The sequence below is a fragment of the Zingiber officinale genome, chromosome 3B (genome assembly GCF_018446385.1).
Source record: "Zingiber officinale cultivar Zhangliang chromosome 3B, Zo_v1.1, whole genome shotgun sequence".
In the NCBI taxonomy this organism is placed as follows: domain Eukaryota; kingdom Viridiplantae; phylum Streptophyta; class Magnoliopsida; order Zingiberales; family Zingiberaceae; genus Zingiber; species Zingiber officinale.
The window spans coordinates 77,138,063-77,210,151 of record NC_055991.1 but is presented as its reverse complement, the minus strand read 5'-3'; the positions used below and the strand labels follow the sequence as shown (position 1 = coordinate 77,210,151).

Here is a 72,089-nt window from a genome sequence, read left to right as displayed (position 1 = left end):
TACAAAGATATATCCATAAACAAGTATTTATTCAAGTTGTATTAAGGCTTAGGACAAGATATGGATTTGGTTTGAGTTTCATATAATTGTAATTAGAGTTTGAATTTAGGTATGAGCTAGACTCGGATTATTAATCAATTAATTGTTTGTCCTTGATTTAGAGCACAAAGTCCATCCTATGTTAGATTCAAGTTTTTGATTTGGGCAAATTTATCAAGAGTTTTCGAAATTAGCTTCTAGGTCGTGGTGAGACACACAGTCTTCTTGAGTATTTTCATAAGAAGACCACTTTCTTAAGACAAAGCATTTTTAAAAGCTAAGAGCTAGAGCAACTTTAATGCAATATCTGTTGGTGCGGTTAGCACTAACGATTTAACCCAGGTTTTGATGAATGACAAATCAGGTTAAGTTAGTATGTTGTTGTCTGACACTTTGATAAAGTGCGCAGGAGAAGTCCAGACAGGTCGACGGGCCGACCAGATGTTTGGCACGAAGTCCAGCTAGGTCGACGGGCTGACCGGATAGCTGGCGAGAAGCCCAGGCGGGTCGACGGGCTGACCGGACGTCTGGCAGGTAAGTAAGGTAAGTCACTGGAGGGGAGTGACTGCGAGGACGCGTTCCCGGGAAGGGAACATTAGGCGTCGATCCGGCTTAGATCCATTTCGGATATCTAAGTCGAGATCGTGACTAGATTCCGGTCTCGGAAAGACGGAATCTAAGTCATACTTTGCTTATCTATAAAACTGTGCTAACAATCTTTGCTGCAGGGTACATTTTGCCTCGGACTAACCTTTTCTGGCAGGAGAAGGACTTTCTGGAGAAGAGGGGTCCGGGCGCCCGGAGGGGATCCGGTCGCCCGGAGGTCCGGGCGCCCGGAAGGGATCCGGGCGCCGGGAGGCAAGTTTTATCCCCAGGACGACGTTGACACTTGGAGCATGCTGGTTGGGAGTGTTACGTCACATTCCAGGCGCCCAGAAGGGATCCAGGCGCCCGGAGCAGCATATAAAAGAAGCCCCAGGCAGGAGCTTCAATAGATCTGTGTTATGAGAACTCTGAGTTCAATCACTCTGCTACTCTGCGCTCCAACGACGTTCACAAATCTCCGACGACTCACTCTGTTTTCTGTTAATTCATTATTTGTTGGTATAGTTTTGTTTTTCTTTCATTAGCAATATTTGTACGTAAATTGTAATTATCCGAATTGCTAGTGAATTGCCCAACGAAAGTACTCAAGGAGTACGGGCCTTCGAGTAGGAGTCGTCACAGGCTCCGAACGAAGTAAAAATCAACTGTGTTCATCTCTTTACTTCCTTACTTTTCCGCTGCGTTTTAACTCGAGATTTTCGAATCGATATTCACCCCCCCTCTATCGAATCTAACGGTCTTACAATATCTTGGTCCAACTAGTTTATAGTGAGGTGAGATAACTTTTGCTAGTTCCACTTCCACATGACTAAAAGCACCAGGTATGGAACCTCAGTCGAGACATGTAACTATCCAAGCTTTTCTAGTTTCTATTATCTCAACCTGCTTTGATACTAAATTGTAGGATTGAAATCGACACTAGAGAGGGGTGAATAACATTACAAATTAAAAAAAAAACAAATAACAATTAAAAGCAATGAATTAATCAGAGTAAGCACAACGGAAATAAATTAAACTTAGATTAATTCAAGCAAGTAAGATAAAGATAATAATAACATGCAACATTTTTAACTAATAGTTTAAGCATGTAAGTTGATCAATCAAATCAGAAGTATAGACACGCAGTAGTTATAAAATATGATTCTTATTTCCAATTTCTTCTAAGTGGAGAAATCTTATAGGAAAAGAATCTAAAAAGTTTAAACATAATAAAATAAATAAGACAATAATGAAAAAAATGTAAATGTTTCTCTAAGTGTTAATGAACAGAAATGAAGCGCGAGTCACAGGGTGTTGCAACACAGAAGACGAAAGAGCACTCAGAGAATGAGAACAACAGTGAATTATTTGTAGATGAGATGCTTTCAAGCTCTACCTCAAAACTCCTGATATAGGACTCCCCCGATTGCTTGGAGCCTTCCCGATTGTCTGTGTAGGTACTGACATGGCTACTACTTCTATCTATAAGATAACATTCACGAAGTTCTCCAGTCGCCCATACACCTACCGGTTGCTTGGGCAAGGGCAAAACTTCATCTTGACCACCTTTCTTGGATTGCTGATAACGTTGTCTCATGATCGCTTGTATGCTTCGATCACCTGGACTCTCTAAAATCCCTTTATCAAGAGTTGACACTAGTCAGTCGCCTCCGAACTCCATCCGATTGCCTGGAACCGTCGAGCATGCTTCTCTGTAGTTGTTATACGTAATGAGTATGATATAAAATGTAAAGTTACTCTCACTTATTTGACTAGATTTGACTCATCTAGTTTGGTTTTGTCAAGTAATCAACCTCCAGTTGATTCCAAATACTTGGACTTGCGTCAAGTAATCAGTCTCCAGTTGATTCAACACACTTGGACTTGAATCACCTAGCACCCAACTAGAAATTTATTTGTCAAGCCTTAATCACTTGGACTAGATTTACTTAGCCTCTAGCTAAGAATTTGTTTGTCAAGCCTTAATCATGTAATGACCCAATTTTCCTCATTAGGAGTTCTAAAAGTTCTTAAAAATATTTAGAAATACTTTATAAAAATTATAGAGATTTTTAGAAAATTTTAGAGTATTTTTATGTAATTTTTGGAGGTCGTTTGGTATTTTTACTAAACGAAGGAAGTTTTGACAAAAAGATGTCCAAGCCAAGGTTCAAACTAGCGACCCTTGACCCGGTCAAAGCCCAGCTAACCAAGTGGGCAAGCGGTTATTACTAACCATATAAGGGACAAATTATATTTATGCGGTAGTTAGGAACATTTAAAATAAAAGAGGAAGAAAAAAGCTCGGCTAAGGATTTGAACCCGCGACCAGGGGTTCGGCGGAAACGCAGCCAACCAACGGTTCCGCGAGTATTTCGTGAAAGGTAAGGTGCGAAATATTCTTAAGCAATAGTTGATAACAGAAATACCTTAGGTTATAAAAAGAGGGCTTAAGTGATTTTCGAAAAAACCTAACTTTTCCTTTCTCCTCTCCTCGCGTCTCTCTTCTGCGCGCGACGACCGTGCTCAGGCGGAAGGCAAGGAAGGTTAGGGCTTCACTCTGGCGGCCGATTGAGGGAGTTTTCTGAGAGTTCTCCACCTCCTCACGATCCTTTCGTCGAGGAGAGCTTGTGGGCACGAAGAGGAGCCGGATTGTTGAGTTCTCCGCAAGCCCTAGAAGCATTAGAAGCCTTCTTCCCGGCGGTGAGTGCAAGAACGCAAAGGTAAGTTGCTACTCACCTGCAGTAGGATAGCTTCGAGATTTTCTTTCCTTGCTGCCGTGAATTGAGGATTTGGATTTCTACACGAGTTCTGAGTTTTGTACTACTTCTTCTTGGTAGTTTGGGATTCCAGATTAAGAACATGAAGGCTTCTGCTGGATTTCGATTTTATTTCAGACTTATCGCCCTTATAGTTTTTGGATTGGTTGTTGGGAATTAAGTCTTAATTAGGATGTTATTGCTTCTCCCTGTCGAATTTGCAACTGTTGTACCAATTTTGATAGATTAAGCTTGATTGATGATGCCTTTGTTCCTCTTTATGGCTTCTAGAATTTTTGTACAGATTATTGGTAGGTTAAGATTCAATGGTTGGAGGTTTTGTTCTTTTGAGAGCTTCCAAAATCTTGGACAGATTCTGTCGGTGGATTTAGCTTGATGATTGGTATTTTGATGGAGATTTTAGAACTAAATCAGCGGATTAAGAAGAGTGAAGAGAACCTAATCCCTTTTTGCAGGATATCGATTATGCTTTGAAAAGGTTTGAAGCAGATGGACAACTTGAAGCTATGTTTTCTAGATTAAGAGTCCATGCATTAGAGCTGCTGGGTAGAAGATTATATGATTTATTTCAATGGGGTTTCACTACATATAATCAGATGTCTGTAAGATATAACATTCTGTTATAATAGTTTATTCAGGAGATCAAGTGGGATTAGTTTTAGGTGTAAAATATTTAGGCTTTGAGATCTTGTTTCCTTGTTGTTCAAGTATAGAGTAAGGAGGTTAAGAAATGATTGAGTACAGTTTATATGTATAGAAATCTTCAGGTTTGGGAGATATCCTTGTAGTGCAGAATTTTAGTGCAGGTGTAATACCATTGTATTGTGCTAAGGAGTGTATATGGATAACATCTGTGCTTGGCTGATTCTGAAATTTTGAATGGATTACGAGTTATAATATCTTTATTGAGTGAATTCCAGATAAGCTGGGTATTAGTCATATTATGGAAAGGAAGTTTGAGAGACGATGAAAATCTGTACTAGCCAGAATATGTTTCTTTTGTTAAGTTTCTTTGCAAAATTTCTGTTTAGCAAGTGCAGATTTTGTTAAGCTAGTATGCAGATTTCTGTTAAGCTATTATGCAGATTTTTATTAAGCTAGTATGCAGATTTCTGTTAAGCATTAGTACTGATTTTTGATAAGTATTGTATGTGCATATTTCTTTTATATTCTATGCATGATTATGCGTTACATAGTTAGTTTCATTCATAGATGCATAAGAAAGATAAAGAAAAGTATAAGAAAGATAAAGAAAAGAAAGAAAAGGCCAAGGCCTTAAGTAGATCCCAAAGTCAAGACTTTAGGGATTTTTGGCACACAAGGTGCCTATTAAAATGCCAAGGCATTTAAAGAAGAAGTAATTAAGATTATAAGTATTTTACTTTTAAGAAGAGGCTAGTACCCGACTTCCGAGGTTGTCGTTAAACAAATCCAGGTGTCCAATTCCGAGGTCTTGGCCCTGGTAGACCGAGGTCTGCTCTTTTAGGATTGGTGGCTCGCTACCCCAACCTATTAGGGAACGCGCATAAGATGGTACTATGTCTGGGCCCAAGAAGAAAGTTGATTATTATTTTGAAGTATTATAAGTATAAGTTTTTGAACAAGTAAAACAAGTTTTACCTAAGTAAGGTGTTAAAGAATAAGTTTTAAACAAGTGAAATAAAGAATAAGTTTAGAACAATTGAAATAAGTTTCACTTTGTTTTAAAATCAGCAAGTTGAGTTTTCTTTTATGCTAGCATGTTATTTAGATTAGTTTATTGTTCTTTGTTATTAGAAGAGCATGAGTAGCTTTACATGTTTAGCATTTCAGTATGTTTGTTTCTTTTACTAGTAGATGAGCATGAGTAGTTTTCTTTTTGAGCATTCAGCTTTTAGATTTCAGTATATTCACATGCATATCGAGTTTTGTGAGTTAGATAGCGCTTACTAAGCATTTTGCTTATAGATTGCATTTCCTCTTACTGCAGATAAAGGAAGACGACGAGGAGGTGCGGATGATGTGTGATGCCAGGACTATGGAAGTCTTGGGACTAGAAAGGAGTTCCTTTAGTCTTCTTTCCTTATTCTTTTTTTAGCTTCCGCATTTTAGTTATTGTAAACATTTGAGACTGTACTTTACACTCCGTGTCATTCAAGTTTAATTTTGTTCTAGGTTGCATGTAGGATGAGTTCAGATTAGTAAGTAGATATTTGTGTGTTTGATACTTATTTAACTGCGTGGTTGTTTGATAAATGTTCCAGCCGCCTGTGGCTGATGTATACTATGTTTGTATCTCAGTTTATGGTCACCGGTATAAGGGAGACTCTGCCGAAATTTTTCGGTAGAGACTCTTCGTGGTTTCGATCATACCGGTTAAGTAGAGTCAGTAGTTAAGTAACGTTCACCTTAGAGAGTAATATAGTATAGTAAGAAGGGTGGTCGTTACAAATCACTTGGACTTGATTCACCTACCCTCCAACTAGAAATTTGACTGCTAAATTTTAATTATTTGGACTTGATTCACCTAGCATCCATGTAGGAATTTGACTATCAAGTCTTGATTACTTGGACTTGATTCACCTAGCCTCTAGCTATGAATTTATTGTTGGGTCCCAACTAAGACTTAGATCATGTCTGATTCACAACTAGGACTTTAGATGCCTAGAACCACAAGGACTTAGGCATTGCTTGGTTCACAACTAAGACTTTAACTCCTGTCAAATATTATGCACCTATAAACTTAACACAACTGGTTTACAACTAACCTAACTTTAACTTTAATCATATATTAAAACCTTGAGTTACATGTGTTGAAGTGTATACTAAAAGACTAGCTTTTGTATAAACATTTATAAGAATCACATTGGTCAAGTGTGTACATTTAAATATACCAAATGTAGATGTTCAATTAATTTATATTGTAGATAACATAGTGTGTGGTGTCACACACAGAAGATCATGTTATCGATTCTTTATAAATTATAAACAGTAGCTCACGACTAAGATGGAAAGGAACAAACCATTGGAATAGTCGTAGTGTAATTAGGTATTAGTTTATCTTGACTAATAGATTACACTAGTACACTCTAAGTGTATTGAGCAGGACCATTTAAGGAAAGTTCTTTTTATACTGATTTAATAAAAGAACAAGTCCTTAGTTATTATGGAAGTGTGTGCTCTTAATCCTAATATAATAACAAGCACATATATTTAATATTTATTTCTTTGACTTATCAAAGGGTGAGATTTAACTCGATAAATCAAAATGCCCGATAAGTTGGGAAATGATTTACTTATAGTGTGTCTTGTTGATTATAGAAGGAAACTGTGTCCTAGAAATCTATCAAGGAAACTGTGTCCTAGAAATCTAAGTTGATAATGTCCCCAAGAGGAGCTCATAAAGATTGTCATGTTAAACCCTGTAGGTGGACTTAGTCCGATATGACGATAAGGTTGAGTGGTACTACTCTTGGACTGAGATATTAATTAAAATGAGTTGTCAGTAACTCAATTAATTAGTGGACATCCGACATCTTAAACACAGGGAGACTAACACACTCATAATAAGAAGGAGCTCAAAATGTAATTTGGGATTGGTGCGGTAGTTCAATAATAATTCTTTAGTGGTATGAATTATTATTGATGAAGTTAAGTTGTGTGTTCGGGATGAACATGGGAAGCTTAATTTCATCGGGAGACCAAAATCAATTCCTCCTCTCGGTCCCTATCGTAGCCTCTTGTATATAGAGAATTATACTCACCTTTCTACCCACCTTAAGGTGGCCGGCCAAGCTAGCTTGGAGCCCAAGCTAGGGCCGGCAAAAGCTAATGGTGAAGCTATATTTAGGTGGTCGGCCAAAGCTCGGGTCCCAAGCTTAGGTGGCCGACCACTAGAAAATAAAAAGGGATTTTTTATTAAAATTATTTCTTATGTGGATATCATGGTTTTAAAAGAGAGTTTGAAATTTAAATCTTTCCTTTTATAACTTTCTATAAAAGATTAAGAAAAGATTTGAAATCTTTCCTTATTTGTAGATTGAAAGGTGGATTTTAATTTTAAGAAAACTTTCCTTTTTTTAACCATGTTCATGATTTAAAAGAGAGTTTAAAAATTAAATATCTCTTTTATAAGTTTCTACAAAAGATTAAGAAAAGATTTGATATCTTTCCTTATTTGTAGATTGAAAGGAGATTTTAATTTTTAAAGATAACTTTCCTTTTTGGAAATTATCCACATGTTTAAAAGAATGATTTTAATTTATAAAATTTCTTTTTTTATAATCCACCAAGAAGGGAAAAATTTTTGAAGAAATTTTTTATAAATTTCCGGAGACAAATTAGGAAGTTTTAATTCATATTATAATTAAAACTCTCCTTGTTTATAGCTTATAGATGTGGCCGACCATGTAATATGAGAAGAGGAAATTATTTTTAATTAAATAAATTTTCCTTTTCATGGCAAAAGAATTAAGGAAGTTTTTTATTTAAATTTCCTTATTTGCCAAGACCAAGGATTATAAAAGAGGGGGTAGAGGTGCCTTCAAGGGTAACGACTCTATTCTTTTTCTTTCTCCCTCTCTTCCTTGGTGGTGTGGCCGACCCCTTCTTTTTCTCTCCTCTCCTTATTGTGGCCAAAACTTCTTTATTGGTGGAGTTCTCTTGGTGGCCGGATCAAGCAAGGAGAAGAAGGAGAGAAAGGAAGCCTAGTCTCTAGCATCCCTTGGAGCATTGGTGGTGGCCGAACCTATCCGTCAAGAAGGACTCTTGGTGGCCGAAACCTAGAAGGAAGAAGAAGGTGCTTGGTGGTTCTCATCTCGGAAGATCGTTACCCACACAACGTCCGAGGTTAGAAGAGGAATACGGTAGAAGATCAAGAGGTTATTTGCTTACAAAGAAAGGTATAACTAGCAATTATTTTCAGCATCATACTAGTTTTCTTTGTATAGTTATTTTTGGAAATACCAAACACAAGAGGCATATGATTCTAGAGTTTCGAATTTGTTTCGAATTTGTGTTTTTGTTTTTGTTTTTCGAATTTATGATTCGATTGTTCTTTTTGGTTAAACCTAATGTCATTTTAGGAAATTAAATATTGAATTTCTTTTAAAGGCTTTGTTGAGGCAGTGGTGGATGATCCCATACCCAAGAAGGCCTTGTGCCTCGCCATGTTTGACCTATGAGCCGATTTTAGAAATAAATATTTAATTAACTTTGTAACATAGGTTGGACTTGGATCAATAGTGTTAAGTTCCGCTTGCGATCTAAGTCTAAACCATTAAGAACAGATAAGTTAAATTTGGAATCAATAATGTTAAGTTTCGTTTGCGATTCCTAATTTAACTTCTAAAGAACACAATAGGTTATTTAGGAAAGGTTCGACACTTGTACAAAATTTTTGTATAATGGAACCTGTTAGGATCGATGGTCGCGGCTAGAGAGGGGGGGTGTGAATAGCCGACCCCAAATCTTCGTTTCTTTCTACAAGTTGACGTTAGCGCAGCGGAAAATAAAACAAAGAAACAAAGACAAGAAGATCAAACCTCAACACGCAGTGATGTAACGAGGTTCGGAGATAAACTCCTACTCCTCGGCGTGTCCGTAAGGTGGACGAAGTCTATCAATCCGTCGGTGGATGAGTCCCCGGAGAACCGGCTAATATATATACTCCTTCTGGGTGGAGAAACCTCGCCACAATCTTTCTTGCACCAGCAAGAATAGGAGTACAAGAATACACAAGAAGAAGCAACAATATGAATGTAAAAAACAAACAATCTTGCCTTCTCGTCGGCTGTTGATGAAGCAGCAACTTCACGGGCCAAATACAGCAGCAACTGTTGGAGACCCCAGCCGAGGAAGCTCACGCGAAGCTTCAGCTAAGAAGAGCTCAGCAAAGCTCAGCAACAGCAAGCTCTTACAGAAGCAAGAGGTAGCAGCTGAGGAGAGGAAGAAGAAGAAGCATTGCTGTAGAAGCCCTCGATCTCCTTTTATAACCTGCACTGCAAAGAAGACAGCGAAGAAGACGGAGATAGCCGTTGTCACTCATAACGGCTATACCTGGACCGATCAGGCTCCACCCTGATCGGTCCGAGGCCTCCCTGATCGGTCTTGGGGACCGATCAGGACCTATGCTGATCGGTCCCCAGACCGATCAGCACTCTTCACAGAGAACTCGCCCAACTCTCTGATCGTCTCCTGATCGGTCTGTGGACCGATCGGTCCACAGACCGATCCCCTCCTTTTCTCTTTGCCTTCTGTTCGCTTTCTGATCGGTCTGCAGACCGATCAGATAACATACAGTAGCATACTGTTTGGTTACTGATCGGTTACCAGACCGATCAGATAACCCAGTGTATCACTGGATCGATCCACTGATTGATCCAGCTCTTGGTTTTTGTCCAAACCAAGTCCCACGCTTTCCAAACCAATATCCGGTCAACCTTGACCTATTGGTATCTCATGCTTAGCATCTGGTCACTCCCTTGACCTGCTAAGACTCCCTACCAAGTGTCCGGTCAATCTCTTTGACCCACTTAGACTTTTCTCTTCGTGCCAAGTATCCGGTCACTCCCTTGACCTACTTGACCTTCACAACACCAGATGTCCGATCAGCCTTGATCCATCTGGATTTTTCCTTGCCCGGCTTCACTCACCAGGACTTCCCAACTGCCTGGCTTCACTCACCAGGACTTTCCCTTGCCTGGCTTCACTCACCAGGACTTTCACCAACTGCCTGGCTTCACTCACCAGGACTTTCACTTTCACCTAGCTTCACTCACTAGGGTTTTCACCTGGCTTCACTCACCAGGATTTCCAATCTGCCTGGCTTCACTCACCAGGACTTTTCCGTCTGCCTGGCTTCACTCACCAGGACTTTCCATCTGCCTGGCTTCACTCACCAGGACTTTCACCTGGCTTCACTCACCAGGATTTTCACCTGGCTTCACTCACCAAGATTTTCCATCTGCCTTCCTGATCTAGAGAACGAGCTACCGAGCCCTCTCTGACCTAGTCCGGAGAACGAGCTATCGAGCCCTCTCCGTCTTTCACTTCCGGTCTAGAGAACGAGCTACCGAGCCCTCTCTGACCTAGTCCGGAGAACGAGCTACCGAGCCCTCTCCGACTTCCACTTGCCAAGTTCCCATACTTGGACTTCTCCGTGCCAAGTTTCCATACTTGGACTTTCTCCCGTGCCAAGCTCCCTGCTTGGACTTTTCCCGTGCCAAGCTCCCTGCTTGGACTTTTCCGTGCCAAGTCAACTCACCTCGGGTCAACCAGGTCAACCTTGACCAAGGGTTGCACCCACAACCTCCCAAGTTTCTGTTCTTGTCAAACATCAAGATACAACTTGAGTCAGGTCAACTCGAGTCAGGTCAACCAGGTCAACCTTGACCTAAGGTTGCACCAACAATCTCCCATCAAAATACAACTCTTCTATTCTCGTCAAACATCAAAATACAACTCGAGTCAGGTCAACTCGAGTCGGGTCAACCAGGTCAACCTTGACCTAAGGTTGCACCAACAATCTCCCCCTTTTTGATGTTTGACAAAACCATAACCTAACTTAGGTTTTCTAATGTTCTTCCTTGAATATTCTCCCCAAACCTACACTCTCCCCCTTTTTGACACACATCAAAAAGAGTGAATCAAGGTCAAGAGTTTCTTTCTAATGAAGGTCCCATACCTTTCATTGAAACCCTTAATTTCCCCCTTGATACTAAGGTCAACAATTAACTTAGTGATAATCCCATATCACTCAAGTCTTTAGGAGTAAAAACTCCCCCTAAAAGTCAACTCCTCCTTAACTAATAGGTAAAACTCCCCCTAAAGGTCAACTTCCCCTTGACCATTGCACCAACAATGTCTTGGAGAGTTTCAAGCCTTTAGAAATCCAAAACACCAACTCCCAGCTGAAATTTCAGACAAAACAGTCGAAAATCAGCAAGTTGGCACGCGCTGATCGGTCACCTGACCGATCAGACCTTCCCTGGATCGGTCACCAGACCGATCCACACTTCCCTAGATCGGTCCAGTGACCAATCCAGAGTTCCCTGGACCGATCAGAATCCCCTCTGATCGGTCCCCAACTCTGATATCAGAAGTTTCTGATTTTTCTACTTCCGAAATTCAGAAACCTCTCAAAAATCACATAAAATTTCAAAAATTGTAAAATTTTGAGGATACATTCCTCATAACATATATTATCATGGAAAAATAATTTTCGATGAAAATAACTTCCATTTTCAAAACTTGATACAAAGTTCGAAAAATTTTGAAATAGTTCAAGTTTAACTCAACTTTGTATCAACTTGCTCAATGATGAATGCTATCACTAGAAAAGCTTCATCAAGGTTTTTCAAATCAATTTTAAAATGATTTTAAACCATTTAATTTAGGACCACAATCTCAGGACTATATGTACATGACTTGTACACAAGTTTTCCCTATGATCCTCCATTTCGAATTAGGCTCATCTAGGTACAAGAACTATGCACCTTGATCCTAACTCATCATCCTAATATCTCACACACATCTAAGGTGTATCAAACACATCCAAGTCAATTTTGATGTGAGATATGGGTTTAGGTCATCTTAAACAACAATTTAATTCCATATCAAATTGAGTTTTTTATCCTTAAATCAATTTAATTGATCATAAATGCAAGAGATGATGACATGACATAAAATAATATCATAAGTGAACATATGTGCCAATGTCATGATGTCATGGCATAAAGTATGAAACTTAAATAAGGCATGATATATAACTAACCTAAGCATTATCATGACATTTCAAATGATAGCAAATTAGATATGATGTCATGACATGGCATATGGCAAACAATACATGGCAAATAATATATAAAGGTATAGAACATACCTAATTCTAGCTTTAGTTGCCATTTTTGATAATTTTTCCATAAATTCTATATTCCTAAGTGTAATAGACCTAACATCATATACCAAAGATTTTTAGATCACTATGTGCCAATTAGATTGACTCTAGAAAACTCCTCAAATATGATTGGCACATCCTAATCACCTTAGGAATAACTTTCCATTTCATTTTTCAAGGCTTGATTACACCTTGAAAATTCCTAAAGTGCCACCTTTTGCCATGATTAGGTTAACTACCTATTCAATTAAGGTTGGCACACTCTAATCCATCTAGTGTGATGGAATCATGCTCTTAGGAACCCAATACCTATTGGAGCTCAATGGGTTCACTAAATATTCACTAGGGATGACTTCCCTAGCAACCCTCCTAATGACCCTCCTAGGTTTTAAAGCCTTGGTCATTTGGGACTCATCAAGATCAACTCTAGGGGTGACTCCCCTTGTGACCTTGGTGATGGTCTTTCTAGCCCTAGGTCTTGTTCCATAATCGAATGGAACATTATGATAAGTGGGCTTGACCACTTGAGACTTAGGTTTGTGACTCAAACCTCTCATGTCCTTGGGCTTTTGCTTTTGACCCTTAGGCCCTTGAGTTGACTTCTCTAAATTCTTAAGGACCTTTTCTAAATTGTCAAGTCTTGACCTCAAGACTTGATTTTCCTTTTCTAATACCTCAAGTTTTAATTTGTCATTTATCTTTGAGGTATTCCTAGGCATATGTCTAGTTGTTTTGGGATTTCTACCTAGGTTCTCCTTAACCTTAGATGAGTTAATTCTAGGGTTGGCATTTCTAGTATCATCCTTACCTAGACTAACATGTTTGGCACCTAAGCACGTATATCGGTTACTATAGTTATCATGCTTATTATTATTGACAATAGTAATAAGGCTACTAGCATGCATCCTACTAGAATTGCAAGAATGTGCCTTAGAGATTACCTTAGGGTTTGCCTTAGCTCCCCCTATAGACATGCTCGGTCTCTTGTCCTTGTGAGATTGCCTCCCCCTCGGACATTGGCTCCTATAGTGTCCCCTTCGCTTGCATTGGAAGCACACCACGTGCTCCTTGCTCTTGCGTTTCGGGACTCCGGCTTCCTTGACCTTTGGTGCCGGTGAAGTCTTCCTAATCCTCTTTGGACATTTACTCTTGTAATGCCCAAATTCCCTACACTCAAAGCACATTATATGTAATTTACTTGAAAATAAATTGCTTGAGTTACCTAGGGTTGAAGATGGTTGTATGCTTTCTTCTTCATCCCTTCCGGAAGTAGAGGCTTCTTCTTCTTGCTCCAATCTTGAAGAAGAACTCTCCTCCTCCTCTTCCTTAGATGTTGAGTAGCCCTCAACTTCTAATTCCTTACCTCCATGAAGTGAGCTACTTGACTCACTTGACTCCTCTTCATGACTTGAATTGGAGCTTCCCTCATGGAACTTGGCCAAGTTGTTCCACAATTCCTTGGCATTGTTGTAACCACCTATCTTACACAAGATATTGTTAGGTAATGAGAATTCAAAAATTTTCATTACCTCATCGTTGATTACGGATTGGTGGATTTGTTCCTTCGTCCACCTCTTCTTCTCAAGAATTTCTCCTTCTTCATCCCTTGGAGGAACAAAACCTACTTGTACACAATTCCAATTAACTAAGTTAGTCATAAGAAAGTACTTCATTCTTACCTTCCAAAACGCGAAGTCGTCGCGATCGTAGAAGGGTGGAATCGTGACGTCTTCTCCAAGTCCATCCATTCTCTAGCTTGTGCTCCCTTGGGTGTTAATCCGACGAAGAGCAACCTTGCTCGGATACCACTTGTTAGGATCGATGGTCGCGGCTAGAGAGGGGGGGTGTGAATAGCCGACCCCAAATCTTCGTTTCTTTCTACAAGTTGACGTTAGCGCAGCGGAAAATAAAACAAAGAAACAAAGACAAGAAGATCAAACCTCAACACGCAGCGATGTAACGAGGTTCGGAGATAAACTCCTACTCCTCGGCGTGTCCGTAAGGTGGACGAAGCCTATCAATCCGTCGGTGGATGAGTCCCCGGAGAACCGGCTAATATATATACTCCTTCTGGGTGGAGAAATCTCGCCACAATCTTTCTTGCACCAGCAAGAATAGGAGTACAAAAATACACAAGAAGAAGCAACAATATGAATGTAAAAAATAAACAATCTTGCCTTCTTGTCGGCTGTTGATGAAGCAGCAACTTCACGGGCCAAATACAGCAGCAACTGTTGGAGACCCCAGCCGAGGAAGCTCACGCGAAGCTTCAGCTAAGAAGAGCTCAGCAAAGCTCAGCAACAGCAAGCTCTTACAGAAGCAAGAGGTAGCAGCTGAGGAGAGGAAGAAGAAGAAGCATTGCTGTAGAAGCCCTCGATCTCCTTTTATAACCTGCACTGCAAAGAAGACAGCGAAGAAGACGGAGATAGCCGTTGTCACTCATAACGGCTATACCTGGACCGATCAGGCTCCACCCTGATCGGTCCGAGGCCTCGCTGATCGGTCTTGGGGACCGATCAGGACCTATGCTGATCAGTCCCCAGACCGATCAGCACTCTTCACAGAGAACTCGCCCAACTCTCTGATCGGTCTGTGGACCGATCAGGGTCCATGTGGATCGGTCCACAGACCGATCCCCTCCTTTTCTCTTTGCCTTCTGTTCGCTTTCTGATCGATAACATACAGTAGCATACTGTTTGGTTACTGATCGGTTACCAGACCGATCAGATAACCCAGTGTATCACTGGATCGATCCACTGATCGATCCAGCTCTTGGTTTTTGCCCAAACCAAGTCCCACGCCTTCCAAACCAATATCCGGTCAACCTTGACCTATTGGTATCTCATGCTTAGCATCTGGTCACTCCCTTGACCTGCTAAGACTCCCTACCAAGTGTCCGGTCAATCCCTTTGACCCACTTAGACTTTTCTCTTCATGCCAAGTATCCGGTCACTCCCTTGACCTACTTGACCTTCACAACACCAGATGTACGATCAGCCTTGATCCATCTGGATTTTTCCTTGCCCGGCTTCACTCACCAGGATTTCCAACTGCCTGGCTTCACTCACCAGGACTTTCCCTTGCCTGGCTTCACTCACCAGGACTTTCACCAACTGCCTGGCTTCACTCACCAGGACTTTCACTTTCACCTAGCTTCACTCACTAGGGTTTTCACCTGGCTTCACTCACCAGGATTTCCAATCTGCCTGGCTTCACTCACCAGGACTTTTCCGTCTGCCTGGCTTCACTCACCAGGACTTTTCCGTCTGCCTGGCTTCACTCACCAGGACTTTCCATCTGCCTGGCTTCACTCACCAGGACTTTCACCTGGCTTCACTCACCAGGATTTTCCATCTGCCTTCCTGATCTAGAGAACGAGCTACCGAGCCCTCTCTGACCTAGTCCGGAGAACGAGCTACCGAGCCCTCTCCGTCTTTCACTTCCGGTCCAGAGAACGAGCTACCGAGCCCTCTCCGACTTCCATTTGCCAAGTTCCCATACTTGGACTTCTCCGTGCCAAGTTTCCATACTTGGACTTTCTCCCGTGCCAAGCTCCCTGCTTGGACTTTTCCCGTGCCAAGCTCCCTGCTTGGACTTTTCCGTGTCAAGTCAACTCACCTCGGGTCAACCAGGTCAACCTTGACCAAGGGTTGCACCCACAACCTCCCAAGTTTCTGTTCTTGTCAAACATCAAGATACAACTTGAGTCAGGTCAACTCGAGTCAGGTCAACCAGGTCAACCTTGACCTAAGGTTGCACCAACAATCTCCCATCAAAATACAACTCTTCTGTTCTCGTCAAACATCAAAATACAACTCGAGTCAGGTCAATTCGAGTCAGGTCAACTCGAGTCGGGTCAACCAGGTCAACCTTGACCTAAGGTTGCACCAACAGAACCGGTACGTTTTTTCTAGGACTAACCAACAATTGGTATCCGAGCTAGGGTTTGCCTGTAAAATATCAAAAATAGACGAATATGAATAAAGGAATTTTCTGGAATTTTTGGAAATTTTCCGAGAATTTTTCGGAGTTCGTATGGACGAGTTCACGGGGATAAAACTGGGCCTCGGGAAAGCCTGTTTTGGCTACCCTGTTTTAAGGAGGAAAAGATTTATTTTCTTTTTCCTTTTTATTTCCATTTTTCCTTTATTTTTCTCTGCATCCTTCCTCGCGTGCCCGACGCCGCGCCCCCTTCTTCCTCACACGCGATCTCTCTGCCCTAACCGCTGCCGCTCGCGACAGTTCTTCTTTCCCCTCGCGACAAAAACCCTCGGCCACATCTTCTTCTCATTTCTTCTTTCCTCTTCTCAGCCTCGTCTACTGCCTCTTCTCTCTGCACCTTCTCCACCCGACAGCACCGCCGGGTGCTCTTTCTCCTCACCGAGCGACGCGCCACCGCCACCACAGCCGACAGCCGGCCGCCTTTCCAGTGCCGACACTTCTCCTCTTCCCACGACGCCCCTTTCTCACGTGCCGTAGCGACACGTTTCTCCTCTGCTCTAGTGCTGTCGTCGCACGGGACAGCGCCGACCTTCTCCACGCCGAGCTGCCCTTTTCCCCAATCACTGCTGACCTCACGCAACAGCATCGATTACCGATCACCAGAGAGGACCGAGCCACCTCCAGCCCTAGTCTCGCCCTCTTATGATTTTATTGCGTCGTGCCCTAGGTTTCCTCTTGTTGTTGGATCCGAACAAAACAACAGTGAGGTGAGCAGCCTACCCTTGTTGACTTCTTGGATTTCAGTCTTGATCAGGTCAATTAATTCCTGGTGGCGTATCCGGGTTCCAGCAGCAATTTATCTTTGCTGGCCGTAAACAACCCTAATTGGGCAGCAACTTTGTGACTTCCAGCAGCGGTTGAATTGAGGTATGTTTGGGATTGTTGATTGTGTTAGGAAGAGATGTTTTTGAAGGTTAATTAGGATCTTACCCTAGTGGTCGTTGAGATTTTATTTGGCTATTCATTGAGTTCTAGTTAAATAAATGTATGTGTATCTGTTGACGCAGGACTTTGACGCGAGATGAGCATCTCGACGTCGGATTGAACTTTTCGATCGGAGGCGGGTACTTTTGACTTATTGTCTTTGATATGCATAGTAATGAAATTAACAAGTTGTGTTAATTATGTTCCTCATTTGTTACGGTTAGTCACTACTCGATTACCTGTTACCTGCTTGATTAATTATTTGTTTTGCATTTCGTGTTGTTATGTACCTGATTACACATGCTCATAGGGGTAGTGATATAACCATGTTTCACCATGTTCAGGACCTAGGTTTGATACCTTATTTGATCAGTGTACTTTGATATGATTTGTTCACTATGGTGCACATCATTATATGTCCATAGATTGGTTTAGTATATTACCATGCTTAGTGGCATGCACCATTCGTATGATTGCATGCTGTGTGATAGATTGCTCCATTATTGTCGAACACATTGCCAGTTTCATCACTGTTTGGTGCTCTGTTGTGACGCTCATGGGTAGCGTGACGCAGCATGGTAGCACATCAGTTTACTCTTCCGGTGCTCCGTTCATCCGCTCAGGGGTAGTGTGACGCAGCGTGTAGCACGTTAGAGATCCCTCCCCGTCATAGTGTACCGGGAGATGAGAGCATTGCGCTCCCCCATTTATGATTTGGGGTAGGAGTACGTGTGTACTCCGACAGCATCCCGTCCACTCTGTCACTCATCAGGAGTAGTGATGCAGAGTGCACGGTCGTCACAGCCCTACCCACTCGGTCCCACTTCTGTTGTGAGTTGGCTGACTGGCGTCAGGGGTGACCATGACATTGGCATCATATGCATGATGCATTTATTGCTTGTGTTTGTGTTTGCTGCATTTATATGCTGCACATTGTTTGGATACCTATGTTTGACATGCATACAGGATTTCTATACCTCTCGGATTTCTTGTCTTTATACCCAGGTCCTGGTTAGTACAGTATTCTCCTGTTTACTTCAGTTTGTATTCACCTTTATTACATCAGGAAACTGTACGCATGATTAGTGCTAGGTGTTATTTCCTTACTTTGCATATCAGTTGTACCTGCTGAGTGTTGGACTCACCCCGCCTCCATTGTTGATATTTTTCAGGTTGATGCTGTCCGAAGCAGTTCCAGTCGCTAGTCCCCATCTGCACGTAGTGCTAGTCCTCTGCTGATCTTGAGTTGTTATTTTATCTTAGTTTCTCTATCAAACTTTATTTTTAGTCTTGTATTGTTTTACTTATGGATATTGTATGGATTCATATTGTTTGATGGATTTTTGGTATGATTTGGATTTATTCTACTACATGCCTGCCTGGACGGCAGAAGAGGTGAGTTCATCGGATTTTGAGCTTTACGAGTGTAGTTGAGTAGGGTTGATTTTGAGTCATGGTATAACTGCTTTGGTTTGCTTGTATTTATATAAACTGCGTGGTGATGATTTATTTACATATTATTATTCAAGCCGTATGTGGCTGAGATATATGAGGATATAGAAAAGTTTCAGATTGTCCGCCGTACAGGGAAGATGCTGCCGAAATTTTCTCGGACAGGGACTCCTCCGGGGCGTGACAATTAAGTGGTATCAGAGCAGGGTGTGATACCTACTTTTAGTATTCTGGATATATTGTGCTAGCCCAAGTTTGTGAGTCAAACTGGGTAGTTATTTTTGGTTGCACGGATTTTCCATTACGTATATGTTTTGGACTTTCGTTTCAGATTTTATTATGGATTTCCGATGATTTTCTCGTATAGAATTCCGAGGTCAATTTGGGGACTGGACAGCGACGGAACATCTCCAGACATCAATTAGGTATGAAATTATTTTAGTAATTGTTGATACTTATAGTAATATCTGTGATATAATTTAACAGATATGAGGCGATCTACACGTATTGCTGCGAGACGTGGTGCTGGACGACCACGTACGAGGACCGCTGGATCTCTGGATACGCCAGAGATGCCTTCTGTTGATGTGCCTGTCAGCTAGGGATAGACTCAGCATGCTGCGGGCGCGTCGGGCTCTCAGACCCCGATGGCTCCCTTAGAGGTACCTACCTCAGCTGCACCGACAGTATCTACTCCTACTGTATTTCCGGTACCACCAGGGGTACCATTGGCATACCCGACACCTGTTCTAGTGCAGCCTACGGTGTATCCGGCACCACTGCCACCTGGACCCACCGTGTATTCGGCACCAGCAACCCCTGTGCCCCCAGTACATACAGTGTACCCAGCAGCACCTGCACTAGGGATACCGGCTACTCCACATCTGGTACCATTGCCTACCGTACATCCAGCCGCGGCCACCTATGTTCACCCTACAGTGCCACCGACGGCATATGCTCCAGTTTACCCAGCAGCACCGGGAGTACCTCCTCCGGTTTATGCACCGGTACCACCTGTAGCACCAGCTCCAGTGTTTCCGCCAGTCCCGACAGCCGTTCCGACACATCTCACTGACATTTTTGCGGCACGAGCCAGGATTCCAGTGTTGGCAGAGTCGATAAAGAGTCGATTTACACTCTTCCGAGGAGACCGTGATCCGAGTGTGGCCCTGTCTTGGATTGAGACTATGGAGTGGACTTTCTTCTATATGGCTTGCTCCGAGTGGGAGAAGGAAGAGCTGGTTGCTTTTCATTTATGGGACGCGGTCGACACCTGGTGGATTACTCAGCGTTCCACCATCGGTGAGCAGAACATCACCTGGGCCAGATTCAGAGAGGCTTTTGAGAGCCGTTTCTTTCCACGAGCTTATCAGATAGCTCGCCGGCAGGATTTTCTGAGTTTGCGACAGAACAATCGATCGGTGACAGAGGATAGTGCAGAGTTTGACAGATTGGCCAGATTTTGTCTAGAGCTAGTTACTGAGGACAGTTCACGTATGCAGCAGTTCATTCAGGGGCTGGATGGACATTTGCAACTAAGACTTGTCGGTCTTGGTATCACATCTTATGCGGAGATGTTGGACAGAGCCCTCATTATTGAGTTAGCTCAGCAGAGAGTTTTTTCGGATAGGAAAAGGAAGCAGCCAAGTCAGACATCTGGACAGATCCAGCAGTCACAGGCTACACCACAGCAGAGCAGGCGCAGTCGGTCAGATCAGGGTACTTCTAGGGTATCTCATAGGCCTCAGAAATCAGGGCAGTCTTCTACAGGATGTTTCCGGTCTCCACAGCAGAACCTGAAACAACCCGCCAGCGACATTCGGTGTTTCAGATATGGGTCACGAGATCACATCACCACAGCCTGTACTATGGGACAGCTAGTTTACTTTTATTGCAAACTGCCTGGGCATCAGAGTCGAGATTGCCAGCTGAAGGCTCAGTATACTGCTCCCAGAGTTACTGCTCAGGGAGGATAGCACAGTCAGTCAGGGTCTCGACGAGGAGGGCGGAGATTCCAGCCCTCACATTATCAGCAGGGGACAGCTTCACCTACAGCAGCATTTGGCATGCATGGACAGGAGTACTCCAGTGCTTCCATAGCACCCCAGAGTTCTGTTCCGGGACCTTATTATCCGAGGCAGGGGCAGTATCAGATGCAGCCTCAACCTTTAGGCCAGTACTAGACTCAGTCCCAGCCATCAGCACAGTATCAGTCGCCGCCTTCTCAGTCTTCTCTGGCACATTATCCAGCAGCGCCTTAGTGGCAGGCTTCTGCCCAGCCGCACCAGCCGCTGGCAGCGTTACCACCTCCTCCTCCACCAGAGACTGGACGTGTTCATGCGATTACCAGAGAGGATGCGCAGCGAGCCGACGGATCCGTTTTCCGCGGTATGATTTCCATTTATGCATTTTCCACTGATATATTGATTGATACGGGTAGCTCGCATTCTTTTATATCCCGTACCTTTATGCGGGAGATTGGTAGATTACCTACTTTTAGACTGCAGCGATTGACCGTCTCCCTACCGTATGGTGATACTTTAGATGTCACCCAGGAGGTCAGAGGTTGCCCGTTAGACTTTGGCAACATGATACTTACGGTAGATCTTCTAGTATTGGAGATGGTCGAGTTTGATATCATTCTTGGCATGGATTGGCTGTCAGTATATCATGCTACCGTTGATTGCCAGACGAGGGTGGTCACTTTCCGGCCTCCGAACCAACCCTCGTGGGATTTCACTAGCATCAGAGATGACGACATCTCAATCATTTCGGCGATTCAGGCTCAAAAGCTGCTGTCACATGGTTGTCAGGGTTTTCTGTTATCTTTGATCAGTACTGAGGACAGCAGTAGTTCGCAGCTCTCCGACGTTCCTGTAGTCCGGGAGTACCTAGATGTATTTCCAGAGGAGCTGCCAGGTTTGCCTCCCAGAAGGCAAGTCGAGTTCGCTATTGAGCTGATTCCGGGGACCGCACCGGCATCGAAAGCTCCTTATCGTATGACACCAAAAGAGTTGAACGAGCTGAAGGTTCAACTCCAGGAGCTTTTGGATAGGGGATTTATTCGCCCTAGTGTTTCTCCATGGGGTTCTCCGGTATTACTTGTCAAGAAAAAGGACGACACCATGAGGTTATGTATTGACTACAGACAGCTGAATGCAGTGACCGTCAGAAATAAATATCCTCTACCACGGATCGAGGATTTGTTTGATCAGCTCAGAGGTACTTCAGTGTATTCTAAGATTGATCTGTGATCTGAATATCATCAGCTGAGAGTCAGAGACTCAGATATTCAGAAGACAGCTTTCCGTACCAGATATGGTCATTATGAGTTTTTGGTAATGCCATTTGGACTTACCAATACTCTAGTGGTGTTTATGGACTTGATGAACCGCATCTTTCTGGAGTATCTGGATCAGTTTGTTATCGTTTTCATTGATGACATATTGGTTTACTCGCATTCCGAGGAGGAGCATGCACAGCATCTTCGCACAGTTTTGGAGATTCTTCGACGGCATCAGCTGTACGCGAAGTTCAGCAAGTGTGCGTTCTGGCTATCTTCAGTCGGTTTCCTAGGACACGTGATTTCTAGCAGAGGTATTTCAGTTGACCCTCAGAAGATCGAGGCTGTCACCAGTTGGGAGCAGCCAAAGTTAGTTCAGGAGATCCGCAGTTTTCTGGGATTGGCCGGATATTACCGACGTTTTGTCGAGGGTTTCTTGCTATTGCTATGCCGCTGACACGCCTTACCAGGAAGGGCGTGAAGTTCACGTGGTCCGAGGATTGCGAGACCAGCTTTCAGGAGCTAAAGCGGAGATTAGTGTCGGCTCCAGTTTTGGTTTTACCTTCTGGAGAGGACGGATTTGTACTCTACACCGACGCTTCTCTACAAGGTTTAGGTGCTGTTCTGATGAAGCACGGCAGATTAGTTTCTTATGCTTCTCGTCAGCTGAAGGAGCATGAGAAGAACTACCCAGTTCATGACCTGGAGTTAGCCGCCATCATATATGCTTTGAAGATTTGGCGTCATCATCTGTACGACATTACATTTGAGATTCTCACTGATCATAAGAGTCTCAAATACATTTTCACTCAGAAGGAGCTTAATCTCCGACAGAGGAGATGGATGGAGTTCCTAAAGGATTACGATTGTACCATTAGCTACCACCCGGGGAAAGCTAATATGGTTGCAGATGCACTCAACAGGAAGTCCAGAGGGACTTTGGCTTGCCACCGAGTTTCAGTTACAGACTTGGTTCAGGGTTTCTCCGAGTTAGACCTTGAGGAGCAGGGATCTACAGAGCAGGGTATTCTGGTTACCATGGTTGCTTAGTCGTCGATTAGGACGAGGATCCAAGAGGCACAAGCCAGTGATCAGCATTTGTAGTTCATTAGTAGTCAGATAGCTTCTGGGCAGCAGACCGAGTTTACACGAGACGAGGAGGGTATTATATACTTCCGAGGCAGATTATGCGTACCTCAGTCTCATCCGGTCTTACAAGAGCTACTTCAGGAGGCACACCGTTCTCGATTTACGATCCATCCAGGCGGGACCCGTATGTATCGAGACTTGAGGCGTTCCTATTGGTGGAACGACATGAAGAAAGACATCGCGGATTTCATAGCTAGATGTCTTGTTTGTCAGCAGGTGAAGGCTGAGCACCAGAGACCTGCAGGATTACTTCAGCAGATTCTTATTCCTGAGTGGAAGTGGGATCACATTACCATGGATTTTGTAGTGGGATTGCCGAGGACACGACGAGGCCATGACGCGATTTGGGTAATCGTTGATCGATTAACCAAATCTGCGCACTTCTTAGCGATCCGGAGGACTGATTCCCTAGACCGATTGGCAGATCTGTATTGTCGGGAGATTATCAGACTACATGGTGTTCTGTTGAGTATCATTTCGGATAGAGATCCACGGTTCACACCACGTTTCTGGCAGAGTCTGCAGCATGCCTTGGGCACACAGCTCCGTTTCAGTACAGCTCTCCATCCACAGACAGATGGACAGTCAGAGCGGACCATTCAGACTTTAGAGGATCTGTTGAGGTCATGTGTTATGGATTTCGGAGGCAGTTGGGAGGACCATCTGCCGTTGGTAGAGTTTGCTTACAATAACAGCTTTCATTCGGCTATCCAGATGGCACCGTTTGAGGCGTTGTATGGTAGACCTTGTCGGACACCCGTCCTCTAGGATGAGGTTGGAGAGGCCCAGTTGTTGGGACCTCATAGAGTTCAGCAGGATGCAGAGTTGGTCCGTACTATCAGACGGAGGATGTCAGAGGCACAGGACCGCCAGAAGAGTTACGCGGATCGGAGACGCAGACCACTAGAGTTCTCTGTTAGTGACCATGTATTTCTGCGAGTTTCACCCACGAAAGGGGTGAAGAGATTTGGCCTCAGAGGTAAGCTAGCTCCGCGTTATATTGGCCCTTTCGAGATCTTGGAGAGGATCGGAGCGGTAGCTTACCGGCTGGCACTACCACCGTCCCTGGCAGGTGTCCACGATGTATTCCACGTATCCATGTTGCGGAGATACGTGCCTGACCCAACGCATGTGCTGGCAGATATCCCAGTTCCAGTTCAGCCTGACATTACTTATGAGGAGGTTCCGGTACGGATTCTCGATCGGAAAGAGCGTCAATTGCGGAACAAGACTATCCGGCTGGTTAAAGTCGGATGGCAGCATCATTCAGATGAGGAGGCTACTTGGGAGCTCGAGGATACGATCCGAGCTCGTTATCCCCATCTTTTCACTTGAGGTATGTGATTTAATTTACCGTTCAGCATTTTGTACTCTTTATCTGATGTTAATATTTGCTGATGGTAGATAACGAAATTTGGGGACCAAATTTTTATTAGCGGGGGAGAATATAAAATATCGAAAATAGGCGAATATGAATAAAGAAATTTTCCAGAATTTTTGGAAATTTTCCAAGAATTTTTCGGAGTTCGTATGGATGAGTTCACGGGGATAAAACTGGGCCCCGGGAAAGCCTGTTTTGGCTACCCCGTTTTAAGGAGGAAAAGATTTATTTTCTTTTTCCTTTTTATTTCCATTTTTTCTTTATTTTTCTCCGCATCCTTCCCCGCGTGCCCGACGCCGCGCCCCCTCCTTCCTCACACGCGATCTCTCTGCCCTAACCGCTATCGCTCGCGGCAGTTCTTCCTTCCCCTCGCGACAAAAACCCTCGGCCACATCTTCTTCTCATTTCTTCTTTCCTCTTCTCAACCCTCTTCTCAGCCCCGTCTACTGCCTCTTCTCTCTGCACCTTCTCCACCCGACAACACCGTCGGGTGCTCTTTCTCCTCGCTGAGCGACGCGCCACCGCCACCACAGCCGACAGCCGGCCACCTTTCCAGTGCCAACACTTCTCCTCTTCCCGCGACGCCCCTTTCTTATGTGCCGTAGTGACACGTTTCTCCTCTTCTCTAGTGCTGCCGCCGCACGGGACAACGCCGACCTTCTCCACGCCGAGCTACCCTTTTCCCCGATCACTGCTGACCTCACGCAACAGCATCGATTACCGATCACCAGAGAGGACCGAGCCACCTCCAGCCCTAGTCTCGCCCTCTTATGATTTTCTTGCGTCGTGCCCTAGGTTTCCTCTTGTTGTTGGATCCGAACAAAACAACAATGAGGTGAGCAGCCTACCCTTGTTGATTTCTTGGATTTCAGTCTTGATCAGGTCAATTAATTCCTGGTGGTGTATCCGGGTTCCAGCAGCAATTTATCTTTGCTGGTCGTAAACAACCCTAATTGTGCAGCAACTTTGTGACATCCAGCAGCGGTTGAATTGAGGTATGTTTGGGATTGTTGATTGTGTTAGGAAGAGATGTTTTTGAAGGTTGATTAGGATCTTACCCTAGTGGTCGTTGAGATTTTATTTAGCTATTCATTGAGTTCTAGTTAAATAAATGTATGTGTATCGGTTGACGCAGGACTTTGACGCGAGACGAGCATCTCGACGTCGGATTGGACTTTTCGATCGGAGGCGGGTACTTTTGACTTATTGTCTTTGATATGCATAGTAATGAAATTAATAAGTTGCGTTAATTATGTTCCTCATTTGTTACGGTTAATCACTACCCGATTACCTGTTACCTGCATGATTGATTGTTTGTTTTGCATTTCATGTTGTTATGTACCTGATTACACATGCTCATAGGGGTAGTGATATAACCATGTTTCATCATGTTCAGGACCTAGGTTTGATACCTTATTTGATCAGTGTACTTTGATATGATTTGTTCACTATGGTGCACATCATTATATGTCCATAGATTGGTTTAGTATATTATCATGCTTAGTGTCATGCATCATTCGCATGATTGCATGCTGTGTGATAGATTGCTCCATTATTGTCGAGCACATTGCCAGTTTCATCACTGTTCGGTGCTCCGTTGTGACGCTCATGGGTAGCGTGACGCAGCGTGGTAGCACGTCAGTTTGCTCTTCCGGTGCTCCGTTGATCCGCTCAGGGGTAGTGTGACGCAGCGTGTAGAACGTTAGAGATCCCTCCACGTCATAGTGTACCGGGAGATGAGAGTATTGCTCTCCCCCATTTATGATTTGGGGTAGGAGTACGTGTGTACTCCGACAGCATCCCGTCCACTCTGTCACTCATCAGGAGTAGTGATGCAGAGTGCACGGTCGTCACAGCCCTACCCACTCGGTCCCACTTCTGTTGTGAGTTGGCTGACTGGCGTCAGGGGTGACCATGACATTGGCATCATATGCATGATGCATTTATTGCTCGTGTTTGTGTTTGCTGCATTTATATGCTGCACATTGTTTGGATACCTATGTTTGACATGCATACAGGATTTCTATACCTCTCGGATTGCTTGTCTTTATACCCAGGTCCTGGTTAGTACAGTATTCTCCTGTTTACTTCAGTTTGTATTCACCTTTATTACATCAGAAGACTGTACGCATGATTAGTGCTAGGTGTTATTTCCTTACTTTGCATATCAGTGTACCTGCTGAGTGTTGGACTCACCCCGCCTCCATTGTTGATATTTTTCAGGTAGTGCTAGTCCTCTGCTGGTCTTGAGTTGTTATTTTATCTTAGTTTCTCTATCAGACTTTGTTTTTAGTCTTGTATTGTTTTACTTATGGATATTGTATGGATTCATATCGTTTGATGGATTTTTTGTATGATTTGGATTTATTCTACTACATGCCTGCCTAGACGGCAGAAGAGGTGAGTTCATCGGATTTTGAGCTTTACGAGTGTAGTTGAGTAGGGTTGATTTTGAGTCATGGTATAACTACTTTGGTTTGCTTTTATTTATATAAACTGCGTGGTGATGGTTTATTTACATGTTATTATTCCAGCCGCATGTGGTTGAGGTATATAAGGATGTAGAAAAGTTACAGATTGTTCGCCGTACAGGGGAGATGCTGCCGAAATTTTCTCGGACAGGGACTCCTCCGGGGCGTGACATTGCCTCTGTGTGTTTGGTTTTCAAATTAGGTCATGCACATGTCATACATAATTTAGGCAGGATAATAGTAGGATGTGCTAACTTTGTGGTTGCAGGCTCCAACTATTATGGCATAAGATATTGTGTGTGATTGGACCCTTGGACATGTCAAGAGCATTATTTTGTGTGTGCATGATTGTATGTATCAAATACAGCAGGAGCTGTGTTATTTTTAGAATTTTATTTTTGTTCAATCTAGAATACATGTACATTCCTTTATGGAATATAGGATCGATATATGTAAAATTCTATATTTGTCGTGGATCGTATCCTTGCAAGACGTGGTGCTATCGGAGGACCAGAGGCGCAGCGGAATAAGAAGCAAGATAGATGCGATAACTCGACCCGATGGCGGTGGCTAAAGATGACAGCAGCTAGGGTTGGAGCACACGGAGGACAGTGATCAAAATGACATAATAGTTGGAAAATTAATTTCTAAATTTATTGCTTTTATTTACTGTGTGTGTGCATGTGTTATATGCTAGCATAGGTTAAAATTCCTCACCTTAAATATCTAAGTGAGAGAGGGATTAGTATATAAATCCCACGGTCTCTATTACTGGTTTGTAAGTGATGCAATATGCTTGCGTGTTGGCTCTGAGTGCCTCCCTCCACAACAGATGGGTTTGTTTGCGGATCACTAGATCAAACTTCCTTTATGGATGGTTATAGGAAATTATTTAGGATGTGTGTGATCTTCTCCAACTGAAAGGGCACAATTCTATTTAATGGACTAAGTATCAAGTAATGGTATACACTTAGACATATTTAATAGTATTCTCCCCAACGGAGTTACTGCTATTACTTGTGTGACCAAAGGGAAACCAACTATTAATTTGTCATAAAACTAAGGTGACAAGATAATAAAATTAATGGGTTAAAACCCCTCTTACAAATGATTGATTTTGTATACGTCCATACTAACGTGACATACAAAATTAACGGTGTTTGAGATAATTTTATTTGTCATAAAGTTAGGTTGACAAGATAGTTAATGGGTAAAACTCTCCTCTTACAAATGTTGATTTTGTATACGTCCACACTAACGTGGTATGCAAAATTCACGGTGTTTGAGTTGTTGGTGAATTTAAATGATATTGTTTTGAGGAATCAATATTATTTTAAATTCAAAGTTTTGACCAAATATTTGATCAGAGATAAACCAACTATTAATTTTATTTGTCATAAAGTTATGTTGACGAGATAATAAAATTAATGGATAAAATCTCCTCTTTGATTTTGTATACGTCCACACTATCGTGGCATACAAAATTCATGGAGATTTTAAGGTGTTAGTCTTGACCAAATACTTTTGTGATTCTTAGGATTTTAAATGTTGGTCAATCCCCTAACTATTATACTATAGGATAGACTTAGTGGTCCCAATTATAACGATTGGAAATAGGACTTGGACATTAAGGTAAACTGTCTTCTTAGAACTAAGAACAATTTAGGTGTATTTTATTCATTAGTTGTAACATGTTTAGTGGAGTTATCTACTGGTACCTGACGTGTAGATACGGGAACCACTGATCATGTCTGCAATTTATTGTAGGGTTCCAAGAAACCCAACAACTATATGAAAAGGAAAACACCGTCTACATGGGCACTACTACAAAAGTAGTAGCTGTTGCAGTGGAAGATATTTATTCTCTGATAGGAATAAAATATGGATTTTCAGAAATTGTCTTTATGTACTAGGTTTAAAAAGAACCTGATTTCGGTTTCTAAACTATTAAAGAATAGATATTCTGTCTATTTTGATAACAAACTTGTTATCAAGAAAAATAGGGAAGTTATCTGTTCTGGTACGTTGGTTGACAATTTATAATCCAATAACTCCCACGATGCAATAAATAGAAATTAATAACACATTTTCTAAATAAGAGAAAGTAACCTTCGAAAATGAACCAATCATATTTTTGGCATCTAAGGCTAGGTTATATTAACTTGAGTAGGATTCAAAGGATAATAACCAATGAACTCTTGGGTTCATTGGTAGTGGAAATCTTTCCAACCTACGAGTCTTACTTGGAAGGAAAAATAACTAAGAAGCTTTTAAGTCTAAGGGGTATGGAGCCAAAGATATGTTGAAATTGGTTCATTCTGATTTGTGTAGACCTTTGACTATCCAGGCAAGAGGTTGTTTCGAATATTTCATCTTTTTTATAGACGACTATTCGAGATAAGGATACATTTACTTAACGCGCCACAAGTCTAAGTGCTTTGATTAGTTCAAAGAGTACTAGGCTGATATGAAGTAACGTCAAAGTAAAAGTATTAAGACACTATGGTAAAATCGTAGTAACAAGTACCTCTTAGGAGAGTTTAGGAGTCACTTATCAGAAGACGGGATATAATCCCAACTAACTACACTTGGTACACCCCAACAGAATGGTGTAGTAGAAAGAAGGTATAAAACACTTATGGAATAATTAGATCGAAGATAAGTTATTCAGAAAATTACCAAATTTGTTTTAAAGATATACACTGGAAACGGAAGTGAACGTAGTACCTTCTAAGTCAGAACTTTCTACTCCCATAGAATTGCAGAATGGGCGTAAGCCTAGTCTGAAGCATATTCAGATTTGGGTGGTCTAGCACATGAGAGACACTGATAAGTTGGACATGAGTTCACTTGTTTGTGAGTTATCCTAGAAAAACGAAAAGAGGTTTCTAGTCCTTAAAATCGGAAGGTCATTGTTGGCACCAATGCCCGATTTTAGAAAAGGACTATACTATGAACCACTAGCCCATGAGTAAAAAATTATTCTTAAAGGGCACGTCTAATCTAGTACTAACTATACAAGATAAAATATCACAAGAAACTGCAACACGTATCACAAATGATACACAATTGCAGAAAGTGTCACGTCATAGTGGGAGGGTTGTTAGGCAACCTAAAAGATTCATGTTTTGGAAGAGTCTTTGAACTTGATCCCTGGTAGACATGAACCTGATCCCCGGACATATGATGAAGCACTCCAAGATAAAGATGCAGCATCTTTGCAAAGAATACAGAATTAGAATATATTTATTCTAATAGAGTCTGGGAGCATATAAAATCACCAAATGGTGTAAAAGCCAATGGGTGAAAATAAGTCTACAATAGGAAAAGAGGGATAGACAGGAAGGTAGAAACTTTCAAAGCAAGGCTTGTTGAAAAAGGAAACTTTTTTACCAGTAGCCATGCTTAAGTCTATCCGGATTCTTTTATCTATGAGATTTAGCAAGTGGATGTCAAGACAGCTTTCCTTAATGGAAGTCTTGAAGAAAACATCCATATAAAGCAACCAGAAGGGTTCATTGCAAAGAGCAAAGAGCATCTTGTGTGTAAGCTCAATCAGTCTATGGACTGAAGTAAAGCTTCAAGGTCTTAGTACATCCGGTTTAATAAAGTAATTCAGACCTTTGGATTTATTTTATAACCGAATGAGTTGTGTATACAAGAAGTGTGATGGAAACGTGGTGGTATTTCTTGTACTATACGTAGATAACATTTTTGGTAGTTGGAAATAATATCAAAGTATTGTCAGAAGTAAGGGTATGGTTGTCCAAACAATTCAATATGAAAGACTTGGGAGAATGCATATATTCTTGGGATCAAAGGGATCGCAAGAAAAGAATATATTTTACTTATCCCAAGCTTCATATATCGAAACAATCTTTGCTCATTTTAAGCATGCAAAACTCCAAGAAAGGTTTCTTACCTTTTCAGCATGGAGTAGCTTTATCTAAAGAGATGTCTCCGAAGATATCAAATGAGATAGAGGAAATGAAGGCAGTTCCTTATGCTTCGGCTATCAGAAGCCAAATGTATGCTATGCACGAGATTAGAAATCTGTTTTGCCAAGGGCATATTTAGCAGACATCAAAGTAACCCTGGACAAGGACATTGGACTGCGGTAAAGCATATATAAAAGTACCTTAGAGGCACTAGAGATTATATGCTAACTTACAAGGCAGATAATTTGCTCCCTGTGGGTTGTACGGATTTTAACTTCCAATCAGATAGGGACAATAGTAAGTCAACCTCGGGGTTTTGTGTTTACTTTAGAAGGTAAAGTCATAATTATGGAAGAGTGATAAGCAAAAGTACTTTTTCGGACTCCACCATAGAAGCTGAGTAAGTGGCAGCCTCTGAGGCAGTCATAGAAGCTGTATGACTCAGATACTTCATGATGGACTTAGACATGCTTTCTGGTTTGCCCAAAAAATTATTACAATTTATTGTAATAATAGTGGTGCAGTAGTAAACTCGAAGAAACCATAAGTCCATAAGGCAAGTAAACACAATAGAGCGCAAATACCACCCAATACAAGACATCGTATAAATGAGGAGAAGTTGTTGCCGCCTAGATTGCATCAGGTGATAACCTGTAGATCTTTTCACTAAGGTCCTTAAGCAAGAGCTTTTAATGGACATGTTGAAGGGTTGGGAATCAGATGTATGGCAGCTTTAATGGCAGCATAGTCTTTTAGTATAAGTGGGAGATTGTTGGAGTATATACTAAAAGTCTAGCTTTTGTATAAACATTTATAAGAATCACATTGGGCAAGTGTCTACATTTAAATATACCAAATGTAGATGTTCAATTAATTTATATTGTAGATAACATAGTGTGCGGTGTCACACACAGAAGATCGTGTTATCGGTTATTTATAAATTATAAACAGTAGCTCACGACTAAGATGGAAAGGAACAAACCATTGGAATAGTCGTAGTGTAATTAGGTATTAGTTTATCTTGACTAATAGATTACACTAGTACACTCTAAGTGTATTGAGCAAGACCATTTAAGGAAAGTTCTTTTTATACTGATTTAATAAAAGAACAAGTCCTTAGTTATTATGGAAGTGTGTGTTTTTAATCTTAATATAATAACAAACACATATATTTAATATTTATTTCTTTGACTTATCAAAGGGTGAGATTTAGCTCGATAAATCAAAATGCTCGATAAGTTGAGAAATGATGTTACTTATAGTGTGTCTTGTTGATTATAGAAGGAAACTGTGTCCTAGAAATCTAGGTTGATAATGTCCCCAAGAGAAGCTCATAATGATTGTCATGTTAAACCCTGCAGGTGGACTTAGTCCGATATGACGATAAGGTTGAGTGGTACTACTCTTGGACTGAGATATTAATTAAAATGAGTTGTTTTTTAACCATGTTCATGATTTAAAAGAGAGTTTAAAAATTAAATATCTCTTTTATAAGTTTCTACAAAAGATTAAGAAAAGATTTGATATCTTTCCTTATTTGTAAATTGAAAGGAAATTTTAATTTTTAAAGATAACTTTCCTTTTTGGAAATTATCCACATGTTTAAAAGAATGATTTTAATTTATAAAATTTCTTTTTTTTATAATCCACCAAGAAGGGAAAAATTATTGGAGAAATTTTTTATAAATTTTCGGAGACAAATTAGGAAGTTTTAATTCATATTATAATTAAAACTCTCCTTGTTTATAGCTTATAGATGTGGCCGACCATGTAATATGAGAAGAGGAAATTATTTTTAATTAAATAAATTTTCCTTTTCATGGCAAAAGAATTAAGGAAGTTTTTTATTTAAATTTCCTTATTTGCCAAGACCAAGGATTATAAAAGAGGGGGTAGAGGTGCCTTCAAGGGTAACGACTCTATTCTTTTTCTTTCTCCCTCTCTTCCTTGGTGGTGTGGCCGACCCCTTCTTTTTCTCTCCTCTCCTTATTGTGGCCAAAACTTCTTTATTGGTGGAGTTCTCTTGGTGGCCGGATCAAGCAAGGAGAAGAAGGAGAGAAAGGAAGCCTAGTCTCTAGCATCCCTTGGAGCATTGGTGGTGGCCGAACCTATCCGTCAAGAAGGACTCTTGGTGGCCGAAACCTAGAAGGAAGAAGAAGGTGCTTGGTGGTTCTCATCTCGGAAGATCGTTACCCACACAACGTCCGAGGTTAGAAGAGGAATACGGTAGAAGATCAAGAGGTTATTTGCTTACAAAGAAAGGTATAACTAGCAATTATTTTCAGCATCATACTAGTTTTCTTTGTATAGTTATTTTTGGAAATACCAAACACAAGAGGCATATGATTCTAGAGTTTCGAATTTGTGTTTTTGTTTTTGTTTTTCGAATTTGTGATTCGATTGTTCTTTTTGGTTAAACCTAATGTTATTTTAGGAAATTAAATATTGAATTTCTTTTAAAGGCTTTGTCGAGGCAGTGGTGGATGATCCTATACCCAAGAAGGCCTTGTGCCTCGCCATGTTTGACTTGGGAGCCGATTTTAGAAATAAATATTTAATTAACTTTGTAACATAGGTTGGACTTGGATCAGTAGTGTTAAGTTCCGCTTGCGATCTAAGTCTAAACCATTAAGAACAGATAAGTTAAATTTGGAATCAATAATGTTAAGTTCCGTTTGTGATTCCTAATTTAACTTCTAAAGAACACAATAGGTTATTTAGGAAAGGTTCGACACTTGTACAAAATTTTTGTACAGTGGAACCGGTACGATTTTCGTAGGACTAACCAACAACATGTTGTGCACCTGTGTGACAATACACAACTGAGTGGGGGGCACAATGCATCATTGATCATTTATTGTATTGTGCCCCACCCCCCAGTTACGTATTGTCGCACAGGGGGCACTCATAGGGGAACAACCTTGATATAGGGATTTGATCCCCTGCGTGATGTTGTGTGTGACTAAGATAAATAGATTATGCAATTAACCGCTCCATTTGTTGCCTCCTCCATGCCTCATGTGAGCGTTGTGAGGGGGGAGGGCGACCATGTGTTTGGGGCACCCCCTATTTCCACATTAGTCACCCTTTCACGCGCGCAGCGAAGGTGCGCAAAGGGATTGTTGTCTAACCGCAAGTGCACGCACGGTTATGTCATCAAGTAATAAAAGATCGAATCCACAGGGACTATTAATTGAACACTAGTAGATTTTGAAAAAAAAGTTATCTAGATGATTAAAAATTGTGTGAAGCCTCGAGAGTAAGAGAGTAAGAGATTAAGAGATTGAGAGAGCAAGAGAGAAGGAAGGATCCATTTTTCAAAATAAATAATTAAGGGTTATTAGAGAATAACCTATCGGAATTTAATGGAAATATTTAAATATTTTTCTGGAATTATTTGGAGGTCGTATGATAAGATTTAAGGGGATAAAATTGTTGAGACTAAAGAGGTAATAAAAATTGCCATTTAGAGGGGGCGTAATAGGGAATTAACACCATGTAGAGAAGTTAAACCCTACTTATATAAGGAGGGCAAAAGTGCCCTAACCTTAGCCGTGCCTCTTCCTCCGAATTCGCGAACCCCTCGCCACTTTCCCCGATTTCGTCGACGGACACAGCGCCAACGCACGCCCGCGATCGAACGCTGACGCTCGGTTGCGCGACGAGTCTCCAGTCTCCTCCACGCTTGATCGGAGGTCTCATCTGCGACGTTCTCCTCCTAAGCGCCACTTCACGTAAAGAATCCTCGGTCGGGAGAGCAGATCTGAGCTTTGTGGATGCCGGAGATTTCATTGCTTGTTCTGGAGCTTGATGCTGGCCGAGGATTTGCACTCCAAGGAGATATCTCATCTTCCCGGGCCTTAAAGCCGAGCCAATTTCTGTCGAGCTTCTCTCCGCCACTTCTAGTGGTTCCTGGCAGTGAGGTAAGTGAGGTATGGGTGGTTTCAATTAGGGTTTTGCTACTATGAATCCATGATTGGATGTCGGGATGAGAAGTTGGACTGACTGGAGTTTGGTTCTGGCAGTTGCTTACTGTGAGGGGCTCGGACACAACCTCCCGCAGTTGTTCTTCATCCGGGAAGCAGTAGGTAAGGTCTCTATCACTCCAGTTGTTAGATCTGTAAACCTAGGTATTGGGTTTAGTTGGTACTGGGTACTGATCAGTGTGATGGTGTTGTTTGTAGCTCGGTAAGAGCTCTGGTCTGTGGAATTGTGGCAACCGGCAACACCGGTGCGCTTGTGTCGACGATTCCATCTCCAGGCAGTGAGTCAACAGAGGTGAGTTCACTGTAGGGTAAAGATTTGGATTTGTTGGATACATAATTTAGTTGAATACATATTTGTGCATTGGTTTTTAGGGAACAAGTGCATGATTTAGGAATCCTAATTGTCATAGTGTATGCTGGAATGGTGGGAAAGGAGAATGTAAATTAGGAGTTTGGATTGGTTTTGGGTAGATCATTGTGGGTTTATTTGGGTAATGAATGAGCCCGGATTAATTATCTGCCTTGTATATTGGATTAGCTAAAATTGATATGTTGACGCAGAACTTTGACCGAGGCGAGTGTTGTGACGGAGTGGACATCGGATTCAGACTACATTTAGAGGCAGGTACTTCTTGACTTGCTTCTTTAGTTATTGATCTTAGTGCATGAGTTAGTTTCATATATGTAGTATCTATCTTGACTCCACTCTTATTCGCTTCTTGTGCTTGATACTTTATCCACTCAATCTTTGAGATGCTCGAATTCGTATCAATACAGTCTCATGTTGTTATCTTTGATAATTAGCAGATACTAGACACCATGTTTACCTGTTTGACTATTGTTTATTTATGTTTCGTATTGAGCATGCGGCTTCATGTAGCATACCTGATTTCTGTTGTATGTATGATGACTGTTGCATTAACCGCATCATGTCATAGCATGCATGTCGGCGACCATGTCTCCCTTGTGGTTGAGAGGGTCATTGGCCAGAGCCGCACACTTGACCACTCATGGGTAGTGATAGCGGAAGTGTCACACTTGTCCTATCATGCACTTACTCGGTCACTTATAGGTAGTGGCGGCTGGAGTTGTGAGCAGCAGGGATCCTATTGCGACGTAGCTAGATAGCTACTATGCAAACTGTCCACTCGGTCACTCGAGAGTGGTGATGGCTGGAGTGGTACAGTAGTCACCGATCCGGCCTTTTGACTATACAGGGGTCGTGGTGCAGAGAGGTGGGCTGGATGGCCATTCCTGCATACGTTGTTGTTATTCTACATGTTTATATCGCTGTTGTTTGCTTATGTTGTTAGTTGTTTACTTACACAGTTCTGTTATCACATACCTGTTATATATGCTTGGACACTACTTACCTTGACAATATACCTTACATGTGATCTGGGTAGTTATGAGCAGTATTGTAGTAGTTTTGTGTAGTAGTTTTGTGCTACTTCTGACTTTATACTACTAGCCTAGGATATGGTATCAGATATGGATTTACATGTCTTCTGTACATAGTTGTATCTGCTATTTATCTTTTCGATACTGTATCCTGTTATATTCCTGGCTCACTATTTTACTCATGCACTATCTATCTATTACCCACTGAGTCTTTAGCACTCACCACCTGCAAACTGGTTATTTCGCCAGGTAGCCGATAGTGATGCCATTACACTTGGAGGATCCAGTCTACCGGTCCCACGTCGCTTCTAAGGACGGGTTTCTGGTTTTGGTTTATCGTGTTGTTGTGATTTGAACTTGTGAACTTGGTATTGTAATAATCCATTGTGGACTTTGTGTTAACTTGTATTTGGTTTTGTTTTGTCGAAGGGTCAAGCCGGGCCGGCCCACGGTTAGACCTGACCATGGTTCGGAATCGACGGTTCGACGGTTCAGAACCGTCAGTTCGGAACCGCCGGTTCGACGGTTCTAGGCAGGTCGACCCTTAACCTTAACCTCCCAAGACGGTTACGGTTCACGGTTTAGAGCAGCCGGTTCACGGTTCGGTTCACGGTTCGTCACGGTTCGCCACGGTTCAAGATTAATATGTTAAAAAAAATTAAAAATTAAACATTAAACATTAAAAATTATAAATTAAAATTTATTGAAAAAAGGGCTTGCACTTATTTAAGTTGCCTACGTATCCCTTTAAGGGAATCAAAGCCCACGTAGTTCTTTTACATTTTTATCCTTTTACATTTTCATTCACTTCCATTTCCTGTTCCTGTCGTATTTATTCCTTCAGTATCAAAATCTTCAACTTCGTCATTTGAAAGTTGCATTCCTTGGATTCTTTTCTCCGCTCTGGTCCAATCGTCCAGTAATGCTTGGGCTTCCAATGAGTCGGGAGACAAAGTTGATCGTCGTTCATCTAATATGTTACCGCCGGCACTGAACGTCTGTTCCACAGCAACAGTTGACACTGGACAAGCTAAAATTTCTTTTGCGATCACGGAGAGAACGGGAAAACTTTGAGCCTTCTGTGACCACTACTTTAAGATATTGAAGTTTTCGCTATCTACTTCATTAAAATCAAAAGAAGTCGTAAAATAATTCTCAAGTTCCTGTGTGGAACTTGAGGATCCTCGTGGGTGTTTTGTCCGTTCTTTTAATAAGAGTTGTGTTTTTGTAAGTTTTAAATTACTACTAGTAGGTTGTTGTATTTCAGAAATATTAATTTGTGTTCTATATTTTGCATAATATTTGTAAAATACCGGAAAAATGACGATTTTTAATAAGGAAATTTTCCGGAATTTTTGGACATTTTTCGGGAATTTTTCGGAGCTCGTACGGACGAGTTGACGGGGATAAGAACGGGGTCCGGAAAAGCCTGTTTAGGCTATCCAGTTTTAATAAGGAAAAATTTTATTTTTTCTTTTCCTTTTTTCTTTTTCTTTTTCTTTTTAATTTCTTTAAAACCTTCGTTTCTTCCCCCTCCTCACACCCGAGCCCGACGCCGTCTCCCTTCTTCCTCCTTGCCCTAACCGCCGGCGGCGGTTTCCCCCTTCTCTTCTCTTCTTCTCGGTGAAGCCGAGCCTTTCCTCCTGGTCACCGAGCATTTCACCTCCTCCATCGTCGACAGCCTCTGCCCTAGACAAACCCAGCGCCGGCCGCCGTCACTTGTGCCCTAGAGCCGGCCCCGTGCATCACCCTTTCTTCCTCTGCCCTGGTGTGAGTTCACTGCCGATTTGCTGTGCCGCCGCCGAGCCGAGCATCTCCACCGACGCACGAGCAGTGCCGGCGACCCTTCCTCTGCCCTAGACAACCTGCAGTGCCGGCGCTGTCATCTGTGCCCTAGCGTCTCCGCCGACGCCAAGCAGTGCTAGTTTTTCTCCTCTCTGCTTTCATCTTGAATATTCCCGGCCAATTCTTTTCGGATGCTCCTTTGCCCTAATCTTTGCTTTGTTTTCTCTGTGCTTTAGTTATCTCTCCGGGTTGTGGACAGAGGCAAAGCAATCTGAGACTAGCCTCTTGGTGATCCCAATCTGCTGCCCAACACCATTGTCTTTCCCTCTTCATTCCTCCGGCAGCCGGTTTCACTACCACCAGCAGTAGATTTTGTATTGTACTACCATCACTGAAGAAGAGGAAGTGGAAACAGGGAGGAAGCAATTGTAAAACCTCTGTGGCCGGATTGTACCCTTGACCACCTACTTGAGTTTGGGTAAGTATTTGGTTTATGGATTTAGTTGACACATGTTCTAGGTACGACTTAATACATAATTAATTTGGTTATCGGGTGATTTAGGTTTGTAAGTTGTATAACTGTGTGATTGGGGTTCATGAAACTAACCCAAACTAATCAGTGGATTAGAAATTAGTTTAGCTATTTGTTTATAATTAAATTAGCTAAACTGTGCGATTTAACACAGGACTTTGACGCGAGACGAGTATCTCGGAGTCAGATCGGACCTTTCTATTTTCGGAGGTGGGTACTTTGACTTATGTCTTTTGATATGCATGATAATATGTTTAACATATAACAATAATTGTGTTATCTGTTTGTTTCGGTTGGTCGCTACATGATTAGTTACATGTTTGTTTGTTTATTTATGCTGCACTGCATGATATCTACCTGATCACATATGCTTTAGGTAGTGAACCAACCACATGCTATGATATGTTCTGGATCTAGGGTTTATTTGATACCCTATTTTATTGGTGTACCTTCTATTTGATACTTCTTCGATTGGTACACATGTATCAGTTATATGGACTATGCCGTATTTTTAGTGACATCATCATGATTGCATCTTTGTCGATTATCGGCTCACTTTGGTTGAGCATCGCCGATTCATATCTTCGCCACACCACCCATGGATTAGTTGTATATCAGGCAGGGTGTGTTCATTGTTTAGCTCCGTTGGTCGGGTGACTCAGCGTGGTAGCCGTGATCGATTCCTTCTGTTTGACTCGTTGGCATTTAGTGTAGCGGCGTGGCCGGCAGATGGTGGACTCTGTTTGGCTCCGTTGGTCGGGAGACTGGTAGCCGGCAGAGATATCCTCCCGTCATTGTGTACCGGAGATGAGAGCATTGAGCTCCCCATTTATGATTTGGGGACGGAGGGGAGTACTCAAAGCATTAGTCCACTCGATCGCTGTCGGGGCGATGATGTCAAGTCTTGGTCACCATATCATTTATCGCATTATATTGTTGTGATTCTTGCACTTATATCTGCATTTGTATGGATCATTTGATTGACATACATGATTATGATTTCTTGGTTTGTGACACATTACCTTTGTACCTTGATTAGGTTAATACGATTATCTCGATTTCATTTCGATTGCATTTATTCCTTCGTATTGAGAGTACGCGTGATTAGTGTTGTCATTATTTGTTTTATTATGCATATCAGTTGTACCTGCTGAGTGTTGGACTCACCCCGCCTCCATTGTTGATATTTTCAGGTTGAAGCTGTCCGGAGCAGTTCCAGTCGCTGGCCCCCCATCTGCACGTAGAGCTAGTTCTCTACTAGTTCGTTAGTTGTTTTATTTTGGTTTTTTTTCTATATCAGACTTTGTTTTAGTATTGTCTTTGGATTTTTACTATGGATATTGTATGGAGTGGTACCTTTTGATGGTTTTTGATATGATATTGGATTTCATTCTACTACGTGCCTGCCTGGACGGCAGAAGAGGTGAGTTCGTTGGATTTGAGCTTTACGAGTGTAGTGGAGTAGGGTGGATTTCGAGTCAGAGTCCTATTGTTGTTGTTTACTAATATTAACTGCGTGGTTGTGACAGCCAGAGGCTGAATATCTTTATAAACTGTGTGGTGTTTGTTTTTTTTTTTATTCTTGTTATCATTCCAACCGCCTGTGGCTGATGTATATGTGATATGTAGAAAGTTTCATATTGTCCGCCGTACAAGGGTGATGCTACCGAAATTTCTTCGGACAGAGACTCCTCTGGGGCTTGACAATATTGATTATAAATATCATATAAATAAATTCTAACATTATATATAATATTAACTGGATCAGGGGAAAAAGAATCTTTAATTGGAATTAAAGCGTCATAATATAAAATTAACATTTCTTGTAAAATTTCTAATCTGGGATCTAAAGCAAATACAATTAAATAAATTTCAGGAATTAAATAAAAATATTTTTCTCATTTAGTTTTCATAGCTAAGATGCAAGGAGATAAAGATTCATTATTAATATGTTCATTTAAAACTAATACTATATTAGAAAAATTTTCTAAAACTAATTGAGCAGTGGGATAATAAACACCGGAAAGTTGTTTGGTTGCATCATTAAATATTTTTAAAATTTCACAAATACTACTACAAATATTCCATTGTTGTGAAAATAAATATATATTAGTATTAGTGTTTTGTGCAAAAAATGAACATAATAATTCTTTATATTGAAATGAATCTTGTAATAATTGGTATGTTGAATTCCAACGTGTTGGTACATCACGTGGAGATTTTTTAGGTCTCATTCCATTAATTTTACAAAACCTAGCCCATTGTTTCATTATAGATGGATGAGACCATAAATAAGAAATTGCAATTCTAATTGGTTTAATATAACTTTCTAAAATTTTTAAACCATCTTGAACACATAAATTTAAAACATGACATACACAACGAATATGAAAAAATAAACCTTCAATAATAGGTTGACAAACAAATTTTAGATTATCTATACAAGCGGTATTGGAACTAGCATTATCTAATGATATTGAAAATATATTATGAGTTAAATCATATTCTTCTAAAATTAAACATAATAATTGTGTGATATTATGAGCATTATGTGATTCATCAAAAACTCTATAAGCTAATAATCTTTTTTGGAGGTTCCAAGAGTTATCGATCCAATGATAAGTCACACTCATATACGAATGTGTTTGCCAATCACTCCAAATATCGGAACATATAGAAATTTTATTATCTAATTTACTAAATTCATCAATTAAATTCTTTTTTTCTTGTTTTACTAATTTTTTAATTGTACGAGTAAGTGTAGTCCTAGGAACACGTTTAGCACATGGATTAAGAGATTCTTTACAAAAATCTTCAAATGTGCATTTAGATCCAAAACTAAAAGAAAGATGTTCTACGGAAACAAATTTAGCTAATGATTCTCTTAATTTATTATCCGAATATAAAAATAAACCGGAATCGGTACCACTGCTAGTTGAAGAAAATCTTGATAATTGTGTTTGAGAACGGTCGAGTCCATATTCCGTCGGGTGCTTTGTTTCTACATGTCGTTTCAACGACCCATAGCCGCCGCTGGCTTGGAATTTGTAGGAAGCATTGCAGTGCTTACATTTTGCACGCATTTCTCCCGACGGAAGAGTGACCTTCTCAAAATGTTTAGTGAAAATAGAAGACTTTAGAGGAGGAAGTTCCCGAACCTTAGAAGTAATTGCATCGATACTTCCTTGTGTTTCGGGTGTCGGATTCGGAAGATGCTCGATCTCATCATCGGTGGATTGAATGTTGGGGTCCTCCTCCCGCGGATTCATTATTTGCTTTCCCTTGCGAGCTCGAGATGATGCACCTCCGCGGCCTCCTTCCATTGTAATTGAAAATTGAAAACGAAAGCGTGTAGAGATTAGAGAATACGAAAAATGAGATTAAGAGTAGAGAAGATGTGTGTGAAAAATGATGAAATGAGCTCTCTATTTATAGAGTTTTGATTGTAACGGACACTAAATCATAGCCATTGATCAAAAAATGGTCAAATGATCCTAACCGTTGAAAAAAAATACCCAAAAAATCCTCCCAACGGCTACGAACCGCCGGTTCAAGCCGTTTAAAAAAAAAAAAATTTGCGACTGAACTGCCGGTTCAACCCGCCGGTTAACCGGCAGTTCGCCGGTTTTACAGCCACTGAACTGGAACCGGCCCAGCAACTTGCCGGGCCGGTTCCGGTTCGACCCGGCGAATCGGGTCAACGGGCAACTGACCCGTTGACCCGGTTACGGGCCTAGGCTTGGTTCGGGCCAGACCTGGCCCGGGGTCGAGTCTACCCACGGTGAGTAGTTTTGTTATTTTGTGCTTGTTATATGTTTTCCGCTGTGTTTGATTTAGTAGTCATGTGGGTTGCATGTTATCTGTGTGGTTATGTGTTTAGATCCAGCCGAGTTGGTTGTGTTTTGCATATGTATATCTGTTGGTTATGTATGCTGGTTCCATATGTCACCGCTACAGGGGAGGTGTTGTCTGATTTTCGTCGGACCACCTTACCCTCAGGGCGTGACGATTTATTGGTATCAGAGTCACAGGTTACGATGCCTATTTCACAAGTTTTGGATTTTCCGTGATTTAATTCCTCGAAGTGACTTTTTGGGATTTGGGACCAGGCAGTGGCGGAACACCTCCAAGTTATTGGATGTAAGTTTTGTAAGTATAATCATGTATTGTTAATGGTACATATTAGTTGTTGATAGCAGGTATGGGACGAGGTCGGTCGGTAGCTGGTTCTCGCCGTGGTCCGGGACGACCACGGAAACAACCTACCGAGTTTAGGGAGCCAGAAATTCACCTAAGGATCCAACTGATGTGGAGATGGTTAGTCGAGGACAGGCCCATTCGACTCCTAATAGAGATCAGGGGCATCAGCCTCAGGAGATTCCTTCAGTTGTACCACCTATGGGAGATCAAGGATTCCAGCCTCGGGGAATTCCCTTTGTGATACCATCAGCTGTTCCTGCACCCATTGCTACGGGTTGGGTGATGGACAGAGCTCATATACCATTACTGGCGAGGTCTGTCTAGGACAGATTTACCTTATACCAAGGCGGAACGGATCCTTTGGGTTGCTCATAGTTGGTTAAAGAATTTGGAGGACACTTTTGGATACATGAACTGTACAGATGAGGAGAAAGTGGAACTGGCGGCGTATCACCTCCAAGATCAGGCTGCCACTTGGTGAGGTATGCAGAAGAGATCTTCGGGGAGTAGCACATCACATGGTTGATGTTTCGTGATGCTTTCGAGAGACAATATTTCCTTGCTACCTTTTGTCTTGCTCGTCGCCAGGAGTTTCTGAACCTCAAGTAGGGCGATCATTCAGTGTTGGAGTACAATGCAGAGTTCAGTAGGTTGGCTGAATTTTGTCCTCATCTAGTGGCACAGGACTACGATTGGATGCATTAGTTTACTCAGGGTCTTGCTGCATACATTTGGATCCGGATGTCAGGTTTTCCAGGTAGTTCCTACCGGGAGGTGTTGATCGAGCATTATTTATTGAGATGACTCAGCAGCAGGTAACCCAGGAGAAAGGCCATGATAAACAGTCGTCACAAAAGAGAGGGAATAAGGGTCAGAGCTCACAGACTACTACTGGAGGATTCTCTCAGCCACAGAAGGCAGGGCGGACATCGGATGGAGCATCTCGTCCTTCTTAGCGTGACTGGAAGAAAGATAGAACTTGATCCAGATGTTACCAGTGTGGCTCCAAAAGTCATACCAAACTCCAGTGTCCTTTGGATCACTCCATTTGCTACTATTGCAAACTACTAGGGCATGAGAGTCAGGATTGTACTTTGAAGGAACAGTTGGAGACTACTAAGGTTACATCTAAGGGGGGACAACCTTCACAGACACGACCACAGAGAGGATCACAGAAGACTCAGAGTGCTCCTCATCAGCAGCGATCGCCGCATTCTCAGGGACAGATGTATCATATCCAGGGTCAGGAACCAGCGACTACGCAGTATTCTGTCGCAACATCTTCTCATCAGACATTTCTAGTACAGCAGGATTTTCTTCCACCTCAACCTTACTCAGCATATCAGCCTTAGTCTCAATATCAGCAGCCGGCTCCTGCACCTTCGATTCTAGCGCAGACCACCCTAGGTATGCCACAGTTGAGCTCAGAGGTGGGTCGCGTTTATGCTGTCACACGGAAGGAGGCACAACGGGTTGAATGATCGGTTTTCCGAGGTACTATTTTAGTTTATACCTTTACTGCAGATCTATTGATAGATACTGGTAGTTCCCATTCATTCATATCTCGGGTGTTTCTTGGTAAAATCGGGAAGCTGCCTACTCGTCGAACTCATGGGTTGACGGTATCTCTACCATCTGACGAGGTACTAAATGTTAGTTTGGAAGTCAAAGGATGCCCTTTAGATTTTAATGGTCAGACTCTTATAGTGGCTCTGCAGGTATTAGAAATGGTGGAATTTGATATTATATTGGGCATGGTGGTTGGCCATGAACCATGCCACAGTCGACTGCGGAGCTAGAGTAGTCACATTCCGACCTCTCGGTCTACCATCTTGGGTATTCGTTGGAACCGAGAGTGATGGGATATCAGTCATATCATCCATGCAAGCGAAGAGATTATTGTTACAGGGTTGTCAAGGATATTTGTTGTCCATGGTTAAAGCGGGTTCGGATGCATTACCATGACTCTCGGACGTTCCTATTGTTCGAGAATTTCCAAATGTGTTCCCTAATGAACTCCCCACCCGGGTTGCCTCCTAAACGGCAAGTTGAGTTTACGATTGAGATGGTTCTGGGAACCGCACCGGTATCCAAGACCCCCTATCGCATGGCACCAAAAGAGTTAGAAGAGCTGAAGGTTCAGTTGCAAGAGCTGTTGGACAGAGGTTTCATCCGTCCCAGTGTTTCTCCATGGGGAGCCCCAGTACTCTTCGTTAAGAAGGATGAATCACTGAGATTATGTATTGACTATCGGCAGCTGAATGCAATGACTATTAAGAATAAATACCCATTACCACGTATAGAGGATTTATTTGATCAGCTGAAGGATACCTGTGTATATTTTAAGATTGATTTGCGCTCAAGTTATCATCAGCTTAGGGTTAGAGATGCAGATATTCCGAAGACAGCATTTCGCACTCGTTATGGTCACTATGAGTTCTTGGTAATGTCATTTGGGTTTACCAATGCTCCAACCGTGTTCATGGATCTGATGAACAGAGTGTTCCTTGAGTATCTAGATCAGTTCATCATCGTGTTCATTGATAATATTCTGATATATTCCTGATCTGATGAGGAACACAAGCAACATCTTCGCATAGTTTTGGAGACGCTACGACGAGAACATCTCTATGCGAAGTTTAGCAAATGAGCATTCTGGTTACCTTCGGTGGGTTTTCTTGGACACATTGTTTCCAGCAGAGGTATATCAGTCGATCCACAGAAGATTGAGGCCATCACTAGCTGGGAACAACCGAGGACAGTACAGGAGATACGTAGCTTCTTGGGATTAGCTGGGTATTATGGGAGGTTCGTCGAAGGTTTTTCCAGTATAGCCTTGCCTTTAACACGATTAACCCGAAAGGGAGAGAAGTTTAGCTGGACAGAATCTTGTGAGTAGAGCTTCTAGAAGCTCAAGCGGAGGCTCAGTACAGCACCAGTGTTAGTACTTCCCTCTAGCATGGATGGATTTGTACTTTTCATAGATGCGTCATACTAGGGATTGAGTGATGTACTTATGCAGCATGACCGTGTGGTGTCATATGCCTCACGTTAGTTGAAAGATCATGAAAGGAACTATCCAGTCCATGATTTGGAGTTGGCAGCTATCATCTTCGCACTGAAAATTTGGCGACATCATTTATATGGGATCACCTTTGAGATTTATACAGATCATAAAAGTCTCAAGTATTTATTTACCCAGAAGGAACTGAACCTGTGATAGAGAAGATGGATGGAGTTCTTGAAAGATTATGACTGCACAATTAATTATCACCCAGGAAAAGCCAATGTAGTGGCTGATGCTTTGAGCAGGAAATCCCAAGGAGTTTTGGCTTGCCACCGAGTGATGGTTACAGAATTGATACAGAGCTTCTCTGAGTTGGGGTTGATGGAGCAAGCACAAACAGAGCAAGGCTTGCTAGTCACCATGGTTGCTCAGTCACCTATAGTGGAGCGTATCAAAGAGGCTCAGGCTACAGATCAACATACACAGTTTTTACGTAGCAGGGTTATCTCAGGACAGCAGACAGAGTTTACCTGTGACGATAGTGGAATTCTATATTTTCGTGGAAGGTTATGTGTTCCCGAGTCGCACCCTGTTCGGGAGGATTTGTTACAGGAAGCACATCGATTTAGATTTTTGATTCATCCAGGAGGTACTCGTATGTACAGGGATCTGAAACAATCTTACTGGTGGAATGACATGAAGAAGGACATTGCGACATTTGTGGCACAGTGTTTGGTTTGTCAGCAGATAAAAGCGGAGCATTAGAGGCTAGCTGGGTTATTGCAAAAAATAGAAATACCGGAATGGAAATGGGAGCATATCACGATGGACTTTGTGGTAGGGCTACCCCAAACCCGGAAGGGACATGATGCGATTTGGGTAATCGTTGATCGGTTAACCAAATCTGCACATTTTTTATCGATCTGTAGGACGGATTCGTTGGATCAATTGGCAGAGTTATACTGCAGAGAGATCATCAGATTTCATGGTATACCTCTGAGTATTATATTGGATAGAGATCCATGATTTACTTCACGATTTTGGTGTAGTCTCCAGCAGGCCATGGGTACGGAACTCTGTTTTGGTACAACATTTCACCCTCAGACCGATGGGCAGTCGGAGCGTACTATCCAGACATTGGAGGATCTATTGAGATCTTGTGTTACGGACTTCGGCGGTAGCTAGGAGGATTATTTGCACTTGGTGGAGTTTGCATATAACAACAGTTACCACTCAGCGATTCAGATGGCACCATTCGAGGCATTGTATGGCAGAGCATGTAGATCTCCTACTTTATGAGACGAGGTTGGAGAATCGTCAGTCTTGGGCCCGCAGCGTATTGAGCGAGATGCAGAGTTGGTTGGCACCATTACATGCAGAATGTCAGAAGCCCAGGACAGACAAAAAAGCTATGCAGATCGGAGACGGAGACCTTTAGTGTTTTCTGTGGACGATCATGTGTTCCTGCGAGTGTCTCCTACCAAGGGAGTTAGGAGGTTTGGATTAAAAGGGAAGTTAACTCCTCGTTACATCAGACCCTTTCAGATACTTGAGAGGATTAGTGAGGTAGCATATCGATTGGCGCTGCCACCATCACTTACCGGGGTGCATGATGTATTTCACGTATCTATGTTGAGGAAGTACGTGCCACACCCTACGCATATTTTGGCAGATGTATCGATCACTCTTCAGCCAGATGTAACATATGAGGAGGTTCCAGTACGGATATTGGATCACAAGGAACGCCAGCTGCGAAATAAGATAATCCGACTTGTCAAGGTTGGATGGGAGCATCATTCAAATGACGAGGCAACCTGGGAGCTGGAGGATGCGATCCGAGCGCAGTACCCACATTTGTTTAATGAAGGTATGTAAAGATATTTCATTAGTGATAATGATTATACCTGCCATTGTTGTTTAACGCATTTATGTCGTAAATTTGGGAACCAAATTTTCGTTAAAGGGGGAGAATGTAAGATATGGCAAAATAAATAATTAAGGGTTATAGGAGAATAATAACCTATCAGAATTTAATGGAAATTTTTAGACATTTTTCTGGAATTATTTGGAGCTCGTATGGTAGGGTTTAAGGGGATAAAATTGTTGAGACTAAAGAGGTAATAAAAATTGCCATTTAGAGGGGGCGTAATAGGGAATTAACACCATGTAGAGAAGTTAAACCCTACTAATATAAGGAGGGCAACATTGCCCTAACCTTATCCGTGCCTCTTCCTCCGAATACGCGAACCCCTCGCCACTTTCCCCGATTTCGTCGATGCACACAGCGTCGACGCACGCCCGCGATCGAACGTCGACGCTCGGTTGTGCGACGAGTCTCCGGTCTCCTCCACGCCTGATCGGAGGTCTCATCTACGACGTTCTCCTCCGAAGTGCCACTTCACGCAAAGAATCCTCGGTCGGGAGAGCAAATCTGAGCTCTGTGGACGTCAGAGATTTCATTGCTTGTTCTGGAGCTCGATGCTGGCCGAGGATTTGCACTCCAAGGAGATACCTCGTCTTCCCGGGCCTTAGAGCCGAGCCGAGCCAAGCCAAGCCGATTTCCGTCGGGCTTCTCTCCACCGCTTGTAGTGGTTCCTGGTAGTGAGGTATGGGTGGTTTCAATTAGGGTTTTGCTACAATGAATCCGTGATTGGATGTCGGGATGAGAAGTTGGATTGACTGGAGTTTGGTTCTGGCAGTCGCTTACTGTGAGGGGCTCGGACACAACCTCCCGCAGCTGTTCTTCATCCGGGAAGCAGTAGGTAAGATCTCTATCACTCCAATTGTTAGATCTGTAAACCTAGGTATTGGGTTTAGTTGGTACTGGGTACTGATCAATGTGATGGTATTGTTTGTAGCTAGGTAAGAGCTCTGGTCTGTGGAATTGTGGCAACCGGTAGCACCGGTGTGCTTATGCCGGCGATTCCATCTCTAGGCAGTTAGTCAACAGAGGTGAGTTCACTGTAGGGTAAAGATTTAGATTTGTTGGATACATAGTTTAGTTGAATACATATTTGTGCATTTGTTTTTAGGGAACAAGTGCATGATTTAGGAATCCTAATTGTCATAGTGTATGCTGGAATGGTGGGAAAGGAGAATGTAAATTAGGAGTTTGGATTGGTTTTGGGTAGATCATTATGGGTTTATTTGGGTAATGAATGAGCCTGGATTAATTATCTGTCTTGTATATTGGATTAGCTAAAATTGATACGTTGACGCAGGACTTTGACCGAGGTGGGTGTTGTGACGGAGTGGACATCGGATTCGGACTACATTTAGAGGCGGGTACTTCTTGACTTGCTTCTTTAGTTATTGATCTTAGTGCATGAGTTAGTTTCAGATATGTAGTATCTATCTTTACTCCACTCGTATTCGCTTCTTGTGTTTGATACTTTGTCCACTCAATCTTTGAGATGCTCGAATTCGTATCAATACAGTCTCATGTTGTTATCTTTGATAATTAGCAGATACTAGACACCATGTTTACCTGTTTGACTATTGTTTATTTATGTTTCGTATTGAGCATGCGGCTTCATGTAGCATACTTGATTTCTGTTGTATATGTATGATGACTGTTGCATTAACCGCATCATGTCATATCATGCATGTCGGCGACCATGTCTCCCTTGTGGTTGAGAGGGTCATTGGCCAGAGCCGCACACTCGACCACTCATGGGTAGTGGTAGCGGAAGTGTGCCGTTTGTCCTGTCATGCACTTACTCGGTCACTCATGGGTAGTGGCGGCTGGAGTTATGAGCAGCAGGGACCCTATTACGACGTAGCTAGATAGCTACTATACAAACTGTCCACTCGGTCACTCGAGAGTGGTGACGGCTGGAGTGGTACAGTAGTCACCGATCCAGCCTCTGGACCATACAGGGGTCGTGGTACAGAGAGGTGGGCGGGGTGGTCATTCCTGCATATGCTATTGTTATTCTACATATTTATATCGCTGTTATTTGCTTATACTGTTTGTTGTTTACTTATGCAGTTCTGTTATCACATACCTGTTATATATGCTTGGACACTGCTTACCTTGACAGTATACCTTACATGTGATCTAGGTAGTTATGAGCAGTATTATAGTAGTTTTGTGCTACTTCTGACTTTATACTACTAGCCTAGGATATGGTATCAGGTATGAATTTACATGTCTTCTGTACACAGTAGTATCTGCTATTTATCTTTCCGAGACTGTATCTTGTTGTATTCCTGGCTCACTATTTTACTCATGCATTATCTATCTATTACCCGCTGAGTCTTTAGCACTCACCACCTGTAAACTAGTTATTTCGTCAGGTAGCCGATAGTGATGCCATTACACTTGCAGGAGGATCCAGTCTGTTGGTCCCATGTCGCTTCTGAGGATGGATTTCTAGTTTTGGTTTATTGTTTTGTTGTGATTTGAACTTGTGAACTTGGTATTGTAATAATCCATTGTGGACTTTGTGTTAACTTATATTTGGTTTTGTTTTGTCGAAGAGTCAAGCCGGGCCGACCCGCGGTGAGTAGTTTTGTTATTTTGTGCTTGTTATATGTTTTCCGCTGTGTTTGATTTAGCAGCCATGTGGGTTGCATGTTATGTGTTTAGATCCAACCGAGTTGGTTGTGTTTTGCATATGTATATCTGTTGGTTATGTATGTCGGTTCCATATGTCACCGCTACAGGAGAGGTGTTGTCCGATTTTCGTCGGACCACCTTACCCTCGGGGTGTTACAAACCGCAAGTGCACGCACAGTTATGTCATCAAGTAATAAAAGATCATATCTACATGGACTATTAATTGAACACTAGTAGATTTTGAAAAAAAGTTATCTAGATGATTAAAAATTGTGTGAAGGCACAAGAGTAAGAGAGTAAGAGATTAAGAGATTGAGAGAGCAAGAGAGAAGGAAGGATCCATTGAGAGCAAATGATCGGTGAGAGAGAAATTGGTTTAGGGAAACTATTCTAGGATTTCAGTTTTATTATAATGGTAGTTGATGTTCTATGTATTATTCATCTCCTTCACCTCCATGTTTACGCTCTTGTAGGGATCTTAACCAAATTACCAGTATGGACCCGTGAAGTTTACACTAGAGTATTTACTCTCATTGAATTTCAATGCTATTAAGTAAAGAGATAATATAGAAAGTCTGGTTAAAGAGATGCCCCTGTTACATGAGAGCCCCTGGTTATACAGTTTAGATTACACAAATCACTTCCTAATATTAGATTGGGAAAATCCATTAAACTCTAATTAGCTAACTCCTTGTGGAGAATTGATCTCTATTTTAATGACATAGTTTAGAAAATCCTATTAAAGGGATACATTTTATCACTAAGGGACCCCGATCATACAATTTAAAGCATCTCTTCTACATGATAACCAATCATTCACCTTCATTCAATTAAACATCATATACATGTAATCATTCACCACACAGACATTTAATCAAACAAGAACAAGCATAAGCATATTATAGAACAAAGAAATAGTGAAATACATAGTTTATACATCAATATCATATCATAATTACTCTCTATATCCTAAAATTTGAAGAATCTACTCCATAAAAAAGGAAATACAACTACAAGATATAGAAGGAAGTATTCAACAACTCAAATCTGGAAGAAAGGAGAAGAGAAAGCTTAGCGAGATGTTGTCGATGTCTCCAGATGAAATCCTTACTTTGATGATTGATGGATTGATGAAATCTACCTCAGATGGTGGATGGATCATCAAAATCTACTTCGGATATGGATATTGTGGGTTCCCCTGAAGGGAAAACCCTCTCTCCTTTAAAAAGGAGATACTATCCCCCTTTTATAAGACATCCACACGACCTGTGAATCACGCGACATGGCTACAATTGTGCCTTGAAACCCTTGGTGAAGAAGGCACGACCGTGCTTCAAGGGCATAACCAAACTATGGAAGATTTGGAATTTTGCTCCAGGAAGAGGCATAGCCAAACCGTGACACTCGCTGTGAGCAAGGCATGACCTAATCGTGAGGTTGGCTTGGAGAATGGCACTGCCATGCCTCCTGGGTACGACCGAACTATGGCACAAGCTAGACTCCCTGAGAGACACGACCGTGCTTATGAGGCATGACCATGCTTACTGCTTTCTCTCCAAGCTCGCTCTAACGTCCAATATACTCTGTTTTTGCTCCAAAATGCATCTTGTCAATCAAAATACGAAAAGAGTAGATCTTCAAATGAAAAGAGTAAAAATGTTGATATCATAATGAAATAGGGTGTGATAATGTAGATCATGCTTATGAAATGTAAGTAAATGTATGACAATTAATGCCTAGAAACATATACATGATCTATGCACATCAAGAGTGCGCAACATAAAAGTGTTGGTCCTATCGGCTAGAGGGGGGAGGGGTGAATAGTTCTGTAGTGAAAACCAAAATACCTTTCTCTTTCTTTCGACATTGGGTTATAAGAACACTTTAATAAAAAAAATTAAATTGCATAAAAGAAAGTATGAGATAAAGAAGATTTATTTGGTTTGCAACCGAGGAGGTTGCTAATCCAAAGAAAATGAAACATGTTTACTAAACTCCTTCTTCGACATAAATTGGAGGCGGAGAAACCTCGTACAAGACGTTGACAGCTCAAACAATGAAGAACAGAATAGAAGATTTGAGTACAGAGAAAGTGTTGTTCTGAAACTAGGTGAATTGAAGCTCTATTTATAGTGCTCTAGTCATGTAGTATCCGAAACCACTTATTTAATTAAGGAGATTTATTGGGTTAAATTACAATTTAATTAGAATTCAAATTTATTTAATTAAGAAGATTTATTAGATTAATTGTAATTTAATTAGAATTCAGCTTTATTTAATTAAGGAAATTTATTGGATTAATTACAATTTAATTAGAATTCAGAATTATTTAATTAAGAGAATTTATTTAATTATTTTAAATGTAATTAAGAATTTATTAATTTAAATAGATAGAGTTAGTTAGGTTTAATTAATTAAGTTAACTTACATTTATAGAATTTGAATTGATTAATTAAGAAGATGGGTGGATATAAATATGTATAAAATTTAATTAAAAATTAAATGTGTATATAAAAATTTATATAAGCCATGTATATAAATTTGTATATAAATTTATATGACTTAGTAAATGTATAAAAAAATTATATAATCCATGTGAATAAATTTTTATATAAATGACTTAGTAAATATATAAAAATTTATATAACCCATGTGAATAAATTTTTATATAAATTTATAGGACTTAATATGTATATAAAAATTTATATAACCATGGATATAAATTTTTATTATGAATAAAATTTATAAAGACTTAGCGTGTGTATATAAAAATTTATATAATGTAGGGATATAAATTTTTATATAAAAAGAATTATACATGACTAAACATTATAAAAGTTATAAGACTTAGTATGTAGATAAAAATTTATATAACACATGAATATAATTTTTTTTATAAATAAAAAAATATATGACTTAGTATAATAAAATTTATATGACTTAGTTGATAAAATTTAGTTGTTTTCTTAAATTTGTTATGTGGTAATTTTAATAGGACTAGATTCAATGTTTCTTATAGAAGAAGGAAAAAAGAGACCAAGTACTAAGCTTCTTCCGTCTCTTTAAAACTCCTACCTCCAAAAGCCCCATTTCTTGATGTGTTGCAACCGGCCCACCGACCCTAAGGAGCTCTTCCTTGTTGGTGCAATATCCCCTAGGTCAAGGTTGACCAGGTTGACTAAGCTTGAGTTGGCTCAAGCTTAAGTCTTGATTTTGGGTTTTGATGTTTGATAATACATGGAGATTGCAGATGCAATCGTTGGGAAGATTGTTGATACAATTCCCCTTTGGTCAAGAATTGACCAGTTTGATGTAAAGAAGAGTCAAGTAGGTTAAGGTTGATCGGATACTTGACTGGGAAAGTCCTAACTGGATGTTAGGTAAGGAAAAATCCTTGTGAGTGAAGCCAAGTGAAAGACCTAGTAAGTGAAGCTAGGCAATTGGAAAATCCTGGTGAGTGAAGTCAGGTGAAAGACCTAGTGAGTGAAGCTAGGAAGTTGGAAAATCCTGGTGAACGAAGCCAGGTGAAAGACCTAGTGAGTGAAGCTAGGCATGTGAAAGTCTCGGTGAGTGAAGTCGGGCAGTGGGAAATCCTAGTGAGTGAAGCCAGGTGAAAATCCTAGTGAGTGAAGCTAGGTGAAAGTCCTAGTGAGTGAAGCCAGGTAGATGGAAAGTCCTGGTGAGTGGAGCCAGACAGATGGAAAGTCCTAGTGAGTGAAGCTAGGTAGATGGAAAGACCTGGTGAGTGAAGCTAGATACGTGGAAATCCAGGTGGGTCAAGGTTGGCCGGACACTTGGTGTTGGAAAGCCTAAGTAGGTCAAAGAATTGACCGGATACTTGGCACAAGGAAATCTAGATGGGTCAAGGGTGATCAGACATCTGGTGGAAGTCCAAGTGGATCGTGGAGGACCAGACACTTGGCACGAGATGGTAAGTCCAAGTGGGTCAAGGTTGGCCGGGCACTTGGCACGAGAATAAAAGTCTAAGTGGGTCAAAGGGTTGACCGGATACTTAGCGAAAAAGTGTCGGTAGATCAAGGTTGACTGAATGCTTGGTATGAGGAGTTCCAACAGGTCACGGTTGACTGGGTGTTGGAATTAAGGACCCTAGACTTGAGTTAAGCAAGTCAAAGGGAAGTCAATCGATCAACCCATTGATTGAAGGTGTGCTGAGCCCAATCGATCGGCCGATCAATTGAGGACTAGTTTTTTGCGCAATTATGAGAAAGCCTGAATCGATCAGTCGATCTATTCAGACACTTTCTAGAGAGCACAGAAGAGGGATGAATCGACCAGTCGATCGATTCAACCTCCCCAATCGATCAATCGATCGATTGGGAGACGACCGTTGCACAGGTTAAGGCTTTGGCGAGCGTCTTTCTCCGCAGATCTTCCTCTCCACTTCTTACGATCACTCTCAGTAGTTTACGCCAGTTCTTGAAGCTTTCTTAGAGCAAAGTGTTGTTGCACTTCCAAGATCAAGAGGCGTTCCTGTAACGACCCGACCCATTTGGCGGTCCATTTAGCGACCCTCGGGTCGTCGACCGTCGATCGTTGGTCGTGCCGTTACTCTCTAGGACTTTCCACCCCTGGAGTGGATTTTTGCCTCCCCCAGGATTCGAAGTTTAAATCTCCAAGCTTAAGTATTAGAGTTTATGAATCCTAATAATCAAGTGAGATTTTTTTTTATTGTAACGACCCGAGCCTCTGGCCTCTTGGGCGGCCCTTATGGCGGCCGAACTAGCGGCCCTTATGTCGTCGGCCCATTCGGCGACCTCTCATGTCGTCGACCGACGACCCTTTGGCCGCGCCGTTACTCACTAGGACTTTCCACCCCTGGCCAGTGGATTTTTGCCTCCCCCAGGATTCGAACTCTAAACCTCCAGGCTTAAGTATTAGAGTTTATGAATCCTGGTAACCAAGTGAGATCAGGTAACCAAGTGAGATGATCTCACTTGGTTACCAAGATTCATAAACTCTAAAACTTAAGCCTGGAGGTTTAGAGCTCGAATCCTGAGGGAGACAAAAATCCACTGGCCAGGGATGGAAAGTCCTAGTGAGTAACGACACGGCGGCCGCCACAAGGGCCGCCCAAGAGGCCAAAGGGTCGGGTCGTTATAATAAAAAGGCGCCTTTTTATTGTAACGACCCGACCCTTTGGCCTCTTGGGCGGCCCTTGTGGCGGCCCAACTGGCGGCCCTTATGTCGTCGGCCCATTTGGCGACCTCTCATGTCGTCGACCGACGACCCTTTAGCCGTGCCGTTACTCACTAGGACTTTCCACCCCTGGCCAGTGGATTTTTGCCTCCCCCAGGATTCGAACTCTAAACCTCCAGACTTAAGTATTAGAGTTTATGAATCCTGGTAACCAAGTTTTATTGTAACGACCCGGCCCTTTGGCCTCGTGGGCGGCCCTTGTGGCAGCCCTTATGTCGTCGACCCATTTGGCGACCTCTCATGTCATCGACCGACGACCCTTGGCCGTGCCGTTACTCACTAGGTCTTCCCACCCCTGGCCAGTGGATTTTTGCCTCCCCCAGGATTCGAACTCTAAACCTCCAGGCTTAAGTATTAGAGTTTATGAATCCTGGTAGCCAAGTGAGCTCATCTCACTTGGTTACCAGGATTCATAAACTCTAATACTTAAGCCTGGAGGTTTAGAGTTCGAATCTTGGGGGAGGCAAAAATTCACTGCCATGGGTGGAAAGTCCTAGTGAGTAACGACACGGCCAAAGGGTCGTCGGTCGACGACATGAGAGGTCGCCAAATGGACCGACGACATAAGAGCCACTAGTTGGGCCGCCACAAGGGCCGCCCAAGAGGCCAAATGGCCGGGTCGTTATAATAAAAAGGATACCGAGACCTTCACCTCTCCGAACCCTAGAGTTCTGCCCTTTCCGGTTATAAGTCCTAAAAGCAAGGGTAAGTTGCTACTCACCTGCAGTAGGATAGTTCCGAGGTTCATTCGTTGTTCTTTTCCTTGTTCCCGAAAGCTTTGGGACAGATTATAGGTGTTTTGTGCTTTTGATCGGATTCTATGCTACTTAGTTTCATGCTTTGTGATAACAATGGAATAAATGTCTCCCTTGATGTTGGTAATGCTGGCTAAGTTCCGTTGGATATCTTTAGGATGCTTATAATGAAATAAGCTTTACCTAAGTTTTTAATTCCAGCAGATTCAAGCTTACCATCATCTTCATGTATCAATTTCTTTTATAAGTAATAGTATTTTACTCTCCTTATGCCATGCTTTGCTGGAAACGATTCAGAATCTGTAGATCTGTTGAGTGCATGCTTTAGTGTATTATGTGTTAAATTATGATAGCAGTAGTAACTTTTCCTTAGGCTATGCTCGGTTAGGAACAAATCAGCACGAGTAGATTTCCCTTGCCATTAGATGAGCATGAACAGACCTTAAGCTTAGGTTTGGATTTCCTTGATGATTTTACCTTAAGTTTGTTGATTGTATCTTTCGTGCCATTTATGAAGTTATTGTTCCTTGTTGTTTATAAGCATGAGAAATTAGTAGCTTTATAAAGTATAGATTTTAAACAAACAGAACAAGCTTTACATAGGTTTTAAATGCCAGCAAGTTTTAATTTGTTTTGCGCTGAGAAAGGGGCGCGAACAGCCCCGTTTCTTTTGTGTTGCAGCAAGCACGGACAGCTCTAATAGAGCCTAGAACAGTCTTTGCCTCTTTGCATTTCTGCAGGGCACGGACAGCTCCTGTGGAGCTTATTCCAGCTAGTTTCTTTGCATTTCTACAGGCCGAACAACCCCATTTGGGGCTTAGAATAATGCACTCTTTTAGTATATGCAGTAGACGTGAAAGTTATATGTAGCAGAATAGTTTTATTTCATTAAGAATGGACTTTTCTTTTAAATTGCAATAGGCGTGAATCACATATATAGCATTGCAGTTTAAGTCTTTTAACAGTAGCTTTTATTTGTTATCACATGTGTGTGTACAACCCTTCCATGCTATTATTGAACAACAGTAGCTTCGTTTGTTATCATGTGAACATGGACAGTCTTAACAGTAGCTTCGTTTGAACACCAGTAGCCTTAACAGTCTTCATTGCTATTAGTTGAACATCAGTAGTATTCATTTGCTATTAATTGAGCATGCACAACTTTCATTGTTATTAGTTGAACATGAGTAGTTATAAGTAAGAAAAGACCAAGGTCTTGCTAGGATCCCTAGATTTTAAGTATTGGGATCAGCAGCACACCAAGTGTTCAAAGAAATGCCAAGGCATTATATTATAAGAACATAAAAAGAAAATAAGTATTTTACTTTTTAATGGCATGTACCGGACACAAGGTCCATTGGGTGGGCTCCTAGATCGCCCCTAGGCACAAGATCGCCTAGAAGTACCTTAGTAGTTTCGGGATTAGCTACCTCGACTCATATTAAGGATGCATGCAAATTGGTACAATGTCGGGCCCAAGAGAAGCTTATTATTATTTTAAAGTAATAAAGTATAAGTTTTGAAACAAATGAAACAAGCTCCATTTAGGCTTAGAGTCAGTAGGTTTAGCTTCTTTTAATTCGAAGCATGCAGTATTGTTTCAGTATTAGTTTTATTTGTTTCCTGATTAGTTATTTAGCATGATTAGCTTTATCTTCCAGCATGCAGTTTTATCCTTGTATAGCATGATTAGCTATTAGAATTACATGAGTAGATTCCTTAGCTTTTCTTTGCTATTAGTTTGACATGAACAGATATGTTTATGCTTTACTTTCTTTTAGAGCATATAGTTTCTAGTTCTTTCTGTATACATGCATATTCGTATTTTTGTGAGTTAGATAGCGCTTACTAAGTAAATTTTGCTTATAGATTGCACTTCCTCTTACTGCAGATAAAGGAAAGGAAAAGATCTAGCAAGGAAAGCGACAAGGTGGTGCAGATGGTGTGTGATGCCAGGACTATGGAAGTTTTGGGGCTAGAAAAGAGTTCTTTTAGTTTTCTTTCTTTATTACTAAGTTTTCCATGTTTTAGTGGACTGTAAACGTTTGAGATTGTACTTTATAGTTCATGTCATTTGAGTTCATCTTTGTTTTAGATTGTTATTATTGCGTGGTTTTGAAGTATATATACCAGCCGCATGTGGCTGATGATTATTATTTGCATGTATTGATGAATTTGGTCACCGATACAGGGGAGACTCTGCCAAAATTTTTCGGTAGGGATTCCTCGTGGTTTCGATCACACCGGTTAAGTAGAGTTAATAGTTAAGTAACGGTCACCTTAGAGAGTAGTAGTAGTAGTAAGAAGGGTGGTCGTTACAGTTCCACAAGAAGAAGAAGCTAGGGTTAGGATTTCATGTTGTAAATCTTGTAAGATTTCACTTGTATTTACTTCCCTTTTCTTTCTTCTTGTATTGAGAGTTTGTACAAGGCTTCTCCGCCTTTGGTAGTTACCAAAAAGGAGTATTTTTTATAGTGGAGTGTGTGTCGCATGTGGATCCTTGGATTAGTCACCTCTTTTTGAGGTGGATACCAAGTAAATCTTAGTATTAGCATTGTGAGTCTTGTTTCTTGTTCTTTCCGCTGCATATCATCACCAAGAAGCAAGCAACTGGAGCGCGACGAGCTATTCACTCCTCCTCCCCTCTAGCACAAATCGATCCTAACAAGTGGTATCAGAGCGAGATCGCTCTTCACCGAAATCATCGCCGGAAGAGGCAAGAAGCTAGAGGGTGAAGAAGTTGAAGCAATTCATCAAGTCGAAGACTTTATCAGAGGCTCAACTTCAAGATGGAATTTCGACATGGACTCGGATTTGACACAAGGGTGCCTCCACCATTCGTATCCACAAGCTTCGATTCTTGGAAATCAAGAATTGAAAATTTTCTTATGATGGAGATAGAGCAATGATTTGCTCTAATGGAAGGCTTCAAACCTCCAAAGAATTCAAAAGGTAAGATCCTCAAGAAGAGCAAATGGAGTCAAGAGCAAATCCAAAGGTGCGAGGCAAATGACAAGATAACCAAATTATTGGTTAGTTTATTGTCAAGCACAATTCTATGCAAAATAAGAAAATTTGAAAATGACAAGAAGCTATGGAGCAAATTGGCTAAACTCTATGAAGAACCCTCCACTGCACTAATACAAGAGGAATCCAAAGAGGGTGATTCATTGGAAAAAGAGGAAGAAGAAGAAGACTCGGAAGTTGAGAGATGCTCAACATCCAAAGAAGAAGTCCAAGAAGCTTCATCTTCAAGGGAGCGCAATGAAAAAGGTAAAGAGGGAGCATACTCTTTGTTCCATGTACAAGATGAAGATGAAGAAGTCTCCACCTCTAAGATTGAGGGGGATCGACATTCGGTAACTCTGGACCAAGAAGAAGGAGAAGTTTCTACTCCCAGGTCAAGCGAAGAAGAAGAAGATGGGGCATCCTCCAAAAATCAAGAGACATCAAATGGAGGATCAAGTGTCATCCCTACACGTGAAGGTATAAGTAGTTCAATTAAAAATAAAAATCATATTATATATTTTAAGTGTAGGGAACATGGGCACTACAAGAGTAAGTGCCCTTAATTGGCCAATAAAAATGGCCAAATGACACCAAAGGACAAGGAGATGCCCAAGGAGACCACCCCCATAACAAAGAAGAGCAAAGAACACATTGTGTGTTTCTTGTGCAAGCAAAGTGGGCATTATCGAAATCAATGTCCAAAGGGAAAGAAGTCGGTCAACCCAAAAGAGGAAGTACAAGTCAAGGGGGAACTCTTAAGAGCAAACCCAAGGTAACATTTATTGATGTAATTCCTCGTAAAAATGGTAAAGAGCATGCTAATTCTAGTTTATATCATTTTAATGCTATTTACCATAAAAATAGGAAACATGATAGCATTAAGGAAAAACATGTACCTCTTCATGCCAAAACCACTCAACCTAAGGCTAGAAAGATAGATAACAAATTAGGCAATAACTCTAAGGATTTTAGATATGTACCTAAGAAAAGGAAAAATCAAGGCTTTAGTGAAAAATCTAAGGTTGAGGAATTATGGAAATAAAATCAGGTCTTAATAAAATAGAGAGGACCCTTAGAAAAATAATGAATGAAAAATAATGGTCCAAGAACAAAAACCTAGGCATAGGAAACCAAAAGTTATCCAATGACCATAAAGGTTTGGGATACAAACCTAAGGCTAAGAAGGATGTTCCTTCATACCATAGGGTTTCATATAGCTATGGAACCAAACCTAGGTCTAGGAGTCAAGTCTGTTGGGACTGAAAATGTAGCTAGAGGGGGGGGGGGGGGGGGGGGGGAATAGCTCGGCGTGATCTCGTGCTCATCGTTGCCTGTTTCTTTAAGATGATAGCAGTGGAAAATACAAGAGACAACACAACAACGCTAACTCTAGGGATTTACTTGGTATCCATCTCAAGAAGAGGTGACTAGTCCAAGGATCCACACACTCACACACCCTCAACTAGTCAAGTCTCTTGATCTCCTCCATGAGGTGGCATTTGGTCAAGTCAAAGTCAAGTCAAAACTTGACTCTTCATCTTCCTACTTAAGTCAAGTCAAACTTGACCACTTCTCTCCCTTGGTTGATCTAATCTAACCATTGGTTCAAGTCAATTTTAATTTAATGAATCTCTATTCATTGAATTAAATTAATTAAATGAGTCTAAGTCCAAATTAGACTCACTTAACACATGAACCAACTTGAGTCCAACTCAATTAGCCTAATTTGGATTACTCTTAATCCAATTTGGTTCATCATATGAACCTAATCATTTAGGTTCATCAAATGAACCTAATCTCAATCTAATTGCCCTTTGTGTGTGACCCTATAGGTTCTTGTAACGTTGGCAATGCTCCTAAACTCATTTAGAAGCATAAGTAATGAGCGGTATCTAGCAACACATCATTACTACCCAAGTTACAAGAATGTTGAGATCTAACATCACCTTGTGACTACTAATTGTGACTCCTCACAATATATGACAAGTGTCCTTCTATCCTAGACATCTAGATTGATCAATGTGAGGCATAGACCGTGTCATCCTCTAATCAATCTAAATCTTGAACTCCAAGTAGACTCACTTGATCAAATGAGCTCAATATCTCATATTGACTCATTTGGGCATGGCCATGCACTTTGTGGTCTCACTCTATCAAGAATATCGATGTCACTCCCGTCATATAGGAGGGATAGATCCCATCTACATCACTCACATCCTTCCGTATAATTTGTTACATACCCAGTAATCGCCTTTATAGTCCACCCAGTTACGGGTGACGTTTGACGAAGCCAAAGTACGTAACTCCTTATGTAGGGAACCATGGTGACTTCAGGTCCAAGGACTAGTAGTCATACTAATAGCCACATGAGAAAGTATATGACACTCATATAACGATCCATGATACTTTCTCATGGCGGGTCATTCAGTATACATTCTCCAATGCATACCCATGTGTCAACTTGATATCTCTATATCCATGACTTGTGAGATCAAGTCATCGAGGTGACCTACATGCTAGTCTCGTCGTATTAACATTGTCCCTGAATGTTAATACTCGACTAGGAATGATTAAGAGTAGTGTTCCCTATATCATCTCACTATCGGTTCAACTAACCAATTGATATAGGTAAGAACCCTCTACTCAAGGACGCTATTATACTTAGTTTATCTGGCACCAATACAAGTAAGCATAATAACCAAAAAACCAAATGCCTTTATATATAAGAATATGATACAATGAGTCCATACAACAATCATCAAATGATTGGCTCTAGGGCTCTAACTAACACCAATCGATCGGCTGATCGATCCAACTCATGGTTTTTGCCCAAAACCAAGTCCAAAGTCCCCTAAACCAACATCCGGTCAACCATGACCTGTTGGTACATCATGCCTAGCATCTGATCACCCTTGACCTACTAGGACTCCCTCACCAAGTGTCTGATCAATCCCTTTGACCCACTTAGACTTTTCTCCTCGTGCCAAGTATCCGGTCAATCCCTTTGACCTACTTGAACTTTCATCAGATGTCTGGTCAACCTTAACCCATCTGAATTTCCTCGTGTCTGGCTTCACTCATCGGGACTTTCCCCCGCCTGGCTTCACTCACCAGGACTTTCACTTGCCTAGCTTCACTCACTAGGTCTTTCACCTGGCTTCACTCACTAGGTCTTTCACCTGGCTTCACTCACCAGGATTTTCCATACTGCCTAGCTTCACTCACTAGGTCTTTCACCTGGCTTCACTCACCAGGATTTTCTTCTACCTAGCTTCACTCACTAAGACTTTCCACAACTGTCTGGCTTCACTCACCAGGACTTTCACATGGCTTCACTCACCAGGACTTTCTTCTACCTAACCTCCCAGTTAGGACTTTCACCTGACTTCACTCACCAGGATTTTCCAGTCAAGTATCCAGTCAACCTTGACCTACTTGACTCTCATTCGCAATCTCCCCACATGAACAATTACACCTACAATCTCCATGTATTGCCTACATCTATTGTCAAAAATCGAAATCCAAACATCAAGACTCGAGCTTGAACCAATTCAAGCTCAGTCAACCAGGTCAACCTTGACCTAGGGAATATTGCACCAACAATCTCCCCCTTTTTGATGTTTGACAATACCTCCTTTAAGTTAAGGTAATCCCATAGCCTCAAACTCCTTCATGCCAATATATGAATGAGGATTCCCTTCATTCTCCTCCTTTCCTAGAGGGCAAACTCCCTCTTAGGTAATGAAGGCCTAACTTAATTCTACATTCTCCCCCTATTGGCACACATCAAAAACTCTCCCCCTGAAGAATTACCCAACGTTGTTCACAACTTCACTTATTATTCACAACATAATAACGAAGGTCCCATACCCGTCATTATTCTTAACATGCTCATCCTTGAGCATATACCCCTTGGTATATTCATTCACGATTCAAATGAAGGTCACATACCATTCACTTTCATCAAATGCTCATCCGTGAGCATATACCACGTGAACAATGAAGATATCCACTCTCCATTGTAAGTAAATGCCCAACCTTGAGCATTTACGCTAAGGAAGGTTAACCACCTCCCAAGGTGTATGAAAAATAGAATTTCATGTCCTTAAAGAGTAACTCCCCCTAAAGACATTCATGTAACTTCTGTCATTGCACCAACAATGACTTGGAATCCCTAAACATATAGGAAACCCAAATTTAGAAGTGTTTGAGGTTCAAAAATTCAATAATGAAACCAAACCTCAACCTAAACCTCTACTTAGTCTTCCTTAACCAATCCATCCTTGTTTTCATTATGAAAACTCCCCCTAAAGGTATACAAATATTTTTGAGGGGTAAAGAATGGTTACCTAGACTAAAGGTGGTTCAAAATGCTGAAATCAGGCTTTCCCAGCCAAAATAAGCATTCCCAATCGATTGGAGTTGGGTTCCAATCGATTAAATCCAGCTGAATCGATCCACTGATCGATTCAGACTGCATGGATCGATCGGATGATTGATCCAGCGAGCTTCTGCTTGTGGGAAAACTCCTCTCAATCGATCGCTCGATCGATTGAGGCACTCCAATCGATTGGATGATCGATTGGAGCTCTGAAAAACTGAATATTTATTTCAGTGAATTTCAGAAACTCCCCTAAAATTCTACAAAAATTGGAAAATCATGGAAATTTATGTAGACATTTCTTAGGGCATATACTATCAAGGAAAAATAGTTTTCTATGAAAATACTTTCTATTTTTAAAGATTGACACAAACTTGGAAACTTGTAAAAAGTTTAGTGTTTTCTTCTAAGTTTGTGCTCAACTATTCAATGATGATTACTATCAAAAGATAGTCTTCATCAAGGTTTCTAAAGCATATTTAAAATCATTTTCAAAATCAATATCCAACCATATTCTTTAGGCTCAATGCACATGACTTGTACATTAGCTTTCCCAATGATTAAAAAACACATAACTATGTATTTTGATGAACCTAAAACTCATAAAAATGCACTAAATCAACATCTTGAGTTTTGTTCATCATCCTAACATCTCACTTGTATCTAATGTGTACGAAACCACATACAAGTCACCTTATAGTTCTTTAGTGAGATGTAAACTTTGGTTTTACCCTAATCTAGGGATCATACATATCTATCTAGGCATTTTGAGGTTATGAACATCCACCAAGGATTTTACTTGCTAATGAATGCCATTAGTCCTTAGTTACAAGGAAATTAAACGAATGCATGATGATGTTATGGCATACATCAAAGATAGATACCTTTCAAAGGAAAATTTTCCTAGAACTACATGATGTATGTATGGCATGACATGATATTTTTGTATTTTTCATATTTAAAACATAAATGCAAAATTTGATGTCATGGCATATGATGGGCAAATAAAGCATGGTAAAATAGCATAAATAAAATATACCTAGATTATCTATCTAAGTATCCTAAACCTTAGCTAACTTAACTTAAATCCTAGATTGCCCATGATTTCCCAAGAAGATGTCAAACCCCAATTTGACATTTCTTTTTCTTTTATAAATTTTATGCCAATTTAAATTAAGCATATTCCTCAAATTTTGGCACAATTTACTCTTTCAAGAGTAACAAAAAAATAAGGCTTAGATTTGCCTTTAACTTCCTAAGAGCATACCACAATCTCAACTTGGTAGTTCTTATGATTTTCCCAAATGTGCCAATTTTATTTTAAAATCAAGCTTCTCACATTATGGCACATCTTACTCTTTCCAAGAGTAAACCAATAATCCTTAGCATTTTCAAAGGTTAACAATAACCTTGAAAATGCTCTTAGAGTGCCAACTTTATCATGATTGGGTTAATTACCCTTTCAATTAGAGTTGACACTCTCTAACCCATCTAAGGGGTAGAGAAAATGCTCCTAGGAACTCAAAACCTATTTGTGCTCCTTAGATGCTCTAGGTACTTACTAGGGATAGCTTCCCTAGATACCTTCTTAGTGACTTTTTTAGGCTTCTTAGAAGCCTTGGTTACTTTTTCTAGGTCAACTCTAGGGATTGCTTCCCTTGTGACCTTCCTAGTGACTTTATTAGACTTCTTAGAAGTCTTAGTCACGTTTGTTGTTGCAAAAATACTTCTAGGGATAACTTCCCTTGTATTTTTGACTTGACTACTAGGCTTAGGGTTAGTTTCATAGCTATATGGAACTCTATGGTAAGACGGCACATCCTTTGTGGTTTTAGGTTTGTATCCCAAACCCCTATGACCCCTAGATGACTCTTGTTTTACTAAACCTAAGTTATGCTCATTTTGCCCTTTTAGGATATTTTTCATCCTATTTAGGGTCTTTTCTAATTTATCAAGTCTTGACCTCAAGACTTGATTTTCCATCATTAAATCCTTAGTATTAGGTTTTTCAATGAATCCTTGAGCATTTTTATTTCTAGTCTTATAACTATAATCCTTAGAATTCTTGTCTAAATTTTTATCTACCTTCCTAGACCTAGGTGTGGTAGTTTTAGCATGAAGAGCTACATATTTTTCCTTAATGCTATCATGCTTTCTATTCTTATGGTAAATAGCATTAAAATGATAAAAACTTGAGTTAGCATGCTTTTTACCATTATTTAAAGGGGTAGGCTCAACAAATGATACATTTTGTTTTACCTTAGAAGCTCCCCCTTGAGTTGTGCTTCCTCCTTGAACCTTGACCGCTTTCTTCCCCTTGGGACATTGATTACGATAGTGTCCCTTTTGATTGCAAGAGAAGCACACAATGTGCTCCTTGCTCTTCTTTATAGTAGGGGCGGTCTCCTTGGGCTTCTCCTTGCCCTTAGGTGCCACTTGACCCTTTTTCTTGGCCAATTTAGGGCACTTGCTTTTGTAGTGCCCATGTTCCCTACATTCAAAACATATGATATGATTTTTATTTTTAATTGAAATATTTATACCTTCACATGTAGGGTTGGCATCTTCTCCTTTAGATCCGGAGGTAGAGGCTTCCTCTTGATTCGACATTGCTACTCCTTCAACATATTTGACCTGACTTGTGGAGGTGGAAGCTTCTTCATCCTCTTCTTCTCTTGACCCGGATGTGGAGACTTCTCCTTCTTCTTGATCCGATGTCACCGAAAGTCGCTCCCCCTCAATCCTAGAGATGGAGGCTTCTTCATCTTCATCTTATATATGGAACAAAGAGTATGCTCCCTCTTTGCCCTTTTCATTGTATTCCTTTGAAGATGAGGCTTCTTGGACTTCTTCTTCTTCGGAAGTTGAGCATCTCTCAACTTCGGAGCCCTCTTGCTCTTGGTCTCACTCCAATGAGTTGCCCTCTTTAGATTTATCTTGATTCGGTACAGTGGAGGGTTCTTCATGAAGTTTAGCCAACTTGCTCCACAATTCCTTTGCATCTTCAAATTCTCCAATTTTGCAAAGAATGGTGTTTGGCAATAAATTAACCAATAATTTGGTTACCTTGACATTCGCCTCGCACCTTTGAGTTTGTTCTTGGCTCCATTTGCTCTTTTTGAGGATTTTGCACTTTAAATTTCTTGGAGCCTTGAAACCTTTCATGAGAACAAACCATTGCTCTATCTCCATCATAAGAAAATTCTCGATTCTTTATTTCCAAGAATCGAACCTTGTCATTGTGAACGGTGGAGGCACCCTTGTATCGAATTCAAGTCCATCTTGGAATTCCATTTGAAGTTGAGCTTGATGAAATCTTTGACTTGAAGAGTTTTGCTCCAACTTCTTCACCCTCTAGCTTTGTTGCCCCTTCCGGCGATGATTTCGATGAAGAGCGGCCTTGCTCTGATACCACTTGTTGGGACCGAAAATGTAGCTAGAGGGGGGTGAATAGCTCGGCGTGATCTCATGCTCGTCGTTGCTTGTTTCTTTAAGATGATAGCAGCGTAAAATACAAGAGACAACACAACAACACTAACTCTAGGGATTTACTTAGTATCCACCTCAAGAAGAGGTGACTAGTCCAAAGATCCACATACTCACGCACCCTCCACTATGTAAACACTCCTTTTCGATAACTACCAAAGGCGGAGAAGCCTTACAAGCTCTCAGTACAAGAAGAAAGGAAAGGGAAACAAAATACAATAAGATCTTACAAGTTTGCACAAGAAACCCTAACCCTAACTTCTTCCTCGCCTCTTGACTTAGACGTGCACCAGCACAAGCCTCCAAGAATCTTCAAGAACTGGCGGTGAGAACTCTGTGGAGAAGCTGTGGAATCGTTGGTGTCGCTGGAGAAGAAAGCCGAGAGTTTTGCAGATGAAATCGCACGCCAACGTCTTTATCCAACACCAACGGTCGAATCCCAATCGATTGGATTGCTCCCAATAAATTGGAGAGGCTTTGGATCGATCAGCCGATCGATCTAGAGCACCTCTGTGCTCTCGGGAATTGCCTGGATCGATCGGCTGGTCGATCCAAGGCTTATCACGTGAAATCGCAGCTCCCAATCGATCGGCTGATCGATTGGAGGCTCTGAATCGATCGGTCGATCGATCCAGAGCTATTCTGTGAGATCGTGAGCTTCTCCCAATCGATTCATTGATCGATTGGGAGGATGCTTGTCGTGGAGACTCACCCAATCGATCAGCCGATCAATTGGGCATGAGCCAATCGATCAGCTGATCGATTCAGCTCATGGTTTTTGCCCAAAACCAAGTCTAAAGTCCCCTAAGCCAACATCCGGTCAACCATGACCTGTTGGTACATCATGCCTAGCATCCGATCACCCTTGACCTGCTAGGACTCCCTCACCAAGTGTCCGGTCAATCCCTTTGACCCACTTGGACTTTTCTCCTCGTGCCAAGTATCCGGTCAATCCCTTTGACCTACTTGGACTTTCACCAGATGTCTAGTCAACCTTGACCCATCTGGATTTCCTCGTGCCTGGCTTCACTCACCGAGCCTTTCCCCCGCCTGGCTTCACTCACCAGGACTTTCACTTGCCTAGCTTCACTCACTAGGTCTTTCACCTGGCTTCACTCACCAGAATTTTCTATACTGCCTAGCTTCACTCACTAGGTCTTTCACCTGGCTTCACTCACCAGGATTTTCTTCTGCCTAACTTCACTCACTAGGACTTTCCACAACTGCCTAGCTTCACTCACTAGGACTTTCACCTGGCTTCACTCACGAGGACTTTCTTCTGCCTAACCTCCCAGTTAGGACTTTCACCTGGCTTCACTCACCAGGATTTTCTAGTCAAGTATCCAGTCAACCTTGACCTACTTGACTCTTATTCGCAATCTCCCCACATGAACAATTGCACCTGCAATCTCCATGTATTGTCAAACATCGAAACTCAAACATCAAGACTTAAGCTTGAACCAATTCAAGCTCAGTCAACCAGGTCAACCTTGACCTATAGAATATTGCACCAACAAAGTCAAAGATACAAGGAAAGTTATCCCTAGGAGTATTTTTTGCAACGACAAATGTGACTAAGACTTGTAAGAAGTCTAAGAAAGTCACAAAGAATGTCACAAGGGGAGCTATCCCTAAAGTTGACCTAGAGAAAGTGACAAAGGCTTCTAAGAAACCTAACAAAGTCATTAGGAAGGTATCAAGGAAGGTTATCCCTAGTGAATACCTTAAACATCCAAGGAGCACCAACAGGTTTTGGGTTCCTAGGAGCATCTTCTCTACCCCCTAGATGGGTTAGAGAGTGTCAACTCTAATTGGAAGGGTAGTTAACCCAACCTTGATGAAGTTGACACTTGGAGGCATTTTCAAGATTTTTGTTGACCTTTGAAAATGAAATAGATTAATTGTTTACTCTTTGGAAGAGTAAAATGTGCCAAAATTTGAGGAATTGGACTTAATTAAATTGGCATAAATTGAAAAAGGATAAGAAATGTCAAGTTGAGATTTTGGTATTTTCTTAGGGAGGTAAGAGCAATTTAGGCCTTAATTTAAAATGATTACTCTTTGAAAGAGTAAAGTGTGTCAAACCTTGAGGAATTATGCTTAATTTAAATTGGCATAAACTAAGAAAAGCAAAAGAAATGTCAAATTGGGAGTTTGACATTTTCTTGAAGAAAAGTGGGCAATCTAGGTTTTAATTTTAAGTTAGCTAAGGTTTAAGGATACTTAGATAGATAATCTAGGTATTTTACTTATGCTAAATTGCTTTGTTTTCCCATCATATGCCATGACATCATGTGTGCATTCATTTTCATTATGAAAAATATAAAAATACCACTGCATGTCATACATACATCATATAGCTATAGTATATTTTCTTTTATAAATTATTTCTATGTTGATATATGCCATAAATCATCATGCATTACTTTTTAATTGGAATTAAGGATAATGCCATTTACTAACAAGCAACATCTTAGGTGGATGTTCATAATTCAAAATGCCTAGATAGATATGCATGATCCCTAGTTTAGAGCAAAACCAAAATCTACATCTCACAAACACTATAAGGTGACTTGTATATGTTTTAGTACACATTAGATACAAGTGAGATGTTAGGATGATGAACAAGACTCAAGATGTTGATTTAGAGCATCTATTTGAGTTTTGATTTCATCGAAACACATAGTTATGTGTACTCCAATTATTGGGAAAGCTAATGTACAAGTCATGTGCATTGAGCCTAAAAAATATGGTTGGAAATTGGTTTTGAAAAATATTTTAAATATACTTTGGAAAACCTTGGTGAAGACTATCTTTTGATAGCATTCATCATTGAAAACTTAGACACAAACTTGGAAGAAACATTGAAGTTTTAATAAATTTTTAATTTTGTGTCAATTTTTGAAAATAAGGTGCATTTTTTTAGAAAACTATTTTTCTATGATAGTATATACCCTATATAATGTCTACAATAATTTTCATGATTTTTAAAATTTTGTAGAATTTTTTGGGCATTTCTAAAATTCGGCTGAAATTGGATTTCATAATTTCAAAAACCCAATCGATCAACCGATCGATTGGGAAGCCTCAATCAATCGGCCGATCGATTGAGAAGGCATTTTCCATGAACAGAGTGTCGTTAAATCGATCAACCAATCGATTGATCCAAGCTTGGATCAATCAATGGATCGATTCACGCAGATTTTCTGCGAGCAGAAGCTTGTGGAATCGATCAGTGGATTGATTGACATGGTTTCAATCAATTGAGACCCAACTTCAATCGATTGAGAAGTCTATTTTCGATTGTAAATGTCTGATTTCAGTACTTTAAACTATTTTTAGTCTAGGTAATCATTCCTAACTCCTTGAAACATATTTTGCATACATTTAGGGGAAATTTTCATGATGAAAACAATAATGGATTGGTTGTAACGCCCGAAAATTCTCAAAATTATTTTAGAAATATCCTATGATTTTTTTTTGGAATTTTAGGATATTTTTATGGAATTTTTAGAGTAGCGGAAGTAGTAAAAAGAAATAGAAACGTAAAATAGCTTAAGCGGGAATCGAACCCGGGACCTATCGGGTCCGATAACCTTTAGATAGCTTTAGTAACCAAGTGAACCCAGCAGGGCCGTGCTGAAAGAAAAGGGGAACAATTATATTTATATTTGTGTTGGGCCGAATTACCCACTTAATATAAATAGGGAATTTAAGTGAGGAATTGTTATTTTCTTAAACGAGAAAAACTTTTCCCTCAAACCCTCACACACCGCCGACCCCTCTCTCCCTCACCCTCTCGGCGCCTAAGACCAAGGAACCTAGGGTTCCATTCCAAGGGCCATAGGAGCACCTTCCGGTGATGACTTCAGCACGAGAACGCTCCCCTCCGGGAGAGGAACGCATAGCCGCGAGAAGATCGTCGAAAGGATCATCTTCTCCTGAAATCTAGCGATTAGAATCGTAAGAAAATTAGAGCAGAAGGTAAGAAACCCCTCACCTGCAGTATAAGTAGTTCTCGTGTGATTGCATGTTTTGGTTTAGTAGTATATGGATTTGTGGCACAGAAGGTGTGCAACAGCGCACGCCAAGTGCCCGACAGTATGTTCAGCACCATTAAAATGCGACTTAGGCATTTTAATAGTTAGCTAAATGCGATAGAAGCATTTATTTAGTATATGCAGCTTTACTACAGCTTATATGGGACTATGGTCCAATGGGTGGGCTCCCACAGTCGCATCTAGGTTCAGATAACCTAGAAATAGTAAGATAAGAAAATTTAGCTATAACCAGTATTTTACTTTAGCAGTGGCACTGTACTGGATCAGATATCCATTGGGTTGGACTCCCACAGTCGTCCCTAGGTTTAGATAACCTAGTAAACCCTACTAAATTCGGGACTTGCAAACCCGGGTCTAGTTAGGGATGCACGCATAGCAAGTACAGTTGCCGGGCCCAAACAACAGCATGATTATTATTTTTAATCTATCTATGATAAATAGTTTTCAAAAGCTTCACAAATATATATATTATGTGGATATAGTACAGCTTAGCATCAGTTCACATTAGCTTAGTTCAGTTTGATTTCAGCTTAATTCTTATGGATGCGCATGTTGGCTTTATGCTTGGGTATGATTGCCATGTCTTATATGTGATTATGCCATGATTTTAGAACCTATGATTAGTAATGTTCATCATATTTTTCAAATAGCATGTTTTAAAAGCATAAATTGCATCGTATGCATGTTTTTGTGAGGTAGATGGTTTCTTACTAAGCGAAAGCTTACAGATACTTCTTTTCCTTATACTGCAGATAAATATAAAGGAAAGATGGACTAGCGAAGGCTGGAGGTTAATGCGATGAAGATGTGTGTGGAAGGAACCTGGAAT

The 72,089-nt window shown here is 41.1% G+C and overlaps 2 protein-coding genes across 2 annotated transcripts; both read left to right on the top strand.

Annotated features, from left to right (window-relative positions):
• The first annotated feature begins 34,655 nt into the window (after nucleotides 1–34,655).
• On the top strand, nucleotides 34,656–39,827 carry LOC122054951. Its single transcript, XM_042616362.1, has 5 exons — nucleotides 34,656–34,797; nucleotides 34,919–34,967; nucleotides 35,064–35,157; nucleotides 35,427–35,486; nucleotides 39,777–39,827. Exons 1-5 carry the CDS (start codon nucleotides 34,656–34,658, stop codon nucleotides 39,825–39,827), a joined length of 396 nt encoding a protein of 131 aa, XP_042472296.1.
• Nucleotides 39,828–47,170: 7,343 nt separating this feature from the next.
• Nucleotides 47,171–47,665, top strand: LOC122054950. The gene has a single exon (XM_042616361.1). It carries the CDS (start codon nucleotides 47,171–47,173, stop codon nucleotides 47,663–47,665), a length of 495 nt encoding a protein of 164 aa, XP_042472295.1.
• The last annotated feature ends 24,424 nt before the right edge of the window (nucleotides 47,666–72,089 follow it).

Excerpts from the sequence above, each read along its gene's own strand:
- LOC122054951 (XM_042616362.1), top strand. The coding sequence starts at position 34,656 with ATGCCGGAGATTTCATTGCTTGTTCTGGAGCTTGATGCTGGCCGAGGA. Across the intron at positions 35,158-35,426 it reads CAGGCAGTGAGTCAACAGAG|AACTTTGACCGAGGCGAGTG; the intron begins GTGAGTTCACTG and ends ATGTTGACGCAG. Across the intron at positions 35,487-39,776 it reads GATTCAGACTACATTTAGAG|GTTGAAGCTGTCCGGAGCAG; the intron begins GCAGGTACTTCT and ends TGATATTTTCAG.
- LOC122054950 (XM_042616361.1), top strand. The coding sequence starts at position 47,171 with ATGTCAGAAGCCCAGGACAGACAAAAAAGCTATGCAGATCGGAGACGG.